At 37.2% G+C, this 72,089-nt stretch overlaps 2 protein-coding genes and 1 non-coding gene across 4 annotated transcripts; all 3 read left to right on the forward strand.

Annotated features, from left to right (window-relative positions):
* The first annotated feature begins 7,206 nt into the window (after window positions 1–7,206).
* Window positions 7,207–33,900, forward strand: LOC132847459 (neuropilin-1a-like). Of its 2 annotated transcripts, none has more exons than XM_060872759.1 (17): window positions 7,207–7,619; window positions 8,219–8,396; window positions 10,042–10,223; window positions 10,307–10,534; window positions 10,697–10,864; window positions 10,970–11,133; window positions 14,374–14,529; window positions 17,554–17,698; window positions 18,808–19,148; window positions 19,272–19,416; window positions 21,181–21,378; window positions 21,488–21,514; window positions 24,176–24,322; window positions 24,521–24,981; window positions 25,067–25,163; window positions 27,086–27,136; window positions 33,148–33,900. In XM_060872759.1, the coding sequence occupies exons 1-17, from the start codon at window positions 7,553–7,555 to the stop codon at window positions 33,429–33,431; spliced, it is 3,039 nt and encodes a 1,012-aa protein (XP_060728742.1). In that variant the 5' UTR covers window positions 7,207–7,552; the 3' UTR covers window positions 33,432–33,900. The 2 variants fall into 2 exon arrangements, with proteins under 2 accessions (XP_060728742.1, XP_060728751.1); XM_060872768.1 differs by having other exon boundaries at window positions 33,151–33,900.
* An 11,254-nt stretch (window positions 33,901–45,154) lies between these two features.
* On the forward strand, window positions 45,155–67,001 carry LOC132847472 (integrin beta-1-like). The gene is made up of 16 exons (XM_060872782.1): window positions 45,155–45,389; window positions 51,201–51,267; window positions 53,462–53,547; window positions 53,661–53,883; window positions 55,289–55,459; window positions 55,619–55,857; window positions 57,073–57,228; window positions 57,311–57,406; window positions 57,494–57,583; window positions 58,039–58,179; window positions 58,375–58,577; window positions 61,042–61,280; window positions 62,730–62,952; window positions 63,152–63,381; window positions 64,833–64,999; window positions 65,212–67,001. The coding sequence occupies exons 2-16, from the start codon at window positions 51,201–51,203 to the stop codon at window positions 65,275–65,277; spliced, it is 2,397 nt and encodes a 798-aa protein (XP_060728765.1). The 5' UTR covers window positions 45,155–45,389; the 3' UTR covers window positions 65,278–67,001.
* Window positions 67,002–71,577: 4,576 nt separating this feature from the next.
* LOC132857094 (5S ribosomal RNA) lies at window positions 71,578–71,696 on the forward strand. The gene has a single exon (XR_009649480.1). It is a non-coding gene; the product is annotated as a 5S ribosomal RNA (ribosomal RNA).
* The last annotated feature ends 393 nt before the right edge of the window (window positions 71,697–72,089 follow it).

Genomic DNA, 72,089 nt, shown 5'->3' on the forward strand with positions numbered 1-72,089 from the left:
AGTCTTGAATTGATAGTTGTTCTGGGGAACTTCAAAAAGTTCAAAGAAGTGTAATTTCAAATGACAGAGGATTCAGTCAGAGTCTCAGTGTTTGAGTCTGAAAACACATTATGTTTTTCCTGTTAGTTCATATTGATTGTCAGTGCTTACAAGGATTTATTTAAATACTTTTTTTAAACATTGCAATGTATCTTGTTGCATGTTTTGTCAGTGTTCTTCATTTGATATCAACATGCTTAGATTTCGTTACTGATTCGAACGCCTGTGCTATTTGAAATTAACGTGAAGCTGTCAAGCTTCTGAGAATTCTAAGGGGTGATGTCAATTGAGGTGACTCCTTAGGTTTGTGGTGTTGGCATATTTTATTTCATTTTTACATGTTCAACACACTGCCATGTCAGTTTCTATTGGCTGTCCTTATTAATCTGGTGTGTAACCACAATGTTACTGTAATGAGTCTGTCTGTGTTTTGCCCTGTTTCTGTCTGCTGGTTTGCCTTGCTGTTAATTGTTTGCCCCGCCCACTTGTTTGTTGCCATGGACACTAATCGCACTCCATCTCTCCGTCAGGTGTGTTGTCTTAGTCACTGATTGTCTCTGCTTCGTGATTGGTTCCTGTTTGTTATATCTACTCCTTTTGTTCACTTCCCTGGTGCTGGTCGTTGTTGAATGTTTATGTCTATGTTCCTGTTTCCTGTTTGCTCAGTGTTCTGGTCTGTTTGCCTGTTTCTTGTTTTGGATTAATAAAAGTTTGAACTGCATTTGGATCCTCACTCGTCTTTGCCTCACCGCAACAGTAACCAGATCAGTGATGTTGACTTCCGATTTAAATCCATCTTTGTTGAAAAATTGCTCTGATAGGATCCAAATGATGGTGAAATCAGTAAAGCAACTTCATTTGAACATAACCCACATTCATCATAGTGCATGCATTGGAAGGCAGGGTGGAAGTATGAGTGCTGCAGGTACTTCGGTGTGCAATAATTGCTGCAAAATAGCCATGATTAGATCAAATAATTGTGATCAGATGGTTATTTAGTATATCAGGCCTAGTCACCTGTCTATGACCCCAACCACTCTCACTCTTATGCTTTCACTCAGGTTTGTTGATGGTTGTTGAAGTTGCAAACCTGAGTGAGTATGCGAGTGCGGTAAGGCGACAGCATCCAAACATATCAGTTCACCCAACACTCTATGCCCAAATACCCTCCAGATCTGCTCCTATTCCTAAGAAAAACAATTCAAAAAAAGCTTGACTTATCAGATGTGTTTTCAGCCTGGACATAAACACTCTTTGAGTCCTGATCAATAATTGGAAGTCTGTTCCATAATTGCAGGGCTTTGTAAGAAAAAGCTTTGCCCCTTCTATAGCCTTGAAACACTAAAAAATAGTCTTCACTTATTGATCATAATCTGTAGTCCTCTGGTAGCAAGACAACCTGAATGTGTGACTTTTTATGCTGTTTTTTTTTAACATGTCTTACATGTATGAATTTATTTAATTTAATTTATTTACTTATTTAACACATGTAGGTCACGTTACTGTGAGTTATGTGACTTCAAGGACATTTGTAAAACATCTATTTACTTTAAACAGATTTCATTATTTAGCTGTCACAGAAGGCAAAGGTATTGCAGTTTTTCTTTTAAAGTCTTCAGAGCAACAGTTGTTAATCAAAATGCAGACCCAGAAAATGCTGTTCGGTCAGTACTTAGTGACAACCATGCACTAGAAACAGACACATACCCCGCTGAAGGGGAAAACAGTTCTGCAATTTGTCATGATAAACAGACTCTAGCAAAGAATTAGTTGCTTGTCAAACGCTTGAGCATAAGCTGGGCTCACTGTTTCTATAAATGCAAATTGTTTAGCATATTTAAAAAATGCAACACTGCAAATTATAAGTGAAGTGAGTGTTGTTGTTTTGAGTGCTACTGAATGTTAAATAAATGATATTTTTATAGATATTTATTAGGGATGAGCGAGTACAGCATTATCTGTATCTGTATCCGTATCTGTTAACCATATGAATTATCTGTATCCGTACTCGGAGTGGGTGGGGCCTAACCAGGAAGTGGGCGGGGCTTGTCTTGAACTGGGTGGGGCTTTAACCGGTAATAATTAATTTGTAATATTTATAACACTAGCTTACTACCTTTATGTTTTTATGAAATATAGCAAAAACGTGTCAGACACTCAGTGTCTGGTTGTTAGAGACAGCTGAAGGTTTAAAAAAGAAAAAATCTCCGACAGGCAGAGACGCAATGCGAGTCGCATTCTACCAAGCAAGCACCACGTCTGAACGAACCAACGTTTACCAGAACTCTACTGGTTAGTAAGTATGTATTATTAACGTTACAACCCGAAGTAAAAAGCTGAAGAAAGCCTAAACGTTAACGGAAAAGACTGAGTGACTGAACCCGAGTGACTGAGGGAGAGACAGAGAGCTGTTCTGTGTGTGACTGTGAGTGAGCAGAGCGAGACACAGCAACACAATACATCCGTATGTGTGTAGGGGAGGGGCACTGTGACTAGCCTATCACTGTAGGGGAGGGGCGCTGTGACTAGCCTATCACAGAACGCTGACACAATCAGCTAGCCAATGATGATTTTCATTCAATCCGAGCACAGATATTGACTCGTATTACTCGTATAATACTCGTACTCGGCAGAAGTGCTTTATCCGTACCGGATACTCGTTTCAGCCGAGTATCTGGCTCATCTCTAATATTTATAGAAAGTATAGAATAGTATGGATAGATTTTTTTTTCAAGCAAAACTAATACTCTTGACTTAACTGATTTTTATTATTATGTATTATATTTATCTGTAGAGTTACTCAAGTTGAGCTCAGGTAGATCTTTTTTAGTTCTTCTTTGGATCCACTTGCACCACAACTGATCCAACTCTATAGAGCAAGAAGTGAAAAAAAAAGCAAGTTTTGCTTTGTCAATATTTTTTTTCCTTCTTTCTTTAGCAGGAATGCTCTAGACCAGCGGTCTCCAATCTTATCCACCAAGCAGAAGCCACACCAGAGTCTACTAAAAGCCAAGAACAACCAATTAAACAGGTGGAATCAGGTGTGGCTTCTGCTTGGTTGGAATGAAAACCTGCACCCACACCGGCCCTTTGTGGATAAGATTGGAGACCGCTGCTCTAGACCATTGTTATTATTCGGCAAATCAGCAGCACTTTGTGGCCTTCCCTTTTTCCTTGAGAGAAAAGGCTGACAACCCCAATCTATTTTAATCTTACTGGTCATGTCTAAGCCCAAGGTTGGTCTGTAGAAAAGCTGATGAGGATGTTCCCTTTCTCAAATGGTATTTTGCTATTGAGCATGTGTAGCATACAAAAAATGCTCACCTTAAAATAAATGTTTACATTGTATATTAAATATTTTAATAATCATTGAAAATAAAAAAACATTTTATAGTATGGTAGGTAAACTAAAAATGCTCTAAATTTTACTCACAGTTTTGCTTGTTAGTAAAGTTTTATGAAACATATTTACATAAATCATATTTACAGTATAGTACTGTAATATCTTAACATTGTATAAAATGACACAACCCTGCATGCATTTAGCTAATGTAGGATACAACTGAGTTGAAGGATAATGGTCCAAGAAGGCTGTTTTTATTTGTCAGAGTGTGCATTCTACCCAGTGCTAATGCTAAGGAGGCACTTAGCAATCTGCAAAATGCTCACCCCGATGGACTATTCATTATCGCCAAAGATTTCAATCTCAAGTTGGTGTTCCCTAAATTCCATAAGCATGTGGACTTTGCAAGGAGAGGGGCAAACACACTGGATATTGTTTACCCAAACATCCCCATCAGGTGAAAACCTGGCTAGAAGGAGCCACCTCTGTGCTTCAGAATTGTTTTGAATACTCTGAGTGGAACATGCTCAGGCAGGGGATGGAGACCATCATCATAATGCTCCACCCAGAAACTGTGGATGACTGCAAAGGTGTCTGCGCACACGCCCAGAGAATCCACTGCCACTTTCTGGACAGCAGAGACACCCAGTGCATATAGCAAAGCATCCAGGCAATCACAAACTACCAGACAACTTCACCTTTGCATATGTTCACAATTGCTCTAGTCATAATATACAGTATGCACACTGGTCAGTATTATTTTGTGTATTTTGTGTGAATCTTCTGATCAAAGCCTTCTGTGACTCAACATTCTGTGACTCAAATCCTTAACCACGTCTTTGGTCTCTATGGCCAGTCACTCAACATTGTGTCTGTCTGGGAACCTCAGTGTTATGCCAGCTCCTGGGAATCACCCTCAGCCTATCATCCTGGTGGAATGCCTCCACCAGGAGTTTGAGAGCTTCCAGGTTGGTGAACATTGTCTGGATGGAATATGCCCACGGCTCCCTGCCATCAACTACCATGGGTCCCAGTGCTATATAAGGATGCTTAAAGATGGTCTTTTCAGCTGCCTTGTGTGTCCTACCTTATCCCGTTCTGGTTTTGATCACTCCTGTTTGTCGGTTTTTAGATTACTTGACATTGGTTTGCACTTGGATTTCTACCTGCCCTGTTACCACTAGCAAGCCTGCCAGCATTTTAACGGGACTTTGGACCCTTGCCTGAACATCGTTTGGGGAAATGCATGAGTGTACAGACACACAGTGATGTCTGGCTTGACTGCAATAGAAACATAGCTGGTGATGGAGTTGCCATTGATGCTCCTCCACAGGTATTTTGGACTTGCCTAGCTGCATGGGTTCTGGTGCGCCAGTGACTGCTTAGTGGAGACTAGTTTAGAAGAAGAAAAGAGGTTGGACCTAGTGGTTGGAGTGCTAATTGCACAGTAATTTGTTTAGCTTGATTGCCACGCAAGTACAAAATACTGCAAGAGCAACTGAGTGTCTGCAGGCCATTTAGGCCTGGAGGTTTGGGTTCAGTCCCTCGGGGTTGACATTGTTTCAGCCGCTTTGTGCTGCTAGTGTCCTAAATGTTATGCCATATAAAATGTGGAATGAGTTCCATACCTGTGTGTCACTTTCCCATATGGCTAATGCACAATCCAACGCTCTGCAGGCTTGTCTATTTGTTACTTTGTCACTCCTCTGTTCTGCAGCTTTCTGGTTTGTGGGCAAAGAAAATGTTACACTGCCCTAAGAATCTGCGGCATTGATCAGCACTGCCATCAAACCTTTCTAGTAAAGCCATTTTAGCAAGATCCATTCTTTTACCCAGGGTTGACTTGGGCCAGCTAAGGGAGGTGGGCATTTATGGCCTGCAAAGCCATGATCTGTTTCTGATAGGCCACTAATACCTCACTATGGTGAGTGACCATGACCTGTAGTTGGGAAACATCCACTAGATATGACTGTGGCGAAGTTTTCTTTAGGGAAGTTGACTGAAACAAGGCTGAATCCATTTGCTGTGCTTATAAGGAAAAGCAGAATAGCTAACCATCCAAATCTGCATGCAGAGTTCTGTGTGAGGAAAGACAAAAATTAAAGTGCAAACAAATCCAAATCTTAACTGCAAATTTACTTTCATTCTTCTTCAAGCAAGTGATAGTGTTAAAAAAATATTTTTCATGGTAATGTTGCCACAAGGACATTAGTAAAGATAAAATATTCAAAACCACAATCATTTTTGAGAACTTTGTGTTGTATGTACTCAATTTTAATGAAATTCCAAGGCATTTCATGACTTGAAAATACATAGGCAGTGAATTGAATGGTAGATCTTTTCTCATCCATACAGTATGTAGTATCTGTTATGCAGTCTAAAATGATTTAAAAGCTCAAATCTGCTGGTAAAACAACACCACACTCTTTTCACTTCCATATTTTTATTGTTAAAATGGAAAAGTTTTTGGAAAAATAATGTTAGCGGATATAAAATTTAAACTTATATTTAAAACTATGAGGTTAAGAACTGCAACAGCAACTCTGGTTCTGAATGAAAAAGTAGAATTCGTTAAGGAATTTGCCTGTTGCATTACAAAGAAAATATAATAATCAAAACAATGGTTGAAATATACCAATAAATCCTGTATTCAATTATAAGGTAGTTTCATTAAGGTAGCATTGGGTGGATGCAATCCAATTGCTGGGGCAATCTACAGACATAGATTAACTATACTAGTTCACACAAAAATGAAAAACATTTCAAAATCTAGTGAGTGAGCTATTTTAACCTCTGTGTATGTATCATAAAATTATAAACACTTTCCTCTATTATATATTGCCATCTTTATTATTATTGTTTTACTTGTATTATTATTGTGCTAAAATCTTTGTCTTTAACCAACCACCCACAAAAAAACTGTGTTCTGGACAGTTCTTAACCCAAATGTAGTAGTTTCAGCAATCTCCTTACTTGTTTTCTTTGCTAGAGAGAGAAAGGCCCTACACATGACCCGTTACCCTAAACCACCAAAAGTTTAGTTTGTTTTTTTGTATTTTATTGAGATATATGATCTCTCTCTCCCTCTCTCTAAATATATATATATATATATATATATATATATATATATATATATATATATATATATATATATATATAAATATATATCTCAATAGATATAAAGATATTTAGTTATCTCTAAATATATAAATGTGTGTGTATACACGTATATATACATATATACATATATATATATACACACATATGTATGTGTGTTCGGTATATGTATTTATAGAGAAATTTGACCTTTCTAAAACAGTGTACCATCTTTCCCATTACCCCAGCATATGTTTTCCAGCTGTTTAAGAAACTACTCACTGCATCAGTTAGAGTTAAATAACTTGTTGCCACCTAAGCATTGCAGTAATTATCCAATGTAAGGTTCTTATATATTTGCTTAGTTAAATCCAGTTAGTGATTTTTAATGTATAATGTCAAGAAATGGATAGAAGGGCAAAAAGCAATGGTGAATCTATTAAACACAGGGTTAATAGGATCAGTGTTCAACTGTACATCATAATGAAAGCTACAGTTATATTTATCCACTCAATTCTATTTTTATTTATTTATTTATAAAATAGCCACCTCTGACGAGGACCAACAAGAATGGATGTGTGTAAAGAACATTAAAAAAAAACCTGAAAAATGGTGGGAGACAGTAAAATGAAATGTTTAAGATATAGAAGTTAAAAGGCGGAAAGAAAAGTCGGAAGTGAGCTTTAAGACTATTTGTAAAGCCATGAGAGCGCGAGCTTCCTCCATCCTGTCAGCTTCAACAGAGGCATGGGAGAGCGCGAGCGCGACACTGAGCTCACTGAACACGGTCCGAGAACCTTTTGTCCCTGAAAACTGCGGGAATTTAAGTGATAGCAAGGACTTAATATTTGGGTGTGAAGTAGCTGTTTCTCTGGTTTATGCTGACAGCTTGATCGGAACTGAAGAAAGCAGGATGCGCACGAGCTTAGATGCTCTCTGGCTGGAGACTTCATGTTAAGATTCCAAACCTGAAACAGCCAGGATCCACATTCCCCAAGATCATCCCACAGGCTTACATTTGGTACCAGACCTTTGAAGATTGTGTTGCATTCCACCTTTTTAACACTTTTAAGGATGTACGTGGCGTTGCTGTTTGTGTCTCTAGTGGGATTGTCTTCATTTACTGTTTTAGCCCAGATTGGTGAGTTGGTTTTGGTGTGGCTGAGTGATAGATGTTTTGTGTTATTAGTGATGTTTATGGCAAGTAAATGAGTTGTGTGAGTTCTCATGGCTCGTTTGTTAAGACTGGGGCTTCTTACATCTTACTGCATCCTTGTTGACGTTTATATTTCTGGATTGTGTGTGTGTGTGTGTGTGTGTGTGTGTGTGTGTGCGTGTGTGTGTGCACTGGATTATTTTTGCTTGTTTCTTTCACCGCCACAGACGCTGTGATTATTAAGGTCATATAACACACTTCCAAATCCTAATTGTCTTTTGATAACAGCAGCCAATTTTCTTTTACCAAACGGTTCTGATGATCCATATGAATTATGCATCTGTCCACTTAACAGCCTCTGTGATATTCCTCGAAATTGAACATTTTTTTTAATTTTTCATGCTCACTTTATTGTGTAGTTTAGGTTGCACTTTATGTGGCTAGGACTAACTTACTAAGTCCTTATAGCTCTGTCTTTGTTTTATGTAGCACCCTGATCCTGGAGAAACCATGATTATCTCATTTCACTGTGTACTGCAACAGCTCTATATGGCTGAAATGACAATAAAAGCTTTGAATTGCAGACAGCGCGTGCGGCGGTAATATCACAATCACAAGTGCAGGGTACGTGACGTCACCAGGTTATCCTTCTGGGTACCCGCTCTCGCAGCAGTGCGTGTGGCTCATCAGCGCGCCTGACCAACACCAGCGCATCCTGATCAACTTCAATCCACACTTCGAGCTCGAAAGCCGCGAGTGCAAGTGAGTGTCACACCAAGTCCACTTACACTCCATTAATTCAATCTCTCTCTCTTACCTTTAAAAGACAGGGGTTTTTAGCCATGTTAGCACATTATACAAGCTGCCTCAGTTGTGGCCTTCCATTTGAAAGCCAGCTTTATTCAACTCTGTCTCCTCTGTGCAACCAAATCTCTGCCATTATGACATATAACATAGGATGCAAAATGACAACTTGAACAGGGATCAGTTCTCTGGGAATGGACAGCATTTGTGCCTTACTCACTCTCTCTCTCTCTCTCTCTCTCTCTCTCTCTCTCTCTCTCTCTCTCTCTCTCTCTCTCTCTCTCTCTCACACACACACACACACACACCCTATTGTCATCTCTGTTGGTCAATCTATATACAGAAAAATTATTCTTAATTTCCACTGTTATAACGTAACTTATAAAGTAATGATTATGATCCTTAATTACCACTGTTGTAAATTAAAGGAAACATTTACATTGTTTATTCTTCTGCATGCAAATATGTACGTCATACCATGCGATTTTCAAAAAAGTAAAGAGCAATTTCTGTTTTGCAATCACACATATGTGAAAGGAGCAACAGAGGGCATGCTCTTTGCAAGCCCCTAGAGAATAGTCCTTGCACTAACATATATCAGATGTCTTTCACAACAGCTTTTGCTCAAGAGTAGTCAGTAGGCAGTTTTCATGGTTTGTTAGCTTCCATATAAAAAGCAGGAAATGACAGCATATCAAAAACCCAAAAACTCAATCTTATTTTTACAGTTACGAGCTTTTGCAAAAATCTATGGGGTTCAGTGAGGGGTGAGATAGAAAATGCCAAAAATATTTAAAAGACTGATTTAGACCTATCAACCGTTGCACGTTCTAATTGTAGGAGCTTAGCATAACACATGCTAATACTAAAAAATAGGCAGCTTTCTTTTCCCCTAATAAAAATGACAGATGAGCCATCTAGACTGAATGACAGCTACATAGGTGAACTGGCCCCTTGGAAGCTTTGGCCCTTCCCCTCAGTTTACATTAGCAATTTTCTGAAAATTGATTATTTTATTATTTTTTATTGTGCTATGAGGTAATTTTTTTAAAATTCAGAAATGTTTTATTTAAATATTATCTTTTTTTTTAACAGAACATTACATATGTATATGTAATGCTTTAAAAAATATTTAAACTCAATTAAAAAAGAATAAATAAAAAAATAAATAAAAACAATGAAAATGAAAAGAAAATAACAATAAACGGTTCTTTTTGTGGGGTAGCAAAGCTGAAAAGAGTAACATTATCTATGCAGGAACTATGCATGAGTTCACAGACACTGGGTCAAATTAAGGTCATAGAAAACTGACCAGCATGGAATGAGGTTGACAGGAAATGCCAGAGCACTTTCCTAAATGCCATTTAAAGGTTCATTTCATTGACTTTTATTGTGATTTTATACCATATGGAAACTTTATTTTCATATGAAGTGTCAATGAGTGCAAGCTGCACTGTTTTTTATTCACACAGGTGAATGCTGAAAAATATTAGTTCAATAAATTGAAAATAAATTTTAATTAATAATTGTTATTCTACTAGGTATGTCATTGTGTTTGTATGTGTGTGTGTGTGTGTGTGTGTGTGTGTGTGTGTGTGTGAAGGTATGACTTTTTGGAGGTTTATGATGGGGACAATGAAAAGGCGAGTCTAGTGGGGAAGTACTGTGGTAAGATAGCTCCATCCCCAATCACCTCTAGTGGAAATTCACTGATGATCAAATTCACTTCTGACTACGAGACGACTGGTGCTGGCTTCAGCATCCGCTATGAGGTGCACAGAACAGGTCTGACATACACATACACAAGCACACACAGTCTGTATTTAACAATGTAACACACATATACATTTTATTCCTGGTTGTCTCAGTCACAGAATGTTCCAGAAACTTTACTGCTCTAAGTGGGTTGATCCAAACACCAGGCTTCCCTGATAAATACCCCAACAACCTGGAGTGTACGTTAATCATATTTGCACCAAAGATGTCAGAGATTGTGTTGGAGTTTGAGAGCTTTGACATGGAACAAAATCCCACAGGACCAGCTGAAGCCTCATGTCGATTTGACTATTTAGAGATCTGGGATGGATACCCAACAGGTAAAGAGAGAGAGGCCCTGTACATGACCCATTTACCTTAAACCACTGAAATTTTAGTTTGTTTTTTGTATTTTATTGATATATATGATCTCTCTCTCTCTCTCTCTCTCTCTCTCTCTCTCTCTCTCTCTCTCTCTCTCTCTCTCTCTCTCTCTCTCTCAGTTGGCCCTCATGTTGGAAGGTATTGTGGTTCAAGTAGTCCGGGTCGAGTTGTGTCATACACTGGCATTTTGTCCCTCTCCATTCACACAGACAATGCCATCGCAAAGGGGGGATTCTCATGCAATTACAGGATCCAGTCCAACCATCAGCCAGGCCATGAGCAAGCCAGTTAGTACTGCTCAGTGTTAATTATCCGTTCAGTTATTATGAAAATTAAGGAGTGGAGAATGTACATCCATCTATGAAAATAAGAACTGTGTGGGTGTGTTACAGATGAGTGCCTTTCTCCTTTGGGAATGGAATCTGGGGAAATAAGTAATGACAGAATTACCTCATCATCTCAGTACAATCCCAGCTGGTCTCCCATCCGTTCACGATTAAACAACCATGATAATGGCTGGACACCATCAGAAGATTCTTACAGGGAATGGATACAGGTACAAACAATGAGATGTCATAAAATGTCATCTCATTTTCAACAAAGACACAAATATAGATTAACACGTTGTGGTCACAGTTCTGTGGAAAAAGTGAACAGTTGAATTTAATAGCTAGTTGGTCTTTCTATTGCAGCAACAACCTCAACCAAGCTGCAGATTATACCTCCATAATGTTCGAGATAGATTTTGGACCACTCTTATTCACAGAACTGCTTTAGCTCAATCATATTATTACGTTGTCTGGGTGAAAGAGGTCATTCTAGTCTGGTTTTCCTGAGGTCATTCCACAGCATGGGGTTACCTATGGGTTGTGACTGGGCCATTCCAAAAGGCAGAATTTTTTAAGCCATTCTGTAGTGGATTTGCTGCACTTATTAGGACCATTGTCCTTCTGCATCAATTCAATTCAAATGTATTTGTATAGCACTTTTTGTGAAATATTGCAAAAATTACAAAAAGGCTAACATTATACAAAGATTTATACAAAGATTCAAGATTAATATTATACTTATATTTAAATGTGTTTGTATTGAGCAAGCCTGAGGTGACTGAGATGACTGTGGCAAGAAACGGAGAGTGTGGAGAGTGTTATTATGAATAATGTCCTGTCATATACACTCCGACAATTGTGTATTGAATAGGAGGTTGTTATCCTCAGAGACCACATGAAGTTTGTAGCTTCTCTTTAAAAGTTCATGATCTTCAAGAAGCAGAACGCATCACTTAACTTCAGCTGAGCATCAGCTGCCACACAGCCACCCTGATGCTAACCTGTAGGTAATCTTGATATACTTGGGAATACCTTTTTCCCTTGATGATGGCAGGTTGTTTAGGGCCTGAAGCAATTGTGTGGTGTGCCTTTTCAAGATTGATTACTCAATATTGGCTGGACATCCATAGCCACAGTACTAACTACAGTAGTCTTCAACTGTGGAGAGATGAATATCTAAGCTATTTGAGATAATTTTGTAACCCTTTCCATCTTTATGTGACACAACTATTAACTGTAGGTTTTCTGAGAGCTTTTGCTAATCATAGTTTAGTAGCTGCTTCTCATGAATAGCAAACACAAAATGTTTTTACTAAAAATGAATTGGATGCCAGGTTTGCTAATTTCCAACTTTAATTAACTTTTGTCTAGGTCATTGTTCTAAGGAAGTCTAAGTAAATTTATTTTTCCAACATATACTCTGAATATTTGAGCTTATTTTGTAACTTAGGTGAAGAATAAACAAGATTTTATTTAGATGCAGGTAATTCTAAAAGTTTCAGATACTTTTCATTTTATCACTGTAACTTAAATCAGCATTTAACTTAAAGTGTAGGAAATTATTTTCCAAGCCACCTTGATTGACTTGTTATGGTTTCCACTAATGTAGATGTAGGAAGGGTTTCCTCCCATAGTGAAAATGTATTTATAGACCTGGCTGAAGATTCTGACGCATTTAGGAAAACAAGTCCATCTGGAGAACAAATCCATGTCTAACAATACAATGTCTTAGAGGATGAAAGAATAAGTGAGGGGGGGATTTTTTCACATTCATTTTCTAACACAGATATGATTTGACTGAATTAAGCTTAAATTCAATATATTGCTGTTCTTGTGAATTCGACTGAGTAGTAAATACTACTGTGTAGTAGAGGAAGACTCCTAGGTTTTACTAGTTCCCAGTAAATCAAAAACAAATTGTCTTTCCCATCGTCAAAGCAAAAACTGTTTCAGGGGATCTCTATATTTAGTCAGTATTATTTGTGCAGTATTGTGTAGTATAAATTGTGCCAAATTGCATTTCCATCATTTTTTTAGGCTATACTATTAATGATTTGGTGCAATAAATGTGCAATATAATACAACTGCTTTGTCATGTTACACAATTTAATGTAAATTTAGGATGTATAAGTTAGTGGCTTACCGAAGATTATTAATTGAGTTACAGCACTTTGCATTTTACAGCATTTTATAGCTTTTCTCAGCAAAGGGTTGTACAGTTGACTGCAAAATTGACTTTATTTAGTCTGAAATATTTTTAGACAAACAATCGAAGTATATTTAATATGTGGTAACTTAAGGCATTCCTGAAGTGTTTTAAAACAGAAAAAAGTAGAAAAATACTGGGAACAAGCATGAAACCAATAGATACTTGGTACATGGTTCCTTAGATGTGCACACAGAGCTGTGAAACCATCAGATCAGTTTTAGTAATACTGGGAATGAGTATTACACTTTCAGACTTTCAGTCTGGTTTTGGCCCCAACTGTGTCTTAAGAAAACAGAGAGATTGTAGGCTCAGCAGTGCATTCCTCTTGCAGTCTTCACATACAGGTACACGCAGAGCAGTATCCTGTTTTTCACAGGAAGAGCTCTTTTTGTTTGTCTCCAGGCCACTTGTTCATGGGAACTTCATGTACGTCCTGCCATTGTTTTGTTGTTAGCAGTCTTTAAGGTTTGTTTAGTGTTCTTAAGCTTATTAAAGCTTGCTACATCCATCTGGGTGCTTTGTTGAATGGGGAAGCAACTGAGCAAATGCTGACTTGGTTTCCATCTGTACTCTGTGATACGTCTATCTTTTCACAAGAACAGAAGTAACTCAACTGTTAATGTTTTTAAGTCTTAATTTTTTTTTTGCTTTTCTCCTTGCAAAATCCTCCAGCTATTTAATGATCTCCAACTCATTGATAGCAGGTTAAGTCTTTCATAGTTCCTATTTAATCTGTCCCATAAGGAAAAAATAAACATTTTCTGTTGCATTTAGGGACCAGAAGTGTCAGAAAAAGACTAAAATCAGTTTTTAATTCTTTTTTAAATGCAATTTGTTACTGAGATATAAACCTGACATAAACGCAATGCAACTCTGATACTAGACTGAGGCTTCTTCCATAGTTCATATTAACTCTATTCCATTATTATTCCATAATAAACGCATAAAACGTAATAAAAGTATAGTGTGTACAGAATATATAAACTGCAACGCATACTGGGCCCTTTTTTAATGTAGCATTTTTTTCGAAATATTTTTGCCATTTCTAGTTGCTGACAGTTGTGAAGCAGCACAATAAGGCCTGCAACATTCAAATACTGTTAGTGAGGAGGGACATTTTAAATCCATATTTCTCTAAAACTGCTGTGTGACAATATCTATTGTTAAAAGTAGCCTACAAGCAAAATTGGATTTATAAAAGACAAATAAACAATATAAACACATTTTAAGTATCCCTCTCTTTCTGTTTTTCTCTCAGGTAGATCTGGGCTTCCTGCGGTATGTTTCAGCTATAGGAACACAAGGAGCTGTTTCTAAGGAAACTAAGAAAGCTTACTATGTTAAAACCTACAAAGTCAGCATCAGCACCAATGGGGAGGACTGGATCATGGTGAAAGATGGCACCAAGCATAAGGTATAAGACAACAGAGGAACTTTCATTGAAGAAATGATGGCCATGATGGTGACATGTACAATTTAGAATTTATACTCTTGACAAAACTCAAACGTGTTTTAAGATGCAGACTGTGACATTTTATTTATTTAACTTTACAATATGATTGCTTTGAGCGAAGTGTTTAAGTTTGAACATGATGTATCTGAACATCACCCATACACAATATTAGCTTTACAGTCTGTATTATAAACAGCATAATGAGTTCAAGGCATCATGTGAGTGTCATTGTTCTAGTGTGTGGGAACATGCTCGTACCTTTGTCATTGTGGCATTGTTCAATTTCATTGCATTTTTTAACATGAAACCATTTTCCACATCTTGGCTTATGCATGTCAGTTATGTAAACATAAACCTTTTGCTGGGACTGTTACATTTCTGGGGATATTCAAATTCAATGAAAATAGTTGAAATCAGAATATTACTATTTATACATGTGAAATCCAAATGATAAGTGCCAAACAATAAAGCTTAAACAGAAAAATTTGTTAACCTTATGTCAAAAGTTTCAAATGATAAAATTCACAAAGATTTTATTATTAAAATGTTAAAAAAATGTATCATAAGTATATGATAAGTATATGATATGAGGAGACAATTAAAAATCCGATTAAGAAGATTAATAAGAAGGTAACTTCAACTGCATCAGCAAGTTATTAATTTAAACTGCTACTTTACTGGATGGATTGAGGATATTTGTATGATAAAGAACTATATGTGAATATATATGCTTTGTCAGATTCTAAATGAAACTACATTGCCGTTTTCCCTCTGAGCATCTGTTTCAAAATGTCAAAAAGCACATCCTTTATTTAATGGGGTGGGGCTTACTTTCAAAGCATATAAAAAACATGAATGGATTGCTTCTGATACGCATGCATCCTTTTTTGCTTCTTTTGGTACATTTGAGATGTTTACCTAGGAGTTTACCTTAAATCTCAATTGGTAAACTAAGTTTAAAGTTGGAGGTGTTTTGAAAGTAAGCTCCACCCCATAAAATGAAGGATGTGCTTTTGACATAAATGCAGTGCTCAGAGGGAAAACGGCAATGTAGTTGCATTAAGAATCTGACAAAGCATATATATATTCACATATAGTTCTTTATCATACAAATATCTTCATTCCATCCAGTAAAGTAGCAGTTCAAATTAATAATTTGCTGATGCAGTTGAAGTTACCTTCTTATTAATCTTCTTAATCAGATTTTCCTCATTATAGAAATGTCTCAAAAATATGCAGGAAACTGAATATACTTCCAAAATGCTAAATGCTTAAAATTTGAAAATATACTGTAGGTTTTTTGTTGTTTATTTTGTGTTGTTTTTAATAATGGCCCCATGAACTTGCCATTTTTGACCATTTCATATGAAAAGAATGAGATATTGGTGTAGAAATGAGGCAGAAATTGCCTAATTTGACTGTACCGATGCCATCTTTACAGTCACTTTATGTGAAAATGCATACATAAATACTTTATATGAAATTTTCTGAGATGTTTTGAGAATGAGGAGATGGTGTTATATTATTAGAGAATTCCATGGCGCCACCTACAGGTGTAAGCTCATGACACCTGGACATTTTAAACTGTATTGGACCAAATAATAAGACAACTTCCTCCTTCTCACCTAGTTACTGTTACCAGTTTAAACTACTACACAACTGGATAAAATTTAGGAAAAGTATAATAAATCGATATCTGTGAATCCATTTGCAAACAATTCAATAGCTAGTCATATTATTTCTATCATTTTTTTAATGCAATTTCAATACTAAAATAGATTTTCTGTTGTTCTGTTCTGTTCATTCCACCATTTGAAAAAATGAAATCCAAATCAAATCAATATTTGTTGTGATCACCCTTTGCCTGAAAACAAGCACTAATTAATTAAGGTACACTTGCACACAGTTTTTGAAGGAACTCGGCAATTAGGTTGTTCTGAATATGTTGGAGAACTAACCATAGATCTTCTGTGCATGTAGGCTGTCTCAAATCCTTTTGACTCTTTATATAAATCCCAGACAGTTTTCATGATGTTAAGATCAGGGATTCCAAGGCTCACTTCCAATGCTCCTTGTTCTTCTTTATGCTGATGACAGTTTTTAATGACATTGGTTGTATGTTTGGGGTCATTGTCTTGCTGCAGCATAAATTTGGAGCCAGTCAGATGCCTCCCTGATGGTATTCCATGATGCATAAGTATCTGCCTATATTTCTCAGTATTGATGACCCTATTAATCCTGACTAAATCTCCAACTTTATTATCAGAAAACGCAGCCTCAAACCTGTTTCACTGTTGCTTGCATACACTCATTATTGTATCACTCTGCAGCCCTTTTGGCAAACAGCCTGCCCCCTGCTACAGCCAAATATTTCAAATTTTAACTCATCAGTTTAGAGCACCTGTTGCCATTGTTCTTCACCCCAGTTCCTATGTTTTCATGCATACAGTAGTTGAGTTGTCTAGCTTTGTTTCCACATTGGAGGTATGGCTTTTTGGCCACAATTCTTTCATGAAGACCACTGCTGGACTTTTCTGTATATTAGAATACAGAACTTCACCAGTTCTTTGCTGATAGCTCTACTTGACATGTTGAAGGAAATTGTCTTTCATCTGCCGCTTTAAGTTTCCTTTGCCGACCACTCGTCTACAGTCCTTGACGTTGACTGTTTATTTGTGCTTCTTCAAAATAACTTGACCAGCACATCTACTCTGCAATCCTTGCCTGGACAAGACCTTGCTTATGCAGTCTAGCTACCTTGTTGCTGTGCTTGGTCTTGCTATGGTGTATAAACCATAAGGGAGGCTTAAAACTGGGTGAGGAACAGCAAAACTTTGCTAGTTAGGTACAGTTTTAACAATCAATGCAACAGTGTACCCACCCATGATGATGAAAGATGAAACATTTGCCAGTCATATGTTAAAATATTTCTATTACTTGAAAAATGTGTGGGTTCAAATTAACAGGCCATGCTTTGTTTTTCAGGTGTTTCAGGGCAGTAACAACCCCACTGATGAGGTCCGTGACTTTTTCCCAAAGCCTACACTGACACGGTACATACGGATACGACCTCTAACATGGGAACAAGGCATCTGTTTGCGCTTTGAATTATATGGCTGCAAGATATCAGGTAACAGACAGATGAAAACATAGAAACAAACTTAGCACCATCAAACACATACACAAGCATACCATCTATTTCCCTGATATTTTTGGCAATTAATAATACATATGGCTTATGTTTAATAACTAGTTGTTTTTAGCCTTTGGGAATAGCAATGATGGAACAGTTGGTATGTTCACACTCTAACAGACTATATTTTGTATTAAATCATACTTGTCAGACCTATTGAAACATTACTCTTCTTTACTTTTGATGACTTTACATCTGTGCTGCCACCATTGAATAGACACAAAATTGGTATACCATACGCTGAAGAATTTTTTTTCTGAATTTCTATATCATAGGAACAAAGTCAACATATCAGTCATGTGCAGTACTTAAATGACCAAACCAAATAAATGGTTTCCTGAACAAAGTTGACTTAGAGGCAGTACACATATAGAGTTAAGGTTAGCTGGCTATGTAGTGTAACCAGCAGATTGACATAATGCTCCTGTGGATCTGAAAACATAATTGAAAACATAAATTCAGCTCATTGGCCTTGGACTCTTAGGCAGTATTATGCAGTTTTCTGTATAGTTTCCTGCTGTAGTTGTCCTTTCTTTGCATGATCCTGGCCTTCTTTCTGGACCTTTTCACTGCATACCTGTTCCCTTTACAAAAGGCTTTCCACCCCTATTAAGAAGGGTCTTAATGTCTCACATGACCCAGGATATACCTTTTGTAAACAGACTCGGTTGGTACAATGATTTTATAATAAAAGATAATATAGTCAGCTACACAGTTCATTAGACCATTATTGTCTTCAGCAAGTGGACAACAGAGCTCATGCCATTTGGTCACATCAAAGCAATGTTACAAACCTTCAGTGGTCTCCTGTGTCCATCTTCTTACTGTTATGATAATGCTTGGTTTGAGGTCAAAGTTTTGCTGTAACTGAAGTTTTGCTCTAAGATTTACTATATCACAGGTTTTAATCATGCTATGGCCAGAATTTTACAAATTTTTGCAGTTTTTGCCACTTTAATAATTTTGTGTAACATTACATAGTAATATTTCTTTCACTAAAATATGTTAATAATCTTTATTTTTAATGTCTCTCTCATTTTTCTTAGATTCTTCCTGCTCTAGCATGTTAGGCATGGTTTCAGGTCAGATTTTGGACTCTCAGATCTCTGTGTGGCCTGAGCTAGAGAGGGGCTGGTTACCGGAGCAGGCCAGACTGCTAACAGGGCGCTCTGGCTGGGTGGCACCTGTACCATCAGTACCATACGGCACAACAAACAGCCCCTGGTTGACAGTGGACCTTGGTATTACTCACTGGGTCAATGCAATCATCTTGCAGGGGGGGAGACACAAGGACAAGATTATGTTTGTTAAACGCTTCAAACTGGCCTATAGCACAGACGGCTCTGTCTGGAGCTACATGCAGGAGGAGAACAGCACCAAAGTTAAGGTGAGAGAGAGACAGATAGAGGGAGAGGGAGAGGGAGGGAAAGAGATGGGGAGAAAACATGCACAGCGATTGAAAGAGAATATAATGATTTATGTAGATATGTATATATGTCTCAACCTGCAGGTATTCATGGGGAACCAAAATCATGACACTCCAGAGGTGCGTTCCTTTAAGCCACTGACAATGCGTTTTCTACGGGTATATCCTGAGCGTGGGTCGCATGAAGGCATGGCTCTCAGACTGGAATTGCTGGGCTGTGACACCCAATGTGAGGAACAGCCCACTTCAACACAAACAAGCCTAGGCATAACAAACCAATTTTCATCCTTCCCAGTCTTTATAAATTATTTAAACATGCCTGAATTAAGGTTACATGGAAGTTAAATTGAATTACCCAGTGATTTGCACATACTAAAGTATAAATGCATAGGCTTTAATGAATGAGTTTACAAGAGGTTTCTGTAAATGTAAAATAACACTATAAACACACAACTATGCCTAGAAGTGGCTGGTACTGTATGGCATAACTTTAAGGTACCTTTAATTTGGTGATCTAATATGTAATACAGATTCAGCAGCAACTTCACACAAATTATATTAACAATTATGAGCACAAATATTAAATAAAAACATGTTTTATAAACACAAACACTATGGTATATACAGAATTAGAAAAATTTGACAATGAATAATGACACATAAAAAATATATAGTAGTATGCAAAGTTTTAGGCAGATGTTAAGAAATACTGTAAAGAAAGAATGTTTTTAAAAAATATATTTATATATTTTTATACAGCAAGTATCTTGATAAATGTATTTTATTGTTACACTTCTTTTACTAAATGATATACATTGTGGTTTCCACTAGATTTTGGAATGTATCTCTGAGGATTTGTGGCCATTCAGTCATAAGAGCATTAGTGAATTCACACTACTGTAGAATGCCTAGCTTTCACACCAACCTTAGCAAACCATGTTTTTATGGTCCGCATTTTGTGTATGGGGCACAGTCATGCTTGTGAAGACTAGGACTATTCAGAATAGTATGAGTTTTTATACAGTAAGTTGCAGAGACAATTAAACAAACTCACATCTTTCCTCATTAAGCTGAACAAACCCAAACCCTGCTCAGCACCATTTGTGGCCAAAGCACAAATTGAATCATACCAATGGTTAGTTTAAAGGGATTAATTATTGGTCACCTTTTAATGCTCAGGTAGATAAATGCATATTTTATTTCCACAAGCTGGTGCAGGTTTGAACTAGGCCCCTTATGCTGATGTAAGGCATTCTAGACATTTAGACTTTTGCCATTTAACTTTGTGGCAACAGTTTGGGGAAGAATATGATGGTAGGGCCATATTCTTTCAGCCATATAATGTATCAAAGAGGAAAAAATGACACATTTACATAGGAGCGAGCAGCAATATAATAAATAACAATAAATTGATTAAATGGGGGGGCACGGTGGCTTAGTGGTTAGCACGTTCGCCTCACACCTCCAGGGTCGGGGTTCGATTCCCACCTCCACCTTGTGTGTGTGGATGTGTCCATGTTCTCCCCGTGCCTGGGGGTTTCCTCTGGGTACTCCGGTTTCCTCCCCCGGTCCAAAGACATGCATGGTAGGTTGATTGGCATCTCTGGAAAATTGTCCGTAGTGTGTGATTGCGTGAGTGAATGAGTGTGTGTGTGTGTGCCCTGCGATGGGTTGGCACTCCGTAGATAGGCACAGGCTCCCCGTGACCCGAGGTAGTTCGGATAAGCGGTAGAAGATGAATGAATGGATGAATGATTAAATGCTTATATGTACAAGCCACCTTCTTCAGTTGGCTGTCAAAGACGATTTCAGGTTTAGGAGGTCCAGCTGATTTGCTAAATCACAATCACCAAACAGTGCAGGTCCTTCTGCTCAGTGTTTGGTTATGTAATGGACATTATATTAAATAATTCTTAAATTATTGCACAGTTTACATGAATTGTTTTAAACACATTCACACTATTAAAGGGCTAAAAAAGATTTTCTATTCTAGATGCTACTCCTCTTCCTCCTGCTACTACAATGGCAACCACAGTGTGGGTAACTGCTAACATCGCAGTAACCAGCCCAGGTGCTGATAACAATGCAGTAACCAGCCCAATTGCTGGCATCACTACAACAGAGGACGGTGATGATGAATTTGCAACTTATCAGAGTGGAATTGGTACAAGTGAAGACTATGAGCCTACAGGTATCATATACACACTCCAAACTTAATCCCACACAGACATGTAACACAAACACAAAATTTTATTTATTTGCATATTACATCTGCATTTTGTACTTGTGCTCAACTACAGGTACAGTGGCAGAGCCCATGGAATCTGGTGAGGGACTTACACACTACATACATACTGTACATACAGTACATACATAACATTATGAACCTTAGAGATTGTAATATCTCAGAAGATCTACTCCATTATATTGGTACCAGGTCTGAGTATTTTATAAAATACTGGATTTTCAAACTGTCTCCAGATTTTACACAGTATTGTGCAGAAAATGAAAAACATTGCATGGCTTGAAACAACATATTGTTAAAAGAGGAATGTGACATGGCCATGGGCTCAACCAAGCTGGATAGATAATTATAAGAAAATGAAGGTCACTCTGACTTTTTCTAATCCTCAGCTGTACAGGGAGTGCAGAATTATTAGGGAAGTTGTATTTTTGAGGATTAATTTTATTATTGAACAACAACCATGTTCTCAATGAACCCAAAAAACTCATTAATAGCAAAGCTGAATATTTTTGGAAGTAGTTTTTAGTTTGTTTGTAGTTTTAGCTATTTTAGGAGGATATCTGTGTGTGCAGGTGACTATTACTGTGCATAATTATTAGGCAACTTAACAAAAAACAAATATATACCCATTTCAATTATTTATTTTCACCAGTGAAACCAATATTACATCTCAACATTCACTAATATACATTTCTGACATTCAAAAACAAAACAAAAACAAATCAGTGACCAATATAGCCACCTTTCTTTGCAAGGACACTCAAAAGCCTGCCATCCATGGATTCTGTCAGTGTTTTGATCTGTTCACCGTCAACATTGCGTGCAGCAGCAACCACAGCCTCCCAGACACTCTTCAGAGAGGTGTACTGTTTTCCCTCCTTGTAAATCTCACATTTGATGATGGACCACAGGTTCTCTATGGGGTTCAGATCAGGTAAACAAGGAGGCCATGTCATTAGTTTTTCTTCTTTTAGACCCTTTCTTGCCAGCCACGCTGTGGAGTACTTGGACGCGTGTGATGGAGCATTGTCCTGCATGAAAATCATGTTTTTCTTGAAGGATGCAGACTTCTTCCTGTACCACTGCTTGAAGAAGGTGTCTTCCAGAAACTGGCAGTAGGACTGGGAGTTGAGCTTGACCCCATCCTCAACCCGAAAAGGCCCCACAAGCTCATCTTTGATGATACCAGCCCAAACCAGTACTCCACCTCCACCTTGCTGGCGTCTCAGTCGGACTGGAGCTCTCTGCCCTTTACCGATCCAGCCACGAGCCCATCCATCTGGCCCATCAAGACTCACTCTCATTTCATCAGTCCATAAAACCTTAGAAAAATCAGTCTTCAGATATTTCTTGGCCCAGTCTTGACGTTTCAGCTTGTGTGTCTTGTTCAGTGGTGGTCGTTTTTCAGCCTTTCTTACCTTGGCCATGTCTCTGAGTATTGCACACCTTGTGCTTTTGGGCACTCCAGTGATGTTGCAGCTCTGAAATATGGCAAAACTGGTGGCAAGTGGCATCTTGGCAGCTGCACGCTTGACTTTTCTCAGTTCATGGGCAGTTATTTTGTGCCTTGGTTTTTCCACACGCTTCTTGCGACCCTGTTGACTATTTTGAATGAAACGCTTGATTGTTCGATGATCACGCTTCAGAAGCTTGGCAATTTTAAGAGTGCTGCATCCCTCTGCAAGATATCTCACTATTTTTGACTTTTCGGAGCCTGTCAAGTCCTTCTTTTGACCCATTTTGCCAAAGGAAAGGAAGTTGCCTAATAATTATGCACACCTGATATAGGGTGTAGATGTCATTAGACCACACCCCTTCTCATTACAGAGATGCACATCACCTAATATGCTTAATTGGTTGTAGGCTTTCGAGGCTATACAGCTTGGAGTAAGACAACATGCATAAAGAGGATGATGTGGTCAAAATACTCATTTGCCTAATAATTCTGCACTCCCTGTATAGTTGATGAGCTGCTATGGTAAAAAACAGGAATAAATCAGTATCATGCATTTTTCCCTTTTCAGTGTGAAAGCTAGTTAGGCTATCAACACAAGCTCCCAATATTTTTAGTTGTTCATGCCACTAATAATTTATCAAAAGAGATGCTGGCTATGTTACAGAATAAATAATATTACAAATATTATGAAAAGAATAGATCACTGTTAAAATATACTCTTTGCTAATTTCAATCATTCAAATGTCTAAAATGATTAAATATAATTAACAACATTGACAGTGTAGAAATCGTACTCATATTCTATCACTTTTCCTTTTTTATTAACTGTGTAGACTTTTTTTTAACTGTGTAGACATCCATCCATCCATCCATCCATCCATAAATCCATCCATCTAAATCTCTCTCTCTCTCTCTCTCTCTCTCTCTCTCTCTCTCTCTCTCTCAGGATGCATCCTTTATGTGGTCCTGCATCCATTAGGTTTCATCTACAATGGACAATAATTTAGTTAGTCCTTAAAAACTCCTGACTGTGAGCTGAATTGGAGAATAACACCAATGGCCAACAGCAGTCATGAGCAAACAATTACAGCCATACAGTTTCTAGGGAAGAAACAAAAAAACTATAGCCTTATTCCATTGTGAAATGGGCAATGTAGAGATATTGCTGTTGATTCTTAGAAATGTTTCTGAACTTTTTCTAAAAAAGTGCTTTGATATTTCTTTGAAAAATGACATTTATGTAAAAGTGTACTACTTCTGCTTTCTGTGTTTTTGCATTTTGGGCAGCCTATCTTTGGTTCAACTGCAATTTTGGCTGGTTAGACAGTCCCTCCTTCTGTGGGTGGAGTTTAGACAGCATTGGACAAGTGGAGTGGCTCTTACAAAACCAAGACATGCCCTCCAAATATCAACTTCCCAATGAGGATTATACAGGTGAAATTTCACTGGTCACTCATGCAAAAAACTGACTTTAGTGTTAAAAGTGTCAAATGAAGCTGCTGTAAACAATTTAAAAAATGGTGCTCTGCATTGCAAAAAATGTTTAGTGTAGACATCTAGCCTATTCATGAGTAAGTTTGTTTAACTGCTGTTCTTTTAATATTTCTAAAGCATTTTATTTACTGTCATCAGGGGAACCAGGAAACTTTATCTATACTGCACTGACCAGAGAATCACATACAGAGACAGAAAAGCCATCAGAGCCTGAGCTAAAGCAGACTCAGACAGGAAGGAAGATGGGGATGGAAGGCAAAAGAACCACAGAGGCTGTACGACAAAACGAAATGGAGAGTAAAGTCAGGTTGGCACGGTTGGTCAGTTTGCCTGTTACGTCTCTTGATGAAGATCTGTGTGTATCATTCTGGTATCGATTCTCTGGAGAGAACACAGGTGCCCTGCACATTCGCCAGAAGACAGAGAGGGGAGGGGACAGACTGAGAAAAAGTGGAGAGCTACAGGATGACAGAACAGACACACAAAGTGGTGGATATATGATAGAACAGGAGGTACTGCTATGGAGGAAGGAATGGGAAAAGACTAAAGGCTGGAAAGAAGGAAGAGTTCTGATTCCCCTTGCTGATAAACCATACAAGGTAACTTTTTTTATTCCGGCACCTCAACAAGCCATTGTGTTGACTTAATATTATTAATTAGTAGATCTCTGTATGTATATGTTAGGTGATTATTGAGGGCATTGTTGACAGCACATTGTCTGGACATATCTCTGTGGATAATGTGAGAATTGCCCCTGAAATCCATGCTGCTGAGTGTAAAGGTAAGCCCCATCTTGGATAATTATACTTTGCCACACATTTGTAAGCTTTCTCTCTCATTTCCTATTAGGGTAATTTTTTGTCTCGGTTGTACTGGCTAATCTGTTTTTATTTAATCTCAGTTAAGCGTCTAACTAGTTCACAAATTCCACCCCATTCAAGTTCGAGTTCAATTCAATACGCTCTGTGCAGATGTGTAGTTGGGCACAAACTCTGTTAGCTCTCATTCTCTCTCACACAGTAATCTTACAGATGAAAATCACCAAACTTTATCTGTCAGTTCATCCCAGCCTCCTCTTGAGCTATAGATGATGTTCAGCCACTCTCCTTCTGCTACATACTGCATAACACAAGAACAGTTACATAGATTTTGTTTTTACAAGAAAAACAAAGTTAATATCTTCCCTATATTCCTTCTTGTGTTGTTCCTATATATTATTGTATATCGTCGCTGTCGGGCGGAATCCTCGTATCTCCAAAACCATTATTTTTCAGAAAACGCCGTATTTTTTTGAGTTATTAAACATTGTACCGTTAAAGTTGTTATTACACCTTATATTGCTATCATATACCATTGTGTACCAACATTAACACAACATTTTCCCAAAGTCACGTTTTATCGGAGATACAAGCTTTATGACTTGGGACCAGGGAGATACGAGATTATGCTGTCATTGATAAGAATGGTACGGACACAGACGTCGCTGCTGCCAGCAGTGTTCAATAAAGTCTGCGGTCACGTTGAGCCTTTTGACAAGAGACAAGACTTCAATAGTTAACCAAAGCTAAAGACTGTAGTTACATACATCTTCCTAAACTCTATTTTAAAGGTTTAAGAGCTATAAGTGATGCAATACAAAACACGATAAGCTGATTAGGCTGTCTAATAGGTGGAAATTAGTCTAATTTGCTCGCAAACCTACCTTCGTGGCTCACGGGTTTCTTTCTGCACAGAAGCATTACAACTATTGATTTTTAACAAAACAGGCCTCCTCAAATGTATCTAACCTAACTATTTTCACTTGTTAGTGTCCACAAAGCAGTGTTTTACATGCACAGTGCCAAGAGAGGCATTGTCTATAAGTAGGCTGACTTAAAGTCAGTAAAATAATAATAAAAACAATAATTTAATAGTAGTATCCAAAACATTCAATTTAATTCAAATATGATATTATAAAAAGCATTTTAAAACGTCAATGAACATGTATAGTAAGCAGTAAGAAATAGTAATAAATAGATATTTAAAATACATCAATAACACAGATAAATATAGATAAAATCATAGTTAAAGGAATAGTTAAAAAAAAAATTAAATTAATAAAGGTCAAATTATCGTTTCACTACGTTATACGACATGTTTACCTATAATAACGAGGCAAAAAGCCAGCCAGCTTGCTTAAAGTGATGAGCATGACGGCAAAGGCAGCTACTTGTTGAACATAACGGTTTGCCTTGACATTGTAAGATACAATCCTATCTTATCTGCAATGCACAGGGTTTAGTCTGCGTTGCAGTGGATTGTCTTGCGCTAAATTCCTGTCCTCAGACGAGCACCAGAACTAGCTGGGGTCACGAAAATCACTTTAGATATCACTTTAAGATGTGTTGATTCGTTGCGACTCTTAATCTTGAGGAGAAATATGCCGCAAAGCTCTCGCGCAGAGTGAAGAAGAGGTGGAGTTACAAGTTTTCTCAGACAGTTGAAGTGTCCAATGGAGTTAAGAGATTTGCGGTCAAGCTATTTTCAAGGCTTTAGATTGGTTAATAACTTGTAAAAATAACAGACCCACATGGGGACTGACCAATAGCATCGATATGTGAAAAAATATGAAATTGACAAAATTTGGACATACGAGGTTTCCGCCTGACAGCGACGATATGTATATATGAATGAGGTAATCAGGTACTTTTGTGTGTGTTTCAGATCCAGAGTTTGAGTTTGAGGTGACTATTGGTCCAGCTAATCAAGAACCTGGTATGTCATCCATTGCATAACTGCACCTTTAATGTTTGTAGAATATATATTGAAACAAGCAGCTGAACTAATTAGATTTTTTTGATTAATTCAAACAGGGTGAGGGTCATAGCAATGTGAAATGTCTGAAATATGTTTTCTTTGATAGCTTCCTTACTGTTTGAAATATACGTTCAAAGGTATTTGAGACATACAAACATTGAGGCAGCAAATTTGACTCTATCCCAGGCGGGATATGTGGGGGATTTTTCAAAATATGAATTTAAGACTTTTTAAAGACCATTTACATTTCAAATTTCAGCCTTGGTCTTCCGCTGTGGTTTGCACTAAAACAGCAGGACTTAATGAAAATTCTAATTTATTATCTGCTTTCGGAGTATACAGGAGTATAGGGGTTTCCCTGTTAACTTATTAGGTGGACTTATTAGGCAATAACTAGCTATGCTTTATATGTGTGCTTGTACTTTTTGTAATTTTGACCGACCTTCTCCCTTACTGGCAAACATTTCTTTGAACATTTTGCAGCATCTCACTGCTTTGTGGCCAGGACTTTTCTTTTTTTTCTGCTCCTTTGCATTTGCACTCCATTTTTTTATGTGGTGGCATTTTCACACTTCAATTGCCTGATTGCCAGATTTTGAGAGGTCTGTCATTCATTCATCGGCATCACATGTCAAGCTGAGCTGATCTGCACAGCAGACAGGCCAGAATGGCTGCCAGGCCATCAGGAAATGTCCCAGTGCTCCAGATAACCAGTCCGCCCCTGCATACAAATTAGTAACATGAATGTGACCTAAATTCAGATGCGACCTAAAGTGGACCTACATGGACATACTGTGTAAGGGAATGATTTGACTGTGTGGGGGTAAGAGCATCTACTGTGCAACCTCCTGACAGAGGGAAGAGCTTTGAAAAGATTGTGTTTATGGTAAGAGGGTCCAGGAAGTGTAAGTCGTTAAGAGGTGGCAGATTCTCAGCTGTTTCTCCTTGGGAGCAGTGTAACAACAGGTGAATATGACCAATATGTTCTTCTTCTTCTTTCGGCTTTTCCCTTCAGGGGTCGCCACAGACTGTGTGGGGGTAAGAGTATGTACTGTAGGTTGATTAGACGTGTTTAATATGTGATATTAAATGTGGAGGAAGAGATGAGGGCATGTTCATTTACAGTCCCATAAAAGCATGCATCTTCACACTGAGCTTATTATGTAAACAAATAAGATGTGTCAATGTTTATTCTATTATGAATCAGGACAATAGAGGAGACTATATGGCATGAATAAATTTAATTTTTGAATTCAAGGTTTTAGTCTTGATGGAGTGCAACCTCCTGACAGAGGGAAGAGCTTTGAAAAGATTGTGTTTATGGTAAGAGGGTCCAGGAAGTGTAAGTCGTTAATAGGTGGCAGATTCTCAGCTGTTTCTCCTTGGGAGCAGTGTAACAAGTGGTGATGGAAGAGGTGAATATGACCAATATGTTCTTCTTCTTCTTTCGGCTTTTCCCTTCAGGGGTCGCCACAGCGAATCATCTCTCTCCACCTATCTCTATCTTCTGCATCCTCAACACTTGCACCCACTAGCTTCATATCCTCATTAATTACATCCATATACCTCCTCTTTGGCCTTCCTCTTTGCCTCCTGCCTGGCAGCTCCATGTCCAACATTCTCCTACCAATATAATCCCTCTCCCTCCTCTGAACATGTCCAAACCATCTTAATCTGGCCTCCCTAACTTTGTCCCCCAAACGTCCAACATGAGCTGTCCCTCTGATGTACTCGTTCCTAATCCTGTCCAATCTTGTCACTCCCAAAGAGAACCTCAACATCTTCAGCTCGGCTACCTCTAGCTCAGACTCCTGTCTCTTCTTCAGTGACACTGTCTCTAAACCATACAGCATGGCCAGTCTCACCACTGTCTTGTACACCTTCCCCTTGATTCTTGCTGATATTTTCCTATCACACAGAACTCCTGACACCTTTCTCCACCCACTCCAACCTGCCTGCACTCGCTTCTTTACCTCTTTCCCACTCTCTCCATTACTCTGGCCTGTTGACCCCAAGTACTTAAACTCCTGTACCTTCTTCACCTCTTCACCCTGTAACCTTACTGTTCCACTTCCCTCCCTTTCATTCACACACATGTACTCAGTCTTACTATAGCTGACTTTCATTCCTCTTCTCTCCAGCGCAAACCTCCACCTCTCCAGGTTTTCCTCTGTCCAAGTCTGACCTCCTCTGACAACTGGTCCATCACTATAGCAAACAGGAAGGGGCTCAGAGTCGATCCCTGATGCAGTCCCACCTCTACTGTGAACTCCTCTGTCTGACCTACAGCACACCTCACCACTGTCCTGCTCCTCTCATACATGTCCTGCACCACTTTGACATACTTCTCTGCTACTCCTGACTTCCTCATACAGCACCACAGCTCTTCTCTTCTCACTCTGTCATGTGCTTTCTCCAAGTCTACAAACACACAGTGCAACTCCCTCTGACCATCCCTATACTTCTCCATCAAAATTCTCAGAGCAAAAATTGCATCTGTTGTGCTCTGTGAATATGACCAATATATCTTTCAATAATGAAAGAGTAGAAGTGCTCTCATTGTCTTTGGTAGGTTGAACTTCTTTAGCTGCCACAGGACGTACATGCCCTGGTACGCTTTTTTAATTAGAGAGGTAATGTGCAGAACCCACTTGAGATCCTGGGTGAAGATGGTCTGACTGGGGAGTCACACATAATGATAGCTATAGGTGGGGGTAGGTTCTTGCTTTTACAACCATCTCCACTGTTTTCACAGCACTGAGCTTTAGGTTGTTCACACTGCACCAGTTCACCAGATGGTCAGAGATCAGTTCATAGAGAGTGGTGGTGTCTGCAAACTCTAATAGTTTGATGGACTGGTGACTGGAGGTACAGCTGTTGGTGTACTGGGAGAAGACTACAGTAGAAAGACAACAGCCTTGGAGGAACCATTATAAATGATCTGGAAGTCAGAAACATTTTTTCAGTCTCATATGCTGACCTCCTGTCAGTCAGGAAGTCTGTGATCCACCTGCGGGTGGAATCAGGTACACTCTGCTGGGAGAGTGTAGCAGAGCTGGGATGATTGTATTGAAAGCAGAGCTAAAGTCTACAAACATTATCCTGGCATAGGTTCTTGAGGAAGTCTGCTGGGGGTCCAGGAGAGGGTTTGTGATGATTTTGAGTGGGAAACCTCAAGGCACTCAAAGGACTTCATAATCACAGATGTCAAATGCGTCATGCGTTTTTCAGGGACGGTGATTATGAAGCAGGCTGGCACATGGCATATCTCCAGTGAGGTGTTAAAGATGTATGTAAATACAGGAGACAGCTGATCTAGCCATACTAGAGTCTGGTCTATTTGTAATGCATGGGTTCTCTCTCTTGAAGGATCTGTTGCCATCTTTCTCTAAGACAGATAGAGTATTTCTTGTGGAGGTGGGCAGAGAGTGGGCTGTCTTGCCTGAAAGTTTTGTGTGGTGACTGGCTCTGTAGAGTTCTTATGCTGCCACACAAGGTAGCAAAGAGTCACTGAAGGCAATATGGGAGCAAGCAGCAATGTGGCAGTGAGTAGAAGCACAGACAAAGATACACACAGTCTCAGCAGTTTCTCTTGTAAACAGGTGCAAATAAGTTGACTCACAAATTTCACACACCAATACACACAGATCCAGTTCAATGTGGGCAACAGGTAGTCAAAGGCACAATAATTTAAAAGGGCTAATTGGAATCCAGGTCGCACAGTTAAATGAATACAGTACCGATGGGGAGATGACAAAAAAGTAGGGCAGGCAGAATCATGAACTGGGGCAGGCAGGAACAAAACCAGAAACTTCTATAGAAAACAGGACGGAATAGCCGTTTAGGCATGCAATGCAAACTGAAGAGACTCGTGAAGAAAGCGTGCCTGTAGCAAGCTTAAATAGCCCCAGAGAGCATAAAATGGCAGCTGCCCTGGAAGCACTCCATCCAAGATGGCCGCTGACCCCGAAGTGAACGTTGCTGCTTTAAGACCATATTATTTTGTAAGTATCCATTAGAAGATGGGAAAATTGTGAGGGATGTACATGTTCATCAAAAACACTTAAGTGGGCTGTGGCATTCAAGTGATGACTGGTATTAACATTCCCCACACTATTACACCACTTCCACCAGTCTGAACAGCCTAGATACAAAGCAGGTTGGGTCCATGTTGGTGCAAAATTCTGATCCCGCCTAAAATCGAGATTCATCAGGCCAGGTTCCATTTTTCCAGTCTCAACTGCAGCCTCAGATTTCTATTCTTGGCTGGCAGAAGTGAAACCTGAAGTGGAACCTCTGTTTGCAGCCCAGTCACTATGGTTTTTGACATGTGGTACATTGAGATATTTTTCACACTACAATTGTGGTTGTCTGGGTTACTGTTTTGGCTTATTAGAATAAAAGTAATTATTATTCAGCTGCTAATAGCTAAGTTATCATTCAATAATTATTTTTGCAAGAAAGTTTTAGCATTTTGGTATATTTACAGATATACTGTAGCTGATGGTAATGCACTCATGCATTTTATTCATGCAAAAAAGTGCCACTTAATACAGTTTTTAATTTCATACACCCATTATCAGCAAAACTATAATTAGCATTGTGAATAATGTAATTGCAGTAGCTATCCATTGAGGGAAGAATAGTCATGTATATACCATCCTTTGAATTGTAAACCTGTCACACAATATGATGTCAAAGACATTCTAAATGCTTAAAGTGAAAAACACAGCTTAACATGACATAATGTACTAAAAACAACTAAAAGCATTTTATCACGCATTTCTCTCTTTCCATTTAGATCATAGCAGTAGATAGTGTTTATGACAAAGTACTCTAAGAGAAAATAGTTTTCCTGGTAATTGTTTAGTCCATTAAGTCACATTAAGTGTTTTTCACATCTAAATTTTTATAATATATATAATATAATATATGAATTATATAAATAATATAATAATACAATAACAAATAACAATAAAATGTCCCATTTCCCAGTTAATCTGCACACAAATTTTGTGAACCTTTTTCTGACTTTTTCAAATATTTTCACTTTGTTGATAAAAGTATAGTACAAAAATTGGATGAAAAATCAACTGTTTCTGTAGGATTTTCTTTACATCTTGTTGGTTTCATCTCACTGCTGAAGCCATGGTTTGCAAAATTGCAGGGAATGCAAGGTATCTCACAAATCTTAACGGATATCAGGAGAGCTGGAGATGGATTAATGGAAAAGAGTTTCCAGAGTATTAGATCATAGCCATCTTCATTTAAACATGGCTTTTTGATAATAACTCCCCGTGAAATATCAAAATATTAGCACACAAAATCTGTCTTTATTATTTTGAAATATTAATTTGTGAAATAAAGTAATGAAACAAAAGAGGAGCTTGTGAGTTCCTTGTGCTACTCCATTTGAGGACCCATGATTTATTGCTTGGTGTGTGTGTAACACAGACTGATCCATCCTAGAGTTACTGTAAAGGAACTGTAATGAATTTAGTCAGGTTTGTCTTAATTTATGTGTTGCCAATTCAGTTGATCTATTTAATGACATGGTATTACTTTCAGTGATGGGTTTTCTGCTTCATACAGTACCATTATGCATGTTAACAGTGCTGTTGCTCACACTCCACCAAAGTCTGAAATAGTCCTTTGTTTATAGTGGATATTCTGATGTTCTGATTGCAAAAAAAGGCTATATTTATTGTTTACCTTTAAAATACAGGGGTTTTTAGCCATGTTAGCACATTATACAAGCTGCCTCAGTTGTGGCCTTCCATTTGAAAGCCAGCTTTATTCAACTCTGTCTCCTCTGTGCAACCAAATCTCTGCCATTATGATATATAACATAAGATGCAAAATGACAACTTGAACAGGGATCAGTTCTCTGGGAATGGACAGCATTTGTGCCTTACTCACTCGCTCTCTCTCTCTCTCTCTCTCTCTCTCTCTCTCTCTCTCTCTCTCAGCAGAGTGCAAACTTGAGCAGAGGTGTAAGGACATTGTGTGGAGGTTTGGACATTGGGATGGCTCCATGCTAAAGACAATGAACCCTATTTTGATTACCATCATCGTGATGAGTGCCGTGGGTGTGTTGCTAGGTGCTGTGTGTGTTACAGTGCTCTACTGTGCCTGCTCACACAATACTGAGCGAACTACATCTGCCCTTGAGGATTACAAGTTTGAACTGGTTGATGGCCTCAGGTTCAAGAAGGATACAGTTAGCCCAGAGAAATCCTATACAGAGGCATGAGATCCAATGTTATTCAAACTGTAAATTAACACTTTATCAAAGCTTGTGACTTTTCTCAGGATATATAGGGTGCTGTAAAGAAAATATAATGTACAGTGTACTTGTAATTACAAAATGGTTGGTTTGTCTGTTTTTGTCCTTGTTTTTTAATACTTGGATGATAGTTATGGAATAATCAAGATGAATGTATTTTTTTGGAACACTCTTCCACAGAATCTTGCCACAATCATTTTTCAGATAAGAAGAGTGCATCGCATGCAACCAGGATATCTAACCCAGTCAGTTTGGATCCTTTATACAATTGGTATTTTGGTGATTAATTTATCATTTTTTCTAGTTTTATAATTTCTAAGTTAGAGAAACACAAGAAATCCTGTTCTAATCTAACTCACTGACATTACTACATTCCAAAGAAATGATTAAATATATTTTTACATGTTGTTAATTAAATTTTTTTCATTGCAAAAGTTTTGTTAGTGAAGGAATGTTTTTGTAAGTTGTGTGTGTGTGTGTGTGTGTGTGTGTGTGCATACTTACATGTGTGTTCAAACACAAACTCTTTACCATTTTCGTACTGACACACCTAATCCTGATGATCTGCTCTGACCCCATGGGACCATGGCAGGGCCTCACACTCAAACTAATGTTTTTATCAATCCTGATGCATCCCACCTTTACAACTTTAATCCAGCAACAAATATAATTCATTAGTTTAATGGATTACTGTAGTTAGAAGACCTGAAATAGTTACACCATAAATAGTATGTGCATCCTATACAGGTAACCACAAGCTATTTTACTTTCCAGGACAAATATTTTATACTTAATATTCTATGATATTATCCATTATATGTTCTCAAAATTTAAAACCTATAGGTTTTAATAACTAGGTTTAAAATGAAACCCCGGACCCCAGAGGTCTGTAAATAACAATTAGTGGAATTGATCCTGTAGACTTATTTTTGTGGCTACATATGTTAAGTTAGTATATAGAACCTCAAATGTGTTGAATTTATGTCTAGATTTCTGTATGGCACCTAGCTTATCATCCCTTGCCTGTGATGTGAAGCTGATGTATACAAGCGGACAAGCTTTATTTAATGCAACAAATCTGTTTAGTTTAATCCATGTTTCTGTTAAGTACAGAACACTAAACTTCTGATCAGTAATCAATTCATTAACAATAACAGCTTTATATGCATGAGATCTTATATTTAAAAGTCCTAGCTTCAGATAAAAGGTGCTGGCTGTACATTTACTATGATCTAATTTTATACCAGTAAGGCTACTAAAACAAATTTTTTAAGTGTTTAAACATTTTTTTTTAGCTCGGGAGAACAAGACAGTTTTTATGTTTTGAACCCCGAGTGACGACTCATTGCAACTAGCAGACTGCAGGATTAGCCTTTTTGTCTGCTCTCTGTCCTCTGTTATAATCAGAGATAGACAATAACATGATAAAGTCCTAAAAACTATGGAAAAATTCTTACTAGTGAAACACACTGATATGCTTGTCATTACAAGAAAAGAGGAAAATGTGATTTGTCTCCAAATACACCTTCAACAGCTCCTCTACCAAAGAAGCATGTAAAGAGTGATGCAGTGGATGACCTAACATTAAGTCAAGAACAGAAAAGCATCATTCCACATCCCTAATCACAGTCATCTGATGAAATGGATATGTTAAAAAAAACAAGTATCAACATGTTTAAAGTGTCAGGATATTGTGTATTATCCAGGATGTGTTATACCATCCAGCTGCTAGGGGGACCCAGAGTAAACTATATGGGAGAGGAAGTGACATGCTGAATAGAGTTTAGCCACTGGTTTCGGAAGGAGTACAAAAATGAAGAAAAACAAAAATGATGCACTTCTGAGGCAAATCTCTGATTTGTAGGACAGAGTAAACAATTAGGATTGTTACTATTGGAGATGAGATGAAATCCTCATCTGGACTTGTGGTGAGCAATGTGGACAGTGCTCATCACATTGGAAGACAGCAGCAAAGGAAAGAACAATGGCTATTAATAATTAGATTTGCTTTCAAGACTGCACAGAACCTCACATGGAAAGGAGAACAGGGGAATGACTTTCAGGAGAAGATACAGAATCTCCAATGGTCACTGATTGACAAAGCACAAAAAGAAGGCAAATGGGTTTCTATATTAACATTAAGGCTATTAAACATAGTAAAGAAAGTAAATCATGAACCAAGTACATCATATTTGATTTGACATTATTTCTGAATCTTAGATTGCTGAAAGTCTGTTTGCTTTATTAGCCTAAAGTTTATTTGAATATGTGGACTATTTACAATATTGTTTTAATCTTTGTTTTTTAATGTGAAATTAGACATATGTGAGGAAATCACAGTAATTTTTATTCAAAGTGAGTAACTCTCAATACTTTCAACTTTAATTCTTCATGTCAATTTGACTGTTTTCTGTTAAAAGAAAATCTCTGTTTATGTTTTTTTTTTTTTTACAAAGGTAAAGAAAATTCTTTAAAATAGATTTTAAAAAATAAATTTTCAGGGCATGTAATACATCACCTAACAGATGTAATATTTGATGATATTTCTTGATGTAAATCAGATTAAGTTAATTACCATAAGCATAATGCCACAGTAAACAAGCCAATGGTTTAATGTTTCAAAATATTAAAAGACATTTTAATCAATTAGGGGAAGGGGGCACAACTTATCACTTCTTGTTTTCTCGTTTTCTAGTTTGAACTTAGGGTTCAAGCATTTTTCTTCTTTCACATTATTTTTACATTTGTCCAGTAAAAATCTGTGATTTGTTTTATGCATATTTCATTATTTACCTGGAAAGAAGAAAAGTGAAACATCAGAACATGACCCATTGGTGGATCATGTTGTAATGTGTGGCGTATTTGTTTTGTAACATGACCATATAAGAGCTTACAATTCTCATCTAACAATACAATCTGAATAAAATAAAATATAATTTATATATAAATTAAAGATAAACTAAGACACTGTGTCTAAAGTAAAACTAAGGTATTATAAATACACATTTATTTATTTGTTTGTTTGTTTGTTTGCTCACATGCTTACTTACTTATTGAATTACCTGCTTGTGTATGTTATCTAAGAATTAGTTTAGGTATAGATGATCCCTTCACTGTTTCCCCTTTCACTATCCTCTGGACACAAGCCATGAATGCTAGATGCTGTACAAACGTACTGGCTAAGTACCTGATCTTCTTGTGACAGGAGTAACCAGCAGAGGTGTTCTCAATCACTCCTGCCTCCTGACACTTACTGATTTTTTCTTGTCCTGTCATTCACAAAACAGCAGCAGGTTACACTCCTGTCAGATTTTCTTTGCTTGTTTCTTATGCTGCAGTAAATAAAATCATTAAAAAAGGAATTGTGTGAATTTACATGGCTAATGGAATAAATTAGCATAGTTGTTTTTAAATAGCAAGGCAAAGATCAGCAACTGAGATCCCAGACCCGACTACTGAATTCTGAATTCTGCAGACTATATAATCATGTAGAATTCTAACTGAGAGATTTATAGTTGAAAATTATACCAAATTTGCCTCTTTAAAAATTAACAATAAACACAAAGGTGAAAATGAATATCTGTGTGAAACTTTACTTCCTATAAAAAAATCTTTCAAAGGTGTGTGAATTTCAGTTTTTTTACACAAAGTTTTGGCATAACAACCGGTTAATACAAAAAGTTTCATCATACCAATGTGGAAACTATTAAATGATGTGTTCATGTTTCTGCTCCACTGTCCCATAGGATAAGTTTATATTGCATGTTGTATGTTTGATGTTAAACATATTTGATATTTGGAGATTTTCAAAAAACAATACTTGATTGCAGAGACCCGTCCCCATTACTCCATTTCTGAAAAGTTCATTTTAATGAACATTTAGTCAGAAAAATATAGAGAAAATAGAGAAAATAATCATTATTATTTTATTTAAAGAAATAATAGGATATTGGAAATTAAATGGTAGACTATTGAAATATAACATTTTTTAATCAAATTAGGACCATAATTTTTAAACATTGGCAATGGCCATCTGTGCATAATATTTTTGGAAATTACACTGTTACTAATATGTTATTTAATTAAAACTATCATTGTGTAACTAACTCCTAATTTAAAGTTTTTAACAACATATTATGAACACTCATTGTAGGTAAGTCAGTTTTTGAGTCAAAAAGCTAAGCTTACTCACAGTGGACTTCACTGTCCTCATAGGGACTTCACATCACTTTAACATGCTAGGGAAAATCCAGGTGCATCTGAGAGTATAGCCTCAATGGCAACAGGCATTATTCTTAATATTATATTTATTCTTGTGCTTGACAGACTTATTTTCTGATTAAGTATTTTAACTTTCCTCAAACTGTTTTGCTATTTTGTCATAATTCAACTTTTTTCTTGATGTTTTGTTATGGAAAATATTATACGCTAATGTCAGGATAGCTAGCTAATAGTTGTGCTGTGCTACAGATGTGCTACAGATGTGCTGTGTATATATGCCCCACAACTGGATAGACTCATGAGGAGGGCAGGATCAGTGGTTGGAACAGAGCTGGATTCACTGGTGACAGAAGCTGTCAAAGACCGGTAGGGAGGGAGCCAAATGCAGAGACACAGATAGGAAAAAGGAGGGGTTTAATAGGCAATAGCAGGAGGCACAAACTTAGGGTAGTTACACAGAGCCTAAGTCTAGACAATACTGAATGCTAGTTGCAACAGGGAAGAACAAAACAGAGGGACAAGAGTTTTTTTAAAGCAGAAAGATAACTAAAGGTTTCACCAGAAACAAAAACAGGTAAAACTTCCTCGATGAGCGCTATACAGAGTCTATACGTAGAATAAACAGAGAACAAAAACAGTCGTAAAAAGTAACAATAATTAATAGCCTATAAACATAGGGAGGATAAACAGTATACACCAGAACTGGCTATCACTGAGATATACAAGGACAGAAAGCCCAGAGAAGCTATTAGACTTTTGAAAGCAGCAAAGCCGAATACCAAAGGGGCAACTGGAAACAAAACTAACGGCGTAAAATGCTCATAGTTCACTGAAAGGAATAATCCCAAAGGAGAATACAAGGCTCACAGTTTGGAAAATGAAAACATCCACGGAACAGGAATAAATCCAACAGAAACGGAAGACTCACAGTTCAGAGTTCAAAGTTAAATGCTCACAGTTTGCAGAAAATAATAATCCTGAAGGAGAAAACAGGGCTCACAGTTTGGAAAACAAAAACATCCATGGAGCAGGAAAAAATCCAGCGAAAACGGAAGACTCACAGTTCAGAAGGGGTCCACTGAGCATTCCCCACCAAAGAGGATGATTCACAGTACAAAGCCCATTAGAGATCTATGGAGCAGAAATGGGAAAATCCATCAGCAATGTATCTGTCTAATCTGTATCTGTATCTGTCTAATCTGTTAACAAGCCGGTAAATTCAATAGGCGAACACCAAAGCACAAGGAATCTAAAAAACCGAGCCCAGAGACAAGGGGAAGAGAAGGCAAAAACAGAAACAGCAATGGCGGGACGAATCTTGAGGAAAACTAGAGACCATCTGGCAATGAACATATGACAAGTGCTTTTCTCCTTCGAACTTTCCTTAAAAAAAGCTGCATCAAATTGCACTCCTGCTTATTTTTTCAACTCTATGACTATCCAAATTCTTTTTCACGAGCCTCTTTCTTCTCAAGCTTTCCTAATCTAGCATGATTAAGAAAAGTAAAGAAAGACTGAATTAGCCAGACTTGATGATGCAGGGTAAAAGAAGAGTTTATTGACAATCATTACACATGACACATGACATTCATGCTTCTACAAAATGAGACTCAAAATCATACATCTTTTATCCATTCTCCTTGTCAAGCACCATGCCTTCAGCTGTGCTTTTGGTTGTTACAATGTTTTCACCACATTTTCCTCCCAGACATTTGGGTGTTTACTGAACACCATTATCTCTCATTCTTTGTGGACAATGTAATCAAATCTCCAGTAGACAGTATATGAAGTGTGCTTGGTTCCCATACTTGTGGATTTTTCTCATCACCTGTGTCTGATAAACAGCTCATTCTCACCTGGGTCTCCATGGTGTTGTGAAAGTACTGCACCGATCCCACAATACAAATCATCTTCTTCCACAATGAATGGGACGGAGGGGTCAGGGTGACGGAGGATGGGGTCCGTGAATTTTTCTTTGAGTAGTTCAAAGGCTCATTGGACCACTGAAGTTTTTGGGTTTCCCTTTTCTTAGCAACGTGAATGCAGATGCCACAGTACTATAACCCTGAATGAAGCGACGGTAAAAATTTGTGAAACCTAGAAATCGCTGGGGCTCCTTGATGTTAGTGTGTGTGGACCAGTCTGTCACTGCACTCATTTTGCTACATTTGTACCCCTTGGTGGCTAATAATATGCACCAGAAACAAAATTGACTGTTGATGAAACTCACATTTTTCACCCTTGACAAATAAGCAGTGTTTTTGTAGTCTTTGGAGTACTTGTCATCATTATCCCAAACAGCAGTTGCCCAATCCAACACTTTCCTGGTGAGCAGTGTAAGGAGAAATGCACATTTAGTGGATTCCAAGCGGTTTGTGTCCGGTGAAAAAAAATACCTCACACTGCCAGAGGAAACCTTTGCATTTCTCTGCAGTCTCATAAAATTTTTCCGGGAGGGCCATGCATGCAGAATAACTCTGTGCCGTAGCGGAAGCTACGAGAACTTGCATTAAATGAGCGCTGTTGTGCTACCATTGCCTGAAGCTTTTGCATATCCACTGCTGGATTCAGGTGAAGTAGGTAGGTGAAGTATCCTGTAACTATTAAGAAACAGGATCTATTAGCAGAACAACTCTTGCTTAATATCAAATATCTCATGATGCACCCTTGTCTTGCTCGATGTGCGCTGCTTTGTTCTCTTGTGGATTTGTTTTTTGGGCCATGTCAGCAGGGTGTAAATTCACTTCACTCTCACACTGGACCTCACTGGATTCTTTCTCAATATTCCCTGTAGCAAGCACGTGATCTTATTGACCAAAATTGATGTGGCTAGTACTCTCTCCCAGTAAACTAGCCAGGGCTCTATGGTCATAGTTGCTGTGAGTCCTAAACAATAGTTGTGTTGTTCTGGTCTTTGATCACCTAACTCAATTAGTGGCTTGTTGTCTTTATCATATCGTCGCTGTCGGGCGGAAACCTTGTATGTCCAAATTTTGTCAATTTCATATTTTTTCACATATCGATGCTATTGGTCAGTCCCCACGTGGGTCTGTTAAGTTATTAACCAATCTAAAGTCTTGAAAATAGCTTGAGCGCAAATCTCATAACTCCATTGGACACTTCAACTGTCCACCTCTTCTTCACTCCACGGGAGAGCTTCGCGGCATATTTCTCCTCAAGAAGAGTCGCAACGAATCAACACGTCTTCTGAGGTAAATGTCTTCAAAACACTGGGCTCAAAGAAAAAAAAATCTTGACCCCCGCTAGTTCTGGTGCTCGTCTGAGGACAGGAATTTAGCGCAAGACAATCCACTGCAACGTGGACTAAACCCTATGCATTGCAGATAAGGTACAGCGTTTTTTTCCTGAAAAATAATGGTTTTGGAGATACGAGGATTCCGCCCGACAGCGACGATATGTGTCTTTGATGATATCAAACAGAAGGATGGCAGCCTTGCTGTTATCAGGAGCTATATTGGGCTTAACAGTGTTGGCCTCCAAACTTGTCAAGGGTCTTGAACCAATATGTGTTTGGAAAAAGATTTTGTTATTGCTCACAATTTATGTTTAACTAATGTTACTGATTGCCAAACAGCAGATCAACACAATGTTTATATAAATAGCAACAACTCATCAGCCATTATACATAGACATTAAACAAAACAATAAAGAAAAACTAACTGTGGAGCTATTGCAGTTGAGGCCATACATGGGCTTAGCTAAGCCCAAAAAATACACTACACCTTCAATTCTTCATTCCACCACCAAGCCTTTTTGTCTTCCTTCCTCTGTCCAGATGTCACATCTAGTACCTTCCTTGCTCTCTCATTCATTGCTTCTGCAGTAAATATTATTGTTCAACACCCTTTTATGACCTTCTATCACCTGTCCCATCTCCTCTCTGAATTTCACACAACAGTTTCCTCCTTCAGCTTCCACCATCTGATCCTGGATTTAGTCCTCAGCCTCCTTCTTGTCTTTGCTTTCAAAGTCATCCTACAGACCACCATCCGATGCTGTTTAGAAACCCCCTCCCCAGCCACCACCTTACAATCTCATCTTAAAATACCTTATGTATTCCCCACTGCCTTTCCATCCTTTTTCCAGAATCTACCACAATCTTTCCTTCCACATTCCTCTCCTTGACACTGTACCTACCCATCACCTTCTCATCACCCTATTCCCTTCATCAACATGCCCATGGAAGTCTGCTCCAATCATCCCCCTCTTTCATTCTTGGGTACATTCTCTAACTCATCTTCTTTCTCCTTCATCACACATATGCACTGGTAACAAATCAACAACCTTTTTAGTTCAGGCTTCACAATCAACCATTTGTTAGACACTCTCTTCACTTCCACTACACTTCTAATATACTCTTCCTAATATACTCTTCCTTCAGGGTTACACCTAGACCATATATTTTTCCAACTACATCATGGTAGAACAGATCAAAAACAAGTCCTGAATCTACACCTCCACACTCCTACCTTTCCTCCTCTCCCGCTGCCTCTGGAAATGCCTTCACCCTCTTCTTCTTTACCCAACAATAACACAATTTCCACAAGTACCCTGCTGACCACCAGTACATATGGCAGTCATTGGTAACCCGGGTCTCGGCCAAATGAATTCTGGTTTAACATACTTAATTTAGCAGAGGTTTTACACCGGATGCCCGATACAAACCTCCTCATCTATATGGGCTTGGGACCGTAACTAAGGGCACACTGGCTTACACAACCCCAGTGGCTGGGTTAAAGTAATCATGCCGATAAAGGTAATAATTTGACATTACAAGTAAGTTGTTATTTACACTCACAATTAAATACAGTTATGATTTGAATAAATACAATTTTCTTATGAATTTATTTGTAGATATTCATATTAGACCAGTTCAATCCTATTGTATAACATTTAGTGAGAATGTAGTGTTCACAGTTTATCATAAACCTTTACATTAGTAGATATTCCTGCTGCATTTTGTGTCTGCTTATAAAACAGCTAAATTTAATTTGTTGTTTTGCTCCTATTCAAGCTCAAACTGATAGGGATGGGGACCCACATGTTATTTATATAAAAAGTATACTCACCTTGTGTACAGTATACATTGTACAAGGACTGGTTGAAACAATCCTTGAAAATGACAGAAAGATGGATCAAACATTCCCACTACGAAGACGAGAGATAGTCAAAGAAGGCCTTCTGTACAGAACATGGTTGAAACATGGCCAGCGCTTTTTACTGAGGTACAGGTAAGCAACTATTTTTGTCCTTAACAATGCCTTAAATGCCAATCAAAATGGTGAGTATTTAGTTTCCCACAACATAGAATTACCAGTAATCTTGAGGGAAGCCCTGGTCCAGCACATTTTTCAACTTTTAAGGAATCTTTGTTGTCAGTTGTAGGATAAAATGTATTTTTCATTTTTAATGCAGCAATCACTCCTTATTCCATTAAAGAATACAGAACATACAGAATTTAGAACATACAGAAAATGTGGCATTGGTACTGGATCATGTCTGATTGCAATATATTTTTATTTGACCAATTGCTGATTAATCAATTGATCAGTTGCTGGTTAATTTATTGATTAATTGCTATTTTTCTGGTAGAAATATGTCCTTATTTAGTTATCATAATCTGTATCACTAAATATACAAAATAGTTTTTTTTTCCTTTTGGACAAGCCTCACAACTGATCTTATTAGGTTTGTAAAAACAAGTAATTATAAAAATAAAATCACAAAGATATTTCAGAATAAAGAGTCTTGTTCAAAAAGTCAGTGTTCTAAATGTACAGATCTCCGATCAAAGATTTGGACTATTCATAGTACATTTTTTTTTGTTACAAAAAAATACATTGGAAATATATAGATATATTTTCCTTGAGAATATATATATATAAATATTAGATATATATTCTCAAGGAAATGCTAAAACAAAAAATATTTTTTCCTAAGAATAACAAATCCAGTTGATAGCAAACAAAACATGCTAATGTATTGTTCTTTGCAGGATTCAGCATCCATCACAGTTGACATGCTGACTGTGCTTAGTGAAGATGTTGATGACAGTCTTTAACCAAGTCCATGTTCAGTGTCCCTCTAGCCCATCTGTAATGCCATTGTATTAGAGGGTTTCCTCAGGCAGTTTGCCTGTTATTTGGGCTTACATGTGTGTTACATTATGGCAAGTACACTCAGATTCATCCAATAAGTAATGCTTTGACTGGGAAACAAGGCCCGTTCACACAAACTGATAAAGCTGAAAAAGGTTTACTCGGATAGACTAATAAAGAGTTATCAGCTATCATAACTATTCTTAACTATTGCATTCATTGTTGTTCTCTTAATTATGAGTGAGAATTAAGATACTAAGAATTAAGATGTAAGTGTATCTATACATGCAGAATTGAAGAAGTACAGGAAGAAGCTTCGCTAGAAATCTACAAAGATCATTTCCGCCTAAACACAACAAAAAGTGGCTAGATGAATGGACAGAATAAATGAGTGAACATTGAGCACACAACAAAACTGACACAAGCAATTAGACACTGCACCTTACAAATACATCCAGATTCTGCAGATTCCAATGGTATAAGGATTTTTACATGTAGCAGACACCCTTATCCAGAGTGACTTACATTTTTTGTGTTAAGGGCCTTGCTCACGGGCCCAGCAGTGGCTTCTTGGTGGACCAGATATACAAACTCATGACCTTCCAATCAGTAGTCCAACACAAAAAGAGAAATTATGTCCCTGCTCAACAGTGTTTCGGTTATCTAATTGTGAAAACTTAGTCAATAACAAATAAAAGTTCTTTATAAATAACACACTCAGTGAGGTATCCTGTACAACATTACACAGAATTATCTGAAGGTTTCAATGTGGTTATGGAGTAAATTCATCTTGTGAATTTTTTGGAGTTGCTAAAGAATCCGTGACTTATCGTTTCTTTCAGTATGTGTCAATCATACAACAATCAACAATTATATAAAATGAGATGCGTAAATATTGTTTGTGTGGATCGTTTTATTTGCATTTAAGAGTCCTGTGGCACATCTACATTTGTTTGTACGTTTCTGAAACACGCTTACTTGTCTAGATGAATCCAAGATACATATAATAAAATTACTTATTTTTTTTGTTTGTTTGTTTGTTTTCTGGATTCCTCAATTCCAAAAATACTATTGCATTTATTATCCAACTTTTTATTTTGCTAACATATGAGGAACATATGAGGAAATGAATTGTAAATGTTACAATACAATTTGTAAATGTTACAATATGCTGATACTTTAGATAAGATTAAAACATGAAGCGACAGGAAAACGTTTGTGAGGCAGTGTTACTTAAATTATTTTACTTGACATAATGTAAATGATGTAGAGTATCCGGGGTGTCGTTTCTTTTGTATTTCCGCTGTGGGCGTGGTTATGGAAGGAGAGGGTGGAGCTTTCTAATCCACGTCCGCTGCATACAGCGCTTTCCTGGTGTTAAAGATACATCTTGGGCTCGTTGTCCTACATTTACGTGCGCGTCTGACCATTTTTACGCGTTCAGCTTGATATTAAAATGTGGCGTTAGTTTTTAAATACTGGTTTTAGGGCGTTTAGGGTGGAAAAGTTTTTACAACAAAGACATCCGAGTACTGGAACTGGGCAAACATCAGTCAAGGATATAAAGGATACAAAACGCCTTGAGGTGAGTACTTAATTAAATGGCGTGTGGAAACTAAATAAAACACTTGTTACACAATAGGATGCGAGTTTTTGTGAGTTTCTCAGCTTTTAGTTATGGGGTATGGACTTGGGTGGGGATGGAAGACTTATTAGTAGTATATATTTTCCAAAATAGGACCCAGGTATCTTTTATTATCCGGTGTAACTATTTCATGAAGTCGAATTCCTTTGCTTTATTTATTTATTTATTTATTTTTTCAAGAAACTGCTTGTGCTAATGTTTAACAGCCCCAGACAACAGGCCCAAGCAGTCACGTCCTATGGCGGCCACCCGCTGCTTATCAGCACTTTATTTGGTAACATCTCACTTCCTTGACTGAATAAGACCTGGGACAAATAAAACGCACCCACTTTTACTATGGAAAAAACAACAACCCCAAACTCGGTCCATTTACCATGTTTTGTCCCTGCAACCGTTAAAGAAAGCATTTTTATCCCGGGATGAAGTTGTTGAGTGTTTCAGGACAAGCACAGACAGGAACACCCTGAGGCTACATAAAAGATCCCTAATGATATCATGTATCCTAAAGTGTTGGTAGGAAGCGCAATGATTCATACTGACACATGCTGTGGATCTTTTAACATAGCGCGTTTAATTAGATAGATGTTTTTTTTTTTATCTGCCCTCTAATCTAATTCTGCTTATTCAACATTGCTCTTGCATTGAGTGTGTGTGCTTTGTAATCATCAGTCATCAATTATGTACTTGATGGAGATCAACAAGAGTGTAAACCTGACAATGGTCACAAACTAGCAGTAATCTGGATTTATTTTTTTAAAATTTATTTATTTATTGCAGTTTTGGACCTTGTAGTGTTGAATGGACTGTAAACAAGTATTTATTTTGTCTTTAGATGCGCTAATGAAACCATTCTTTACAAAACTGGCCAACTAACAGTATTACTCATTGTTTCAGGGTCTGTATTAAAATTTTCTATCAATATTCATGTTGGCAGGATTTGTTGCTTCACGCCAAGTTTCATGGGGCTTATTATCTCTAACAGAAATTAGACATCTGATGACCGCTCGAGTTATAGTTAATTGCAATGTGACAAGTACGTAATAAAAAATATATTATTTTATCTGTAACATACTTAATATTATGATCCACTCTTTGGGCAAGTGCACATTTTTAACAGCACTAATACTTGGTCGAATTGGCTTAGAAACTTAAAACAAAATTTGTTCTCTACTCTCCCACTCGCCCATGCAACGTTGTCATTTCCAGATGTGCATTCTCATTAGAGATTACATCTGGTTTTGCAGGCCCATTTTTAAACTGGATTTGGTGACCATGCTGCTTTAGCTTTAACTGCTGGCCAATACAGTCGTTATATAATCAGTATAACTTTGTGGAGCAAAAAAAATCTATGTGAAGTAAAAGAGCATCAACTATTATATAAAATGAGATGCATAAATATTGTTTGTGTGGATAATTTTATGTGCATTTAAGAATAATTGGCACATCATGTGCATTTGAGTCATCTGGCACATTTGTTTGTACATTTCTGAACTCTACTTGTGTAGATTAATCCAAGAATGCTTGTTTTTACAATATATTAACTGTAGCCAACAGACTGGGGTATGGAAAATAACTGTTTATGTTATCAAAGTCTTAGGTGAGAAGAAGATTACTTGTTTCTTCTAGTTTTTCCAAAATTACACCAATCTATAAACCATTAAAAAGCATTGTGATCATTTCCCTGTTAGTTTTCAGTTTAACATCTCTGTTTATTTGCTTGTTTGTTTGTTTGTTTGCATGAACAATTTGTTTATTTCTGACCAGTGTTCCTGGGGGCTGTTTGAATAATGGTGTTTGAATTGCTTATCAATTTTAACTTTTAAATTATGAATGCTCACATTAAGGAAACAATGAAAATCATGTATCTTTTTGGTTCAATGTACCACCCTGTTATATGGTTAAGGAAATAGTGCTAAGTGTCTCAACATGTTTGTACATTGTTGCAGTAAATTTATACAGGGAACCTGTTAGAGCTAGTATGATAAAAAAATTTATTATTCCGTCCAGATTCTTGTGGATTCATACATCATAGGACATAATGTTTTATTCTCTGCAAGTATATTCAACAATTAATGTCTCATTAAGTGACCAGGTTCCTTAAGAAAAAATCTATTAACTTACTCTATGCCATTTTTTGCACAAAATTGTGGATAGGCTATGACAGCAGATATCTACATTGGGTTCCACATTTGTCAGCCATGATCAAAAAAAAATCCAGCTTCGCATTTGCGAGCAGTCAATACGAAAGCATCAACTCTTTGGTTTAATAGTAGTTATAATTTGTGCACTGGAAAAAAAATTGAAGCAGAGCATTTTTAAACAGTATTTTTGTATAGCTGAATTTCTTGACTAATTTGAGGAATTGTTTACATTTATTTCTATTTATACAAATACAAATATAAACATTTAATTTGCAAAATGTAAATACGAGTTTGCATATTTTACCTAAAAATGAATTTTGTAAATGCAGCATTAGTGCTATGTTATTTTTATGGCACCAAAATGTCATTAGTGTGTAAACACCCCTTCTGTATAGCCAGATTGTTAAAAAGACTGTTTGTTTTCATCCTGTCTCTGTTTGTGTCAGCAAAAATACACGGGCGATCTTTAATTAAGGAAATGGTTTAGCAGCTCTGGGGGAGGGTGTATTACTAGTGCTGGAGATATGGGTGGAGATGATGAACAGTAGTTTGTGTCTGCGTTTTACCATTTATAGATCATCTGCATGGAACAGCTCATGAATTGCTCACTCGTTCAGGCAAATACAGCAGGGAAGAACATAGTCATTGTTTAGTCATCCTAAGCATAAGTATTTCCATTGCCCTATTTTTCCCTGAGGGTGGTGAAGAATAGTTAAGTCCTGGATTTGATCATTTGATTTGATAATGAAAGAGTTTGTGTGAATTTTTTTTTTTTTTTTTTTTACACACATGAGCACATTTCAGAAAAACATTCCATTGTTGATTTGTCCCAAACATACATCAGGACTGCGATTTAAAGCTTGGCAATGATATCTCTAGCAGGAATCACAGTATTTGCAATGATTGAAGAATATCACATGCTAAGGACTTTTGTTGTTTGTTGATGCTGATGCTTTGTTTAGATTGTGTTTAGTATCTATTGAATAAAATACCGAATAAAAGCCGTCTGATGTCCATACCCAACTGATATTTGAGTGCATTCAATTACCATGATTTATTTACTGTCGTCTGTGTGCAGCTTTTAAAGTCTCAGAATTGCTTATCCGTTAACTCTATGCAGCTTTAATCATGTGCAATCTGTTGTACACACAATACCACCTTTATTTGGGGAGATCCCCACTGAAGTTTGACAAATCCCACTTTCTTATTAAAGTAAACACATCAAGTCATGTGGTTTGTGACTTTTGTCACCACTATTTTGCATGGAAGAAAAAACAAAAGAGAGAAATAGGAGATGGGTTTTTGTATTTATTTTTGCTCTTCCTAACAACCATTTGGATATGACGTACTAAATAACTTTTCATAGAATTCTTCTTTGTCGTCTTCTCCTTCTCCTCACTTCCCCACACTGTCCCTTAATTTGGATTTGATTTCAAGGAGTCTACTGTGTAGATGAAATCGAGTTCCTCTCAGAATTGACTTCACAGACATCATCAGGAAAAAAATAATTAAGATGATGATGATGATGATGATAATAATAATAACAATACTACTACTACTAATAATAATAAATAATTTTTAAATTAAAATTTAAATTATCGCCATCTTAATATTTTTTTATTGTTATTATCATTGTTATTATTATTATTATTGTTATTATTATTGTTATTATTAATGAAATGACCTCAGTATTTAATGTACTGATGAACCCTAATAGGTTAATTATAGTAAAATATCAATAGAGTTATTGATAGTTAATAAAAAAAAGTTTAAGGAATAAAATGGGCCTGCCAAATGGCAAGATCACAGGCATAAGATCTATAGTTACATTGTTTCATAAAATGTGCTGGTGGAAAAGGAAATGTTTTTGTGTTGTATGTAATTTTTATACATACATACATACATACATGCATACATACATACATACATGCATACACATAGAGACATTGATATGGATACTGTGCGTAGTGTATATAGTGTTAAGATGTTCTGTTTGTTGCTAGCATGCTCAGACTAAGGTGTGGGGAGTGGTGGGGGGTAGAGATGTGAAGGAGATGATTGTAGAAGCCCGAAGGCCTGCGAGAGCAGACTTAACTGCCTAACCAAATATGGGCAAGTATGCGTCTCTTGCAATGACCCTAGCTCTCTCTCTTCCTCTCTCGTTTGTTTGCCTCTCCCTTTCCTGTGTCAGGGTTGACGCATTGTAAGTGGAATGCTGCATCGTTACAAAATAGTGCTGCCACCAAAAATGGATTTCAGATTAGAGGCACATCACTATAGCTGCCTAGTACAGTAAGAAATTGTAAACTATTTCTTTATTTATTTTCACCAACAGTAAATTATTTACTGTTGCTAAGGAGGAGCAGATAATCCACAAGTAGTGCTTGGTTTGCTTTGTCAGAATTTCAATAGTAAATTTAATGCTAGCCTCATCATCGTCCCTTTTCCATTTTTGCATATGTCACACTACATGGTTTGCTATTAAATGATCATTTTTATTTATTGAAGGAAAAAAGCTAAACATCTCTCACTTATTAACTGGTTGTATTAACAGCAGCAACAACTGAAAGCAACCTTTTCTGATAACTGGAAATCGGTCTTTCTTGTTGCTTTTTAGGAACTCTAGCCACTTTTCTCTGTAAAGCTGCTTTAATTCAGTGACACTAGACAGTTTTTGAGCTTGACCTGCTCGTTTAAAGTCCTGACACAACATGTAAATGGGGTTCAGGTCAGGACTTTTACTAGGCTAAACCTTTTCTTTATAATAATAATCATTCCAAAAAGCTATGTGGTCATCAGAGTGTTGTTTTTGCAAATGTGAAGGGAGCCTTTATATCCCTCCAGCTAAACAACGGTTTTCACCTTGCATCTCTTCATTGGATTAAATTTTTGATCTGACATTATCTGCACAGAACAAACCACATATGTGCATTTCTTCTATCAGCTCACACTGAGAAGGAAGTGAGCTCAACAAATTGTTTATGCTCTCCCACAGAACGGACATGCATTTCTGAACTGTATGAGCTGTATTGAACTGTGTTTTTGACTGCAAGAAATGCTTTCAATAATTATGATAGTTTTGTTGCCCCGTGCCTGTTTTATAAAATATAAGTCTGTAAGCAGTGTGTTTTGTTCTTTTTAAATACAGTATTTTCTGTCTTCTATCTGGGAACATGCAATAAAAAGTCTAAGTCTCTTACAATGTACACTTGATAGTTTATATGTATGATACAAACTATACTGAAAACATACCACAAAAAACTATTTGGTTGTGAGTCCATAGCCTTAAAAAGAATATTGTGACACTATGCAATACCACTGTGAGGCATTTCTGCTTTTCTGCAATGGGAGTGTGATCGCTGCTCTGTCACCTAAATCTACCAACAGTGGGACAGCATAAATTGTTGGCAGACTAACTGGGCAGCTTTAAATATAGGTTCAGGAACCTCCTGAAATTATCAGGTCTGTTGCTGACTGAGTGAATATGTCCTAACTAGCTGTATCTTACAGACCAGCATGTGTGGGTGTGTATGTGTATTATCATGTTTGCTTTCAATCTGACTAACACTACTGGTCGAATGCTATTCTAATGGCTATTCATCTGTTGTAGATGAAAGTGAATGTGGTGTTGATAGCTGTTCTGCTGGGGTTCTCCTCCTTCTGTTCAGCTCAACTAGGTAAGATCATAAACCACACACACCCATAAATATTCAGTCGAGTCAGGACAATGTAAACAGATATTGTTGTCTGCATTCGAATATATCATTTACAATTGCACATCCTTTTTTTTTTTCCTTAAATTTGCACTCCCTTTACTGGTTATGGGGATAAGTATATGGGTGTTTTGGATTGATGGGTGTTTTGAGTTCGACAAAAAGCACTCAATTTCCTCTCAGCTAAATTAAAGCTATGTTTACCCATTCTATAAATAAGAATACTTCAGTAGCTTACAAAAATACAAAATATGGAAACATATCCAATAATACAAATAATATAGAAAAGACAGGCTGCAATTATAATGATCAAAATTGGTATCAAGACGCACCAGACTTGTGACTGAAAAGTACCTGTTGACATCAAATTGTACTTATTTTGATGGGATATTTGCACCAATCTCTGCAGACCTCTATGCAGAACTCTGTTCACATTAAATTGTCAGAGGTGAGATTGCTTCCCTCCAGGGCATATACTCCAGCAAATGTGTGATAAAAGCATGGAGGCTTATCAGAGAAGTGGAAAAAAATGTACACAAGCTTTTTAAGACCTGCTGCTAAGAAACTGTGTTCATTCTGGTATTACTGCACGCAATATTGTCTGAACTTACAGTATTTACATATAGTATTGACACTGGTCGGTCGGCGCTGTTTTTTGTTTACTGTCTTTTGTGTATTATCTTTTTTGTATTTTGTGTATTGTCTTGTAACCTTTTGTCTGCACTGTCTTTTGTCCTGCACTGTCTTGTCTGTCTTGTCCTGCACTGTCTTGTCCTGCACTGTCTTGTCTGTCTTGTCCTGCACTGTTTGCACCAGGTTGCACAGTTGCACTTTATGTGGCTAGGACTACTTACTAAGTCCTAAGCCCTGTCTTTGTTTTATGTAGCACCTTGATCCTGGAGAAACATTGTCTCATTTCACTATGTACTGCAACAGCTATATATGGTTGAAATGACAATAAAAGCTTCTTGACTTGACTTGACTTGAAGAGAGGAATAAAATAGTACAATTTGATGTGAACAGGTATGTTTCAGTCAATAGGTGTGATGCTTCTTGTTACAAATTTGGAAGCCAGAAATTCCAGTAAAATTATATTTGATAAAAATAAATACGCTACTGCGAAAATATTTCAGATATTTGACCTTGATGTGACCTGTGGTTGAGGGTGCCAACTGGTGCATGAAGATGTCCTGCATCATTTGGCCACAGTATGTAGGCAGTTTCTGGATGATGAGGCATTGATGCTTGAGTGAGTGGCCTTTGTTTCCCAAACCCGAATCCAATACAGAGAACCTATGGCACATTATGTATCGGAGCATCCAAAGCTGCCAAGTAGCACCAGGAGCACAGGGATTCCTGATTTCAACAGGCGCATGTCCAGATGTTCTTGGGAGTACATCCTACTGATTTACATTGTGTTGCCATGATGAAATTTATGGAAGTTAAGAAATTAGGAGATCCTGTAGAAGAGACATACAATTTGCATATACAACATTAGGCAGATGCCTTTTCTATCAATTTACATTTATATTATTTATACAACTGAGTAGCTGAGTGTTAAGGGCCCTTGCTTAGGGGCCCAGAAGTAGCAGCTTTAATGAATTCATTGAAAATACTGAGGGAAAAATATAAAGGTAAAAAAAATTGGGAAACTACTTGTTAACACAAATATTTGCCATTTTACATTTGTTTTCAGGTCTGACTTGTGACTTGCATTGTGGAAGTAAAAGTGGTTATCTCACAGATAATGCTCTAAATAATGTATAACACAAACATGTCCTTCATGAAAAACAGACAAACCTTTATGTTATGTTTATCCGATGTTAGTATAAATTTTGGCAGTTGGCTTTAAGGGTATTTTTGATTTATTTATTTTTTTTTATGTATTTTCTAACCTCTGTGTTGATTTGTTACATATGTTTTAACCTCTCATAGGTCCATGTTGGTGTATACAGTAGTCTGTGTATTTACACTTATCTTTATTCCTAGCAGAAAGCATGTTTAGAGTATTGCATTATGCTTGTATGAGTGGCAACACCACTAATTTAATGATCTGTTGATAAATGCAGGAAGTGGTGTATATAAATAAAAAAGCATTTTGTTTGTGTGTTTTTTATTTATTTATTTATTTATTATTTTTTATTTTTTTATTTTTTAGATGGTAATGATTGCACGAAAGCTTCAGCTCAATCCTGTGGTGAATGCATTCAGGTTGGAGAAAAGTGTGGGTGGTGCACCTATGAAGTAAGTAAAATTAAAGCTGAAATTATTTTTATTAGAAGTTTTTTTTAACATCTGTCTGTCTCTTTTTAATGCACTGATAAGCAATAAAATAAAAAAACAACTTGTGCCTGCAGGCCTTTCTAAAGCAAGGAGAATCCAAATCAACACGCTGTGATGAAATTGACGCTCTGGTTAAGAAGGGCTGTCCTATGATCAATGTGGAAAATCCTCGAGGTGTAGTGATTGTCAATGAAAACAAAACTGTCACAAACCGTAAAAAAGATGTGGCTGAGAAACTGAAACCAGACCAGATCACTCAGATTCAACCTCAGAAGCTCACACTAAACCTCAGAGCAGGTATATTTTACTATATCGATGTATTTCATTAAAATGAATTCTGATTTTTATAATGTTTCTTACCATGTAGGAAATCCAGCTGGATGCACATTTTTGCTAAGCTGGATACACATTGTTGCTAATGGGCATTTAACAAGATTGGTCTTTTTGGACTGCGTGGGGTCCACTACATCTAGCGTTTTGATGTGTCTTATGATGAGCCTTTCAAAGCACTTCATGATGATGGTTGTGAGTACAACAGGATAGTGTTCATTGAGGCAAGACATTGATGACTTCTTTGGCATGGGGATGATGGTAGTGGTCATGAAGCATATTGTGGCGACAGTGCTGTTTAGGGAAATGTTGAAGATGTTGGAGAAGACGTACTCTATTGGGTCTGCACATCCTCTGAGTACTCTGACAGGAATGATGTTTAGACTAGCAGGCTTTCATGGCTCTCTGAATAGTATTCCTCATATCAGCTGTGGTAAGACTTGGTCAATGGGAGGAGGGGTGGTCTCACTTGCCGGCACATCGTTCCCTGCCTCAAACAGGGCATAGAAATTCTTGGCACATCTAGAAGGGAGGCATCTCTGGCACAGGTATGTGAAGTTGTCTTGTTGCTAGTAATGGCCTGGATGCCCTGCCACATCTGCTGGGTATTGCTGCTGATCTGGAAGTGGCTGTGGATTCTCTGAGTCTCTGATTCTGTGTGCACTTTTTCTGTCTGATGGCCTAAATTACCTTGCTGTTTTTAGAGCCACCTTTTCACCTGCTCTGAAGGCAGAGTCTGGTGTCTTGTCAGCAATGCAGTTACTGATACCTTTATATCTGGTCTCGAATGGCAAGTATTCCTTAAGTTGGTAAAGTCAGCATTGTTTGAAGCCTCCCTAAACATCTGCCGGTCAGTGTGCTTAGTTCTGAACAGCAGAGATGGCTCCTTCCGGTCAGGTTTTCATCTGCTTTAGAAACAAATTTAGAGCGTCTGACAAGTTAACTAAGCTACAGTTGGCACAATAGATGTGCCCTGAGCTCTGCATGGTATGTGCCAGGGATGTTTGTCTAAACAAGATCCAGCACGCTCACCTCTCTTGTTGCTGGTGGAATTTAGAAACATGCACAGAGTTCTTGTACCATTCAGTGTACATATAAACACCACAATAGCACACAGCTGCACTTCTGCCTGCGTGTAACATGATGAGCCCATCTAGCTGAATGGTGGTACCCAGAACTGTTGCTGGACCACATATCCGTGAAAATGAAGACACATACTCTGTATCCCTATACTCACACAGTAGTCTGCTGGAATCAGATGTAATCCAATTTATTGCACAAGGAGCAAACACCTGGCAGTAGGATAGACACGATAGAATGCTGGCCAGCTAAGGTTTGTTTTGGTGTTGATATGGTATTATTTTTGTTGCAGGTGAGCCTCAAAAATTTTCCCTGAGGTTTAAAAGGGCAGAGGATTATCCCATTGACCTGTACTATCTGATGGACTTGAGTTACTCCATGAAAGATGATTTGGAGAACGTAAAAAATTTGGGAACTGACCTGATGCGTGAGATGCAGACAGTCACGTCTGACTTCAGGATTGGTAAGAGTGTTTCAAACTATCCAAATTCATGGAAAGAGACCCATAATGGTATATTTTAAATGGCTCACTTAAGTAAATGCCCATTCTTTAATTTAAATTGATCTTTTTAATTGTGTCTGATATAACAGTTATTAGAAGATAAGTATTCATGTTTTTTAGGTTTTGGTTCATTTGTGGAAAAGACTGTGATGCCATATATCAGTACAACTCCTGCAAAGCTGCTGAATCCATGCACTACTGATCAGAACTGCACAAGCCCCTTCAGCTATAAAAATGTACTGAGTCTGACTGAGAATGGCCAGCAGTTTAACAGCCTTGTCAGTCGGCAACAGATTTCTGGAAACCTCGACTCACCTGAGGGAGGCTTTGACGCCATCATGCAAGTTGCAGTCTGTGGGGTAAGCTTCTTAGGGAGGTTACTTGGATTAAACAGTAACTCTATGGGGTTTTTATAATATCGGCGCTGTCGGGCGGAAACCACGTATGTCAATTTCATATTTTTTCACATATCGATGCTATTGGTCAGTCCCCACGTGGGTCTCTTATTTTTACAAGTTATTAACCAATCTAAAGTCTTGAAAATAGCTTGAGCACAAATCTTCCTCACTCCGCGGGAGAGATTCGCGGCATATTTCTCCTTAATAAGAGTCGCGACGAATCAACACGTCTTCTGAGGTAAATGTCTTCAAAACACTGGGCTGAAAGAAAAAAAATATCTTGACCCCCGCTAGTTCTGGTGCTCGTCTGAGGACAGGAATTTAGCGCAAGACAATCCACTGCAACGCGGACTAAACCATGTGCACTGCAGATAAGGTACGGCGTTTTTTCCATTTCCTGAAAAATAACGGTTTTGGAGGTGTGAGGATTCCGCCTGACAGCAACAATATAAAGACTCATTGGTGTACAACAAAGAGGCCAGTGTAAAGTGCAAAGATTTACTTAAGCAACACGCATAATGAATTTAATGGCTTAATTCTGGGCCATTGTGTCGTTTGTGCTGGATTTCAATTGATATTGAAATTTTCTGGAGTTGCTCACGTAATGCATTTTAGATGTCAAGCTTTTATTGTCATTTTAACCATATATATACTGTTGCAGTACACAGTGAAATGAGACACAGTGAAATGAATTTTTCTCCAGGACCATGTGCTACATAAAACAAAGACAGAGCTAAGGAATTAGTAAGTAAGTTCTAGCCACATGGAGTGCAAATGTGCAACCTGGTGCAAACAGTGTAGGACAAGACAAACAAGACAGTGCAGGACAAAAGACAGTGCAAGCAAACAATACAAGACAATAAACAAAATGTACATAATATATGTACACATGTAAACTGTTTAATGCTTTGTTTTTTGTGAACTTATGATAGTGTCTGTGTAGTTACACTACATACTTTAACATAACATGCACACTTTGCCTTTCCATGGATTATGTAGTAAATTAAACAAAGGCTATCCTTGAATCTTAAGCATCTGGTTCACCAGCGAGAAGAATGACAATTTGTTTTTTAAGAGTTACCATACACCCCCAGAATTCCTTTATCATATGACCGTAATTAAATGGAGTAACTGAAAGTTAACACATGCTTCTTTACATTTGTTTCTAAATTTTAGGAACAGATTGGTTGGAGAAATGTCACTCGGCTACTAGTCTTTTCTACTGATGCTGGTTTTCACTTCGCCGGAGACGGTAAACTGGGTGGCATTGTGCTTCCCAATGATGGAAAATGCCACCTGAAGGATAATATATACACAATGAGTCATTACTATGTATGTATGCTGTATTCCACATCCTAACAATCTACAACTGCACACATATACACTGTAATACTGAAGACCTTTTTTGTTGTAGGACTACCCTTCAATCGCACACCTTGTACAGAAACTGAGTGACAACAACATTCAGACAATCTTTGCTGTAACTGAGGAGTTCCAGCCTGTCTATAAGGTAATGTTTAATATCATGCAGTAATATGGAAGTATGTGACGTGTGTAGAAAACAAACAGAACCTGAGAGAATTCATTCCATTTTTAGGAGCTTAAAAATCTCATTCCAAAGTCTGCCGTTGGAACATTGTCTGCAAACTCCAGTAACGTGATCAAACTTATCATTGATGCCTACAACGTGAGTAAAACAGTCTTGTATGTCTTGTTTATGATTGAGGATTTTCTGCTATTCCATATGTTGTTGATATTTTGTTGGTATGATTGCTGTCTATCATTATGGTAGAATGTACATTATATAGCTTAAATTATGTGGACACCTGACCATCACACATACTGTACATGTGATTATTCCTGTTGCTACAATACTGCAAGCACTTAATGCCACCAGAACTGGAACGCCACCGGTGTGCAAGACTACCTTGGGTTGGGTTCAAAAACCTCCATTTACCATATAGTGCAACTCTATATAGTATAATATCTCAAAGTGAATAAGTATTTTAAAAAGCAAACTGGGCAAAGTGAGATTCATTTGAAGGTATCTCGGACTTTTTTGTTGTTGTTGTTGTTAAAGTATCTGGATTAATTGAATCTCATGAACTTCCTTTCAATAATTATTTCCAAATCTCTGCCTAGTCTCTTTCTTCTGAGGTGATCCTGGAGAACAGCAAGCTACCTGAGGGAGTGTCCATCTCATACGTGTCCCACTGCAAGAATGGAGTTAGTGAAACAGGAGACAATGGAAGAAAGTGCTCAAACATCTCTATCGGCGATGAGGTAAGAAAAATTATAACGTGAAGAGGTGAACGGTCAGTGATTTCTAAACTTACCAATCCAGTTTTATCTCATGATCTTTTGTTTTGGCAGTAATATCACAAAGGTGTTATATGAGCACCAATGTTCATAGAAATAGGAAATATTTCAATGTGCATAGAAATATGATGTGCACCAATGTTCCTGCTTATTATGCAGGTGACCTTTGACATAGCCATCACCACTAAGGGCTGCCCATCACCTGGTAAACAAGAGGTAATAAAGATCAAGCCTCTAGGATTCAACGAGGAGGTCGTGATCGTTCTAAACTTCATCTGTGAGTGTGAATGTTCCAAAGGAGGGATCCCCAAAAGTCCAGACTGTCACTTTGGCAATGGAACTCTCGAGTGTGGAGCATGCAGGTAAGAGAGCGCACTCAAATAATATTGTCATTAATTGTTTTTTAACTTGTTAATATTGTTTAATATTCAATGTCATGATTACATTTCTAATATGCTTTTCTATTATTATTATTATTATTATTATTATTATTATTATTATTATTATTATTATTTTCAGATTAGTTTTTTCTCCCTGGACACAAGAAACTTGGTGTGTCTACCATTCATTTTTTTCAAAAACTCTCCTTTGGAGAAAGGCTTGCTGGCGTTTGCTAATTTGAATGCTATCAAATATTTTGCCTTGGTGCTTGACTCTTGATTAGTAGTTTGTCAGAGAAAACTTTTGCTGAGTATTTTAAATTGGCTGCTAATCTTTGAACAGTATTCACCCTTTTTTGCATTGACTGGTTGCTAGTATAGTTAGCATGCTTGGTGAAAAAAGTGGTGGCTGATATTGAATTCTTTGAAAACTGCACGTGGTTTCTTGGAATACAACCTTTGAACGGACTTTGATCAGACTGAAAAATATTTACCTGATCGGACTTTGATCAGACTGAAAAAATAGGTAGCTCTACACTCTTTGAGCCTTACTTTAACAACGATGGGGCAATGCTAGAGACGATAGACTCTGCTTTAACAAAGGGCGGTAGTGTTTGGAGACTGCCATCTAGTGGAATAAACTGTATGCGCCCTGCAGGCCTTAGTTTGCCGATCACTGTTCTATACCAACTCATCTGCCATTTGTGAATGTATATGATCCATGAAAGTAAGCTCTTTCACCCCATTTTTTGACAGAGATTATCTGTCTATGGCCACAGCTGAATGATTGTCATATTTTTATTTGTTTCTTCTGCATCCCATCATCTTCTGTACCATTCTTGTTTTCTGCATTTTTCTTTTAGCACATCTTTTCTTTAGCATAGATTATTTTTAAAGTGACATCACTTGTTTCTTTAACACAGACTTACATAGTGTTTATTCTTTCACTTCAGCAGCATTGAAATACTTGGTTAATTGTGAAATGCTAATTAATGTGAACTCTGGGCCTAAATTTGGATATCAGGCATGCTTTTTGTGACGGCCAGTTTATACACAAACAGTTTAGAGTTTCCCTGATAGTGTACAGCTTTTTTGATTGGGCAGTTAAGGGAGCTCACTCGAAGGATACATTTGTTGCCTGTCTGTTTTCATTTCTGATATTCTTGGGGCCTATTTTGATATAACACAAAATTTTCCTTAGGAAAAATTCTCTGGGTTTACAAACAGTCTGTAGCTGTTTGGTGTTCTGATGCCTTCCGTAGTTTGCTTGGCTTCATGCTTCCATTGGCTAGTCTCTCAGCACAGATTACACACTCAATTCTCACCTAGTCCATTGCTTCAATGAAATTTTATTCAAGATTACATTCCAAATAAATCCTTGTTTTCTTTTCAGAGCATATATTTCTCTCTTCACCCTGTCGCTTTGCCATATTTGCTTTACTGCATGTGTTTCTTTGGGGGTTTTTTAAACCTGCATCTGACTATTCCCACTCTCTGCTGAAATCTTCTCTGATCTTGGCGATAAAGGAAAAGTTTGAAGTTGGCCTACAAACATACAGACAAGGTCCTGGCTCGAAGGTTTATTACATCTGCCAAAGTTTGCCAGATTTTCCCTACTGAAATTACACTGTTAATCTGGCTAATCTCCATTTCTGTCTGCGAGCTAACTTGTATTATCACAAATAAATCTTCTAATAATCATTCACTAACAAGCTGACTGCCATGTGGAATGTTTGACATTTGTCATTAGTCTGATTTTGTGGAGATTTTGCACAGCTCAAACATGAATGGCATCTGCTTGTTGTAAAAAACATAAACTGATATGAGCAGGAAATTCGTCTCACCAGTTTTGTACTGCAATATTCCAGTCTCATGCCTACCTTAGTGTAATAAATAATAATAGACAGGGACAGCAAAGGGGGCAAATGCCTTTAAATCAAAGTTTTTGTCATGCTTTCCAGCAGCAGTAAAACAGTACAGTTCTTGAATCAACCCATAATGTTTTTTTCTTATGGGAAAAAACAACAATGCAACAATGAATGTCAGTCAAATTCACTGTCTAACAGCTTAATGTAGCTTAACAGCAGAGGGTCAATAAGGCAATTGCATGACAGTGATTGAAAATGGTATTTACCAAATGAATATGGTAATTGAAACTAATAGAAAATCTTTTAGCTATTTTTCCTCCTGTCTATGCCCTTCCTACAAAACCATTTTACAGCCTGTAGGGGCTATGGAGTCAAATGTTTTAATTTATGCCATTATTTTGAATTTGTTTCATACTATATGGAATTTTATCTAAAATCTGCAAGTAAAACCTGAATGTTTACCTTTGCTATCCTCTTTATAAAATAAGAGGATATGCATTTGAAATTATGTTGCCTGTTAAGTAGCTCTGCTGTACAGTAACACTAAATGTGCTTCATTGTGACTTGTGACTTGTCAGATGCAACGAGGGGCGAATTGGAAGGGTTTGTGAATGTAGCAAAGATGATGTCAGGGCAGAGGACCTTGATGCAAACTGCCGCATGGACAATGGGACAGATATCTGTAGCAACAACGGGGACTGTATCTGTGGAACATGTGAATGCAAGAAGCGAGATAACCCAGAGGAGCGCTATGAAGGGAAGTTCTGTGAATGTGACAACTTTAACTGTGACCGATCCAACAACAAGCTATGCGGAGGTGAGATTGCACACTATTTCTGTCATGTAATTTTATCATTTGAAATATGTCAGCCATTAATGAAGTGCTTTAATATGCAATATAATCACTACACATAGATAGTGATCAACCTACTCTTATAGGTGACTATTTTATACATGGATTATGCTGAAATTGCACTTTTTAGATGAATTGTCTCATATAGGACACATTTACATTTACATCATTTGGCAGGCGCTCTTATCCGGGAGTGATGAACAAAAGTGCTTTTAAGTCCCTTAAGTCATTAAATACATTAACTCTGGTTCACTAAGTTACAGACTTAAGGCACCATGAACCTAAAACACTGTTCAAAGGTTTTTTTTTATATAAATATACACACATACAACAAATGGGAGAAAGTGCTAGTTCAAGTATTTTGTGAAGAAGTAGGTTGTTTGAAGATAGCAACTGGATTTTTTTCGAGAATAGAGGACGAAAGATTTATTCATTGGTTCCTTTTGCCACAAAGTCTGGTAAATTTTAAAAAGTTTTATCATGGTTTGGCCTCAATTGATAGCTGTGAAAGCAGTAATATTTAACCTCTGCTTTGTTTCAACCCATTTTCTTTTTACTTTGATATTATCGTGCTAGATGGACAACACCAAATTCGTCTACATAATGTCTTTACATATTTTGGCCTTCTCAGCATGTGAGGCTCTACTGAAAACACTGCGAAATTATATGTTTTTTCTTAAATATAAAAATATGAAGTTATGGGTAATGTAATTTTTGTCCAGGACTTTTTTTTATATATATGTTTAATTTGTACCACTATTCAAAAGCAGTGTCTGATTTTCATTCGTGAGTTTTCTTTTGTCGGTTTCAAATTATTTCAGTGACCATTGTGGGTTTTTCTTTCTTTAATGGAAGCATACCAACAATTTTGTCTGTGTGTGTATATATTTTAAAGAGTCAAGGTAATATAATATTGGCTAATTACTGCAAAATTGTACAAGTGTTCTTGATAAAGTGGGCAGTGAGTTACTGTACAGATTATATGGTGATTACATTTTGCTGGTAGTGGCAGGCTACTGGGATATTTGTACATCGAGTGTGTGCATGTTGCTCTGCAATCTTTTTTGTGGGGTATGTCTATTTATATCCAGATCCACTATGGACACAATGGTTTCTGAAGACGAATAATGTTCATAACCTTTGACTTCATAACTTTCAACTTCAAATATTTAAAGGTAAATTCTTGAAATTTGTTCCAGTTCCGTGACATCTGTGGATCTAGCAATAACAGTTTAAGACTGTCTTAGAAAAGTGCTTGATACGTTTTATTTTAGGCCAAAACTATGCTACTATATTCTAAATGTGTTCATGCATATGATGAATAAATGAATGAATATCAGGTCATAAGATTTACAAATAATTTTCCAGTTGGGGTGGATTGGTGTTAATTTTTTTTATTTCTTTATCTAACAGGTCATGGTCAGTGTGTCTGCAGAGTGTGTGTATGTGATGCAAACTACACAGGCAGTGCATGTGACTGCCCACTGGACAAGCAGCCCTGTGTGGCCAGTAATGGGCAGCTCTGTAACGGTCGTGGCACCTGTTCCTGTGGAGTGTGTAAATGCACCGACCCAAAGTTCCAGGGTAAAACCTGTGAGATTTGCCCCACTTGCCCTGGAGTCTGCACAGAACACAAGTGAGTGTAGTGTATATTACATTTTTAATTTGTATATTGTCCTTCCACAACCAAACCATCATGAGTGAATGATGCACATGATCGTATTAGTTATCTTCTTCTATTTTGTATCAATATTTTCATCTAATATCTGAAACATTTGGATGAATTTTGGCAGCACATTTGCAAAATTACCTTGTCATGGTTGTGCTCTGTACAGATCTTGTGTTCAGTGCCGTGCATTTAATACTGGAGAGTTGAAAGATAAATGTGAAGAGAAATGCAGTTACTTTAAACTAAACAAGGTGAAGGAAAAGGATGATCTTCCTCAGCCAAGCAGCCAGCCCTTCCTCACTCACTGCAAAGAGCGTGATGCGAATGACTGCTGGTTCTTCTTCACTTATTCCAGCAAGAATGACAGTGGTGAAGTCTATGTTGTGGAGAGGCTGGGTAAGTGTTCTGTGCTAAAACAATAAGGATGGGCAATATTGCTACAACAAATTTGTTGCATTACCCAGAAAGCAGTCCAAAGAGAGCACCTTCAAAATAATATAAACAACAATCTTAATGTGATATTAGTAGTTCAAAAGTTGAGCAATTGCATGAATTTGCAGATTTAAATACAGCTGCAAACAGCAATTAAGCTGTGAGACCAAGCACTTGAGTTATTGGTGCAAATAATTGCTGTGAATTTTGCTGAGACTATCCTCCATCACTAGTCCCCATTATTTTTAAATTTCATAAAAAGCATACAAAGCATTCTATGGGCTGCCATACAGTCACATGTGGACGTATGATAATAATACATATAGCTGCAATCAGCAATTTGGGGGTTAAATACTTTCATTCCCACTACGTAGTGACAGAAGGATGTGACCAGATTTTCTCCCGTTACACACTGGGTTTAGAAATTCAAAGGCACAGGCCAAAAATAGGCATTCACTGCTATGAAATGTTGAAACATGTACACCTAGACAAGAAACACCTGTCAGTTACATAAGAAATTGAGACATGAGAAATATGTGAGTGCCATATAGAGAAATTGTTAAACACACTACGATGTAAATATCAGGAAATTAAAGGTCAGAATCTGATCTAATCACCCATATTCCTCTATTGTTTGCAAATGTCTTTGTCTTTGGTGTATATCAAAAAAAATAGACTTTCTGTTCCAGTGCTTTAAGAGGGGACTGTATATGTGATCAGTTTAATGTCAGTATATAAAAGCATTGAATTGTGCTCTCAAGTACTGTTTGTCAACTTGGCCATCACAGTAACATCATAGATTAAATTGGATAAAAAAAAATTGTTTTTTTCCGAATGATCTCATGGTGTAAATTTTGTCTAATTATAACAAAATTCTGAAAAGGTGAAGCAAATCTCAGTTTTTAAGGAATTTAAACACGGTAGCTGTCCTGTTTTGAAAGTTTATAAACTCATTAAAACATGCATACGCAGCCCCTTCCAAGGAATAAAGAGAATCATTGTTGCAGGTTAAAAACAGTTTCAAAATTAAGTTATTTTGTGAACTATCACCGTTTAGCAATTTACCTTTGGTCTGTGGTCCACTACAAAATAGGTTAACCTAGAGATTTTTTTCTTTTTTTTTTTACTTAATTTATGAACAAGATTATGCATCATAATATGATCAAATAGCAAAATGTACACGTTTTGATCAACACAATGTATTGATCAAAATAAATATTAAAATATCCCTCATGAACACAAGAATATTTATTACATATATTAGCACAAATATTTTCATTTTTGGCTGAAAAGAAATGTATTGTTGTCTTTTAAGTTTGTTCGATTGTTCCAGTCGTGCACATGCTTGTGCACATTTAACTAACTAGTACTTCCTTATGAACAATATTCCTAATGATTAATTAATGTGTTTCTAGAATGCCCTACCGGTCCTGACATTATCCCAATCGTAGCGGGTTTGGTTGCTGGCATCGTTCTTATTGGTCTGGCCCTGCTTTTCATCTGGAAGCTGCTCATGATTATTCATGACCGCAGAGAGTTTGCAAAGTTTGAGAAGGAGAAGATGAATGCCAAGTGGGATGCGGTGTGTATAATTTTTTACACATGTATTTATACATTTTTTACATATTAAACATATGCTACTTATGTAGGTTGATGATGACATTTGGTTGATGATGACATTTGATTTGTCTTGGTCTTTTCTCTCTCCCTTACATTTATTTAGTGTGCTGTGAAGTGGTCTCATAGTTCTGCACGAGTTAACATGTTCTGACTCTGTACCTCTTTTCCTTTCAGGGTGAGAATCCCATCTACAAGAGTGCAGTGACTACAGTGGTCAATCCCAAGTATGAGGGAAAGTGAGAGACAAAATGGTCTATCCCAAACACTGTATGCAAATAAATTCAGGAGCAAAGGAGTCATTGTTTTCCGTTGACCTGTACATTTTTTTTTTTTTTTTTTTTTTTTTAAACACATTTTGTTAGCTGTGCATTCTCCGCAACTTGCATTATAATCTACTTATTTTGTATTTTACATATTGTGTACCGAATGCATTGTTTTGTGATTTTTCTTTTCTTTTTTTTATTTTTATTTTTTTTATTTGTGTGGTTTTTTTTCTATGAATTTTTCTAATTAATTTCTAATTTTAATTCTTTTTGTATGTGGTCACAGGACTGGATTTGGGCTTTAACAAGCAAGTTCTGTCTTCTGCATAGAGTAAATTTATGCCATTTTAGTTTTTTACAATTCTTATCCCAGACGCTGAAAATGCACATTTTGTTCCCTGAACACTCCATAACTAATATGATATAAATGTATGTGGTAAAACCAGGAAAGTTTCACATTTCAGTTGTATTCATATATCCGTACTGAGATACTGCTGATGGATATCAAACCAAGTCACATAAATAGTGTCAAAAACTTTTGTCTTATTCGTGAAAACACCATTTTAATGAGCCCTGTAAGCTTGATTATATGATGATTTGAATAATCACATGTATTTCACTGATTTTAAAAAATAAATCCCAGCCACTGGTGTAGCATGTAGCTGGCCACTGGTTTGGATGTGTGTGGTGCTGTATTCCTAATTCAGTCATTGTGGATCCCAATTAGGTTTTTTATTTTTTAAAACACTTTTCACTATATTCAACTGTTTTCCTTAGATTCAGCTGTGCTAGCGGCTGAAATACAAGAAAAAGTGCACTGGAGAAGGCTTAGCATAAAACACAGCTGTGTTTTATGTATCCTGCATGTAGCCCTGTGTATTTTTGGAGACTGTGGTGTTTCAGGAAAGTTAGGACTGCCTACTTTCTGTGGTTATACTTTGAGATGCACTCAATGCGTTTGTATATTCATGTTTTCATTTTGCATTTCCAATCATTCTGAACTTCTATTCAGATAAGTGTGTTATTGTTTTATGGTTCAAATAAGAAAATATCCTGTATCTTTTCAACACTGTATAATCAAGTGACATGGAATTGCATTATGAACTGATACGATTTCAGTGCCACTATTGCATAGTGGACTGGATCCCAAACTGTTTGACTACGAAACATTGACCTGAATGTGGGTGCACCTCAGGGACATGAACAACAGTAGGGTTAATTTGAATGTATTCAGAAAGATGTTTAGCACTCAAACAACATAATGTATACTTTGTGTATAATAACTTAAGTCTTCAAAACTTTGATGCTCAGGTTTCACATTTCTCTTGATCCTGACAACCAAATACTGATTGTATTTTTGCTGAAGCTAGAGGAGCATAAGTTTCATGATGCCATATTTGTTACCAGAAGTGGAGTTGGAGAACTTGCTTACTTTGTGTTGAACTATATTTTATTCACTGCTGTCTTGATAACCATTCTCCTCATGCCTATGCGTGCAGTACGAGGCGCAATCAGATCTTATGCAATAATTGCCATTTTTTTAAGTTCATGAATATTTTTACTGTCTTTATATTTTTGAATATTAAAACCACATGCTCCCAGACTGCATTTTAAAATTACTTTTAATTTCTGCATTATGTTCACGCTTATGATCATTTGTTTCAGTAGTTATTTATTAAAATAAACAACCAAAAACACTCATTTGTGTTCTGTGTTACAAGCCCCAGATCTTTTTTTATTATTATTTCAGATATATGTGCTAATGCTACAGTACATTGGTTGTCTCCTTTTACATGTAATTAATGTTTATTAATATATGTTACAGTAATTGTTTCTTGAGCTTTGGGGAAGAAACTTCCACTTGCAACTGACATGGAGCTTGGGCTTGTTCTAACAGGTAGAAAGAGTCATGAGTTTTGCATCTCTGTAATATGTGGTGGGAAACAGCCCATGATACTTTGGTTATTTTAGTGGATTTTGGAGCATCATGCTCGATCAGATTGAGATTTGGGAAATTTGAAGTCGGCACCTTGTCATGTTCGTCATACCATTTCTAAGCAAATTTTATTGTGGCAGAGTGTATTATCTTGCTGAAAGAGGCCAGTGCCATAATGTAATGCTGTTCCCATTAAAGGGGTGTCTTTGGATGGCAGTAATATTTAGGTGGGGGTTACATGAATATGTAACATCCACATGATTGCCCAGGACCCAAAGTTTCCCAGCAGAACATTGTCCAAAGCAGCCCAATGCCTTTGTAGCTTATCGTCCTCTCATAGTGCATGCTGTTTCCATCTCTTCCACAGGTAAGTGATATGATATTTTCACCCAGCCTTCCAGAGGTTGTAAAAGAAAACCCTGAAACACATTAGATGTTACAGCATTAGTTATTATTAAAGCACACAGACCTTAGTCAAGGGGACTATGAATTAAATAACCAGTGACAAGATAAGTTTCCACTTAAAGAAAGATGTGATGTTTTTTTGTCAGCTGTCTAATTTTCTTACCTAAAATGGATAGTGATGGAAAGAGAAATATGAAACAAATTGCCTTAATTGCATTTTGCTGTGGCTATATGGTTGAATGTCAGCTGCTATAACCTTTTAATTATAACTGTGCCAGTCATTAGTGGCCAAATTCTGCTAGTAACATTTTGATTATGGTCTTTATCTCTAACCTGATAAGGGTTATACAGAGGAGTTCATCTCTAACTTTATAGCCAAAACTAATTTATATATTAGATCTTGTCTGCATTTGGAGGTCCCTCTGGATATTCATGATAGAGGGCCTAAACATACTCCCCTATCATTTCTCCCCTATCATTTTTCTTCATTCACTGAAAAGCCATTATAATGCCAACCAGCTCAACTAAAAAAAGGGGCTGTTTATTTTTTTTTTAATAATAACTGATCACTGAGTCCTGGTTTCTTAATAATTTACAGATATTCAGTTTACAGTAAACCAACCAGCCAATCACATGACAGTAATGCAATGTTTACAAATAATCCAGATACATTTGAAATCAACTGAATTCAGTTTATTGTATAACGCGTTTAACAATTGATAATGTCTCAAAGCAGCTTTACAAAAGTATAGAAACAATAAAAAATTGTAAAGTTTCAAATTGAATTACTATTTATCTCTATCATAAATCCCTATTGAGCAAGCCTGAGTGACGGTAACAAGGAAAATCTTTGTGATATGATATGAGGGAGAACCTTGAGGGGAACCAGACTCAGATCTGGGTACACTGGACAGTAAATAATATAAATGTAAAAAATGTATTTTCTACAACAGTTTGCAGTTGAGTTGAACTGTGCAACCAAGTGCTCCTGAGGAACTAATAGGCCAGGGTAATTCCTTCCTGCCGAAGTCTTCAAATATTCACTTATGAATACCAGAGCACAAAGCTGACCAATGGAATGGCAGTTCGAAGATGGTGTGAAAGTCTTCAGGTGGGTCTTCAAAAGTGATGAGACTCCAACCATGGGTAAGGTGTCAGGATGGATCAGGTAGGTCTGGAACAAAGAAGTGGTATAACACTGGGAACTCAACACCACTGCAGGTCTCTGTAAGAAAAAGCTCTGCCCCCTGCTGTAGCCTTTAATACTTGAGGTATGACAGAATAGCCTGCACCTAAAGTCATTTCAAGAAGCTTTGTCATTTTTAACCATATACAGCTGATGCAGTATATAGTTTCAACTCAATTCAGTTTATTTGTATAGCGCTTTTAACAATTTCCCATTGTCTCAAAGCAGCTTTACAGAAGTGTGGAAACAGAAGTGAGAGAGAAATAATATATAATAATAGTGAGAAGAAGAAAAAAATAAGAATAAAAATAAGTAAGTTTTAAAATTAATTTAAAAAAGATTAACATAAAATTTAAAATACTATATATCTACTGTATACCTATCCCTAATGAGCAAGCCGGAGACGACGGCGGCAAGGAAAAACTCCCTATGATATGACGAAGAAACCTTGAGAAGAGCCAGGCTCAGAAGGGAACCCATCCTCATTTGGGTGACACTCTACAGTAGACAGTGTAAATGTAAATAATGTCCTTCCTACAACAGTTAACAGTAGTGCAACCGAGAGCTCCTGAGAAACTAATGGGTCATCGCAAACTCCGAGTTCAGCACAGACCTGAATGCTGATAAAGACCAGACTATACAGCTGACTGACACAACATTTGTTCAAAAGAAGGCATGACAAGTCTCCGGCGGCTTTGTCCACAACAATCCCATGAGACACTGGCTGACCATGTAGATCAATCCCTGGCAAGGTGACAACCGGCGACGAGACTCTAGCCAGCGGTAGAACATCAGGATTGAGGAATTCGCTCCGTAAGAGGAGACGATCTGGCCAAGAACTTGGAACACTGGGAGCTCCGGATATGCACTGGCATATATAGAAATAGTGAAATGAAACATTGTTCTCCAGGACCATGATGCTACATAAAGCAACATAGAGCTACATAAAACAACACAGAGCTAAGGACTTACTCAGTAAGTTGTCCTAGCCTCATAAAGTGCATTGTGAACAACCTAGTGCAAAAAGTGTGAGACAATGCAGAGAAAATGCTGAATGCAGTTTGCATTCTATATATTGTACAGTACATTGTGCAAAAATAGAGGGTTGTAAACAAAGAGGTTTCTTGTAAACATATAAACTTATAGGAGAGGTGGTGGCATAGAGGGAGCTGACAAGGCTGAAGAGTGCTAAATTCATGCTTTTTTTCCCACACCGGGGTGGGAGATGGCTGAGGAGTGCTTGCAAATCTCCCATGGGTGACTGCTTTTTGAATTATTTTGTGCTTCCCATTTCCTTTGTCTCAGACACCCACCCATACTGAGACGTTACAGACAGCAATGCACACAAAATGATTTTTTATCAGAGATAACAGAGATTATCTACTGTATGAACTCTGTATATATCTGTATACATCACCCAAAATAAATATACATATAAACAATATACAGTTATATATATACAGCAATATTTGTCTTAACTCATTAAAGACGATACAATTAGTGTCATGTGACACTAATATTCATGAAAAATGTTCCTAAATTGACAATTAATCCAACCGAAGAAGTGCTTTTCAACTTGTGATTGCAGTTTGCAATGCTTGTAACCAGTAAAAAACTTTTCTGGCTGAATTAAAACAATGTACAGACTCTTTCAATGTTTTACAGCCTATCTGAAGAAAACATTTTTATTCAGCCAGCAAAGCAACATTTGCCACATATTGCATAAACCTACAAAAACAAAAAGATATTCTTCCCTGAACTAGGAATACAGATATCTTCTGCTGATCATCTCCAGATGTAAGATCAGATTCTAGATGACGACTTTATTCATCCATTACACTTTTTTGTCACATAAAACCACACCACAGCTTAAGTCGGTGAGGTAGGTGATCACAATCCACATGAGTTATTTACTAACCAGGCTGCAATAAGCAGACTTGTGCTATAAATGTTGGGTGCAATGAGGATCGTCTCTAGATATCTCTTATTCATAGAGTTTGTTGTGCTATAAGCCCATCTCATTTGATTTCCTTTATTGTTTTTCTTACAAATTAACACGTCAGATAAAAGAAATGTATTAAATCAGTAGCAGTAAATTATGTTGAATTATAATATCAAATTAATAGTAATGAAAGTATGCCATGTTTTGAGTGAGGTGTGTGTGTGTGTGTGTGTGTGTGTGTGTGTGTGTGTGTAGCCCGTATTTGGTTGATCAGATGTCCTCTGGTGGGCAAAATAGACATTACAAGTGTAAAATAAGGCTGATCGCACAGAATGGTGATCATTGTAGAATGTTTGATTTATAAGCATTGAGGTCAATTTGACCTGGAGAACAACAGGTGTTATTATTTCCTTTAAAAATGGTACAAATTGTTTCAAAACAATATCCTGGCTTTGAAAAATACCAGTCTGTAATATTATTTTTACTTATGTGCCTCTATAGTGAAAATAATTGTTTCTTTTTTTATACACCATAAAATGAGGTATTTTTGTATATAAATGAAGTTTATAATACGAAATATTAGAAAAGATTGCGCTAAATATATGTTAATATGTTGGAAACAAGTTGGACTAAAAAGGTGAAAAAATGTCTATGATATATAGGTATTTTTTTAAGCAGCTAAAACAGAGCAAGTGAAGTTGACTCGGCGCTCTTAAATTGCATAGAAAAGCAAGAAAAAAACCCCAGGATAGTTGAGACGCCTTCGCCAGCATGCACTATAAAAGGAGCGTAGTGCGGGGCTTCTTTCGCTTACGGCCATACCACCCTGAGAACGCCCGATCTCGTCCGATCTCGGAAGCTAAGCAGGGTCGGGCCTGGTTAGTACTTGGATGGGAGACCGCCTGGGAATACCAGGTGCTGTAAGCTTTTTCAGCCGCGCTTTCAAATGCGGCTGCTGCAACTTTTACACCGCAAAACCCGCTTCAGCTCTCTTTCAATTATTACTACACAGAGACAACATGGAGAGACACATATGACAAAATCAAGAACAAATCAATCAACACAAATTCATGCCCAAATTACAAAGTATTTTTCACCTTGTGTCTTCCGTCATTCATTCATTCCCTTTTAACTTCATTTATTCTTTTTAATTACTCTTTATTTTCAATTTTCTACAAACTTTTTTTGCCATAAAGTTATTTATACACTATGGTACATAATGTATGTTTCCAGATGGGATGGACTTCTTGTCGTAGTTATCATAGTCACAGTTCTTGATGATTCTTCTCGGGATTATTATTATTATTATTATTATTATTA

Source organism: Tachysurus vachellii, chromosome 1 (assembly GCF_030014155.1).
Source record: "Tachysurus vachellii isolate PV-2020 chromosome 1, HZAU_Pvac_v1, whole genome shotgun sequence".
NCBI lineage: Eukaryota > Metazoa > Chordata > Actinopteri > Siluriformes > Bagridae > Tachysurus > Tachysurus vachellii.

What these genes read in the sequence shown, in the direction of transcription:
- LOC132847472 (XM_060872782.1), top strand. Translation starts at nt 51,201, where the DNA reads ATGAAAGTGAATGTGGTGTTGATAGCTGTTCTGCTGGGGTTCTCCTCC. An exon ending in ACATCTCTATCGGCGATGAG is followed by an intron (nt 58,180 to 58,374) that starts GTAAGAAAAATT and finishes CTTATTATGCAG; the next exon opens with GTGACCTTTGACATAGCCAT. An exon ending in TGAATGCCAAGTGGGATGCG is followed by an intron (nt 65,000 to 65,211) that starts GTGTGTATAATT and finishes TTTTCCTTTCAG; the next exon opens with GGTGAGAATCCCATCTACAA.
- LOC132847459 (XM_060872759.1), top strand. Translation starts at nt 7,553, where the DNA reads ATGTACGTGGCGTTGCTGTTTGTGTCTCTAGTGGGATTGTCTTCATTT. An exon ending in TGAAGACTATGAGCCTACAG is followed by an intron (nt 21,379 to 21,487) that starts GTATCATATACA and finishes GCTCAACTACAG; the next exon opens with GTACAGTGGCAGAGCCCATG. An exon ending in GGCAGAGCCCATGGAATCTG is followed by an intron (nt 21,515 to 24,175) that starts GTGAGGGACTTA and finishes CATTTTGGGCAG; the next exon opens with CCTATCTTTGGTTCAACTGC.